General features: G+C 46.8%; 1 protein-coding gene across 3 annotated transcripts; it reads left to right on the forward strand.

Moving 5' to 3' along the window:
* The first annotated feature begins 38,817 nt into the window (after positions 1-38,817).
* LOC147009024 (protein sprouty homolog 2-like) lies at positions 38,818-42,705 on the forward strand. 3 transcript variants are annotated; one of them, XM_085863575.1, is made up of 2 exons: positions 38,818-38,951; positions 40,769-42,705. In XM_085863575.1, exon 2 carries the CDS (start codon positions 40,793-40,795, stop codon positions 41,825-41,827), a length of 1,035 nt encoding a protein of 344 aa, XP_085719701.1. In that variant the 5' UTR covers positions 38,818-38,951; positions 40,769-40,792; the 3' UTR covers positions 41,828-42,705. The 3 variants fall into 3 exon arrangements, with proteins under 3 accessions (XP_085719701.1, XP_085719702.1, XP_085719700.1); XM_085863576.1 differs by having other exon boundaries at positions 38,821-38,960; XM_085863574.1 differs by lacking the exon at positions 38,818-38,951 and adding an exon at positions 38,981-40,523.
* The last annotated feature ends 29,384 nt before the right edge of the window (positions 42,706-72,089 follow it).

A 72,089-nucleotide genomic window follows, 5' to 3' on the forward strand; every position in this document is an offset into this window, starting at 1 on the left:
CCTGGAATTGCAAAATACAATTTTGCATCTCAAATGGGTAGATTCCCTCTAAGAAAACGTATTGGATGGTAATAGTCCCACAAAAATTCAAAATCACAATTTTGAAAAGTGTGCATGGTACCTGCTACGGCGGACATTTGGGCAGAACAAAGACAGCATCACGAGTCCATCGGAGATTTTATTGGGGTAATATGGGACGTGATATACAGGGCTGGTGTCGAGCATGCGATGCCTGTACTGCTAAAAAAGGTACTGATACTGAGGATGAGGGCCCCACTACAATTACATCAGGTGGGGGGCACCCTTGAGTGGGTTGCTATAGACATCCTAGGACCACAACCCCACACCCACCCAGGTAATAAATACATCCTTGTGATGAAGAACTATTTTACCAGGTAGCCTGAGGCTTATGCGCTCAACCAAGAAGCAGAGGTTGTGGCACAGGCATTCGCAGAAGGATGTGTATGTCGGCATGGATTCCGGAAGTTCTACACACTAGCCGTGGTCGAAATTTTGAAAGTCAAATACTAAAAGAGGTGTGCAGACTCTTGTCAATTTGAAAGACCTCAACAACCCCCTAAAGACCTCAATTGGATGGGATGGTGGAAAGGGTTAATTAAACCATATTACAGCAACTGACATTATTTACCACCACCTGTCAGGATGACTGGGACGAACATCTCCCGTACTTGTTGATGGCCTGTAGAACCTCCCAGCATGGAGTCACCACATATAGTCTGGTACTGCTCATGTATAGTTGAGAGACAAGATCATTAGTAGACCTATTGTGCGGTCCGGTGCCGGAACACTCCGATGGACTGCCGACGGAGGGCTACGCACGCCATTTGGAGGAAGGCATGGAGTGGGTCCATGCCTTCGCACCCCGCCAACTCCATCTGGTGGGTGCACGGATGAAGCACATGTACGACCATCGAAGCCAGGCAAGCGAGTGTACTCCAGGGTAGGGGCATACCCAGAGTATTTGGCACCTGGGTGGACCCATTCTTTGGTACTCCCCTGAGGTGGACTCTTCCTTCGACACCCCTCCCTCCCCCCTCCCTCCCCCCCCCCACCGAGATGAATAATTTAAAAGATGAAACACACAGAAAATATATCACGTTTGAAAGTAAAATTTCAAGTGGATTCCAGTTCTGTAGCAGTCGTAAGCAAATTGGAAATAAGAAAAATGCAGGACATTAAAAATTCAGCAAACAGGTAATACTGCTTAGCATTGATACAACAAAAACATCTTCAACCACAAAGAAAACATCACCAGGAAGAATTTTCAAAAGGTTAACAGAAAATCCAGTGCCAAGGAACTCCAGGCGATTGCACGACATTTCCGTGGCGATGTTTTTCCTGCCCATTAACTATTTGATGGAGGAGCTTAACTTTTCAGAATGCCAGCGAAGTAATGTAATTACCTTCACATTCTGCGAAAGGTTATGTTTTGGTCGGCGTGTATCTATCTACTTATTTATTTGTAATCTTGTGATTCGTATAACTCAAAATGTATTCAACCGAATTGCATGAAATTTGGTGGGATGATTGATTATTAGCCAGGAAGCATTCGATTAGATTTTGGGATCGTTCGGGTCAAAGGTCAAGGTCACAAAAAGGTCAAAAATCGTCTTTTTACGATAACACGGTCAATTTTTATTCAATTTGCATTCAACTAACGCCAAAATGTTCAGAATTCAACGCCTCATCTTGTGATATGCAATACGACACAATGACGCCCATACTCTTATTACCGGTTAGGGGTCAAAGGTCAGGGGGGTCACGACCTTGAAAAATATGCGGTTTTTGTCATAACGCGGTCAATTCTTGTCCGCTTTACATGAACCCAGCACCAAAATGGTCAGAATTTAATGCCCAATCTTGTGACACAATGACGTCATAACACATGTCACCGGTTGGGGTAAAATGTCGGGGGGGGGGGGTCACGCCCTTGAAAAATATGCGGTTTTCGGCATAACTCAGTCAATTCTTATTCGATTTGCATGAAAGCAGCATCAAACGAGATTACCTTCTCTTGTTGAAACGTTGTATTCACCGAGCTTGCGAGTGAAGACTTGCCAAAACGACGTGAGTTGGTTGTTGTTTAGTCCGTAGCCCCCGAAAGTCGGGGGGGGGGGTCATGACATTATAGATATGTGGTTTGTGTCATAAGACCATTTATATGAAACGAAGGCATGCGCTCTATGAGTGCCCGTTCTAGTTAACTTTTCAAGAGTCAAAGGGTTAACTACCATCGTGGCCGAGACATGTATGGTTATGCAAATGAGTTTAAACCGACGTCAAACAAAAGAACGAATCATGATCTTTCCTACAATGCATAATTCCCTGGTAACTGATGAAAGCTTGCTTCTAATTGGTGGAGAAAACTCATGACAAAAAAAGCATTTCTGAGATCATGTTATATATTCCAGGGTTCAGACAGTTTTTTTTTGCGAGGTTCTCCAAGGAGTCCCAGCAGAAATGGTTTGGTACTCACACAAAAAAGTCAGCTTGGAGCACGCTCATCTGCTTTCCCAATCACCAGTCCGATTTTTAATGCGCCACTGTTGTGTCGTAAAATATTCCAAGAGTAAGGAATTTAATATTCTCCAACGGTTTTATTCAACCGAACATCGGAACGTTAACAAGCTTTTGCACTGCACACCTGCACACCTGCTCACCCCGAACTCCTTCCTCATCGCAGCCTCGAGCGTCCAGTGTATGCACAACACCACAGTCACTCAGCTTTGAATGCACCTTACTCCTCACGCTCTCTCAGAATGATCACTCCAGACGAGACACTTGCAAACCGCTCTTTTTTGCTCCTGGGCCTCCTCCTGGGCCGCCACCGCCTTATCCTCCTCCTCCTGGGCCGCCGCCAGCACCTCTCTCTCTCCTCCTCCCTCGCGCGTTCTCCTCAGATGAAATTTTTTTTTTTTTTTAATGTTAAAAGTTATAAACTTACAATATCAATTATAAATTATATCATTATAATTTAAAAACTTAATTTTGAACACGAACATTTTGAAATCACTATAAATCAATCAGAATCATCACGGAAGGATCTTCCCGACACGAGCTGAGAAACCTCTTCTTCTTCTTCTTCTTCTTCTTCTTCTTCTTCTTCTTCTTCTTCTTCTTCTTCTTCTTTGCACGTTCTCCTCAGATCTATCTTATTTTTTTCTTTTTTTAATCTTGCAAGTTACAATTATAATATTCTTATAATTTATAAACTGAATTTTGTCCACTTCAATTTTGAAATCACTGGAAATCAATCAGAATCATCACGGAAGGATCTTCCCGACACGAGCTGAGAAACCCCCTCTTCTTCTTCTTCGCCTTCGTCTTATCTGCTTCTTCTTCTTCTTCTTCTTCTTCTTCTTCTTCTTATTATTTCCTTGCACGTTCTCCTCAGATCTATCTTCTTTTTTTCTTTTTTTTAATCTTGTAAGTTACAATTATAATATAAATAATATTCTGAAAATTTATAAACCTAATTTTGTCCACTTCAATTTTGAAATCACGGTATATTAGAATTATCACGGAAGGATCTTACCGACAGTCGATGAGAAAACCTTCCATCAAAAGCCTCTGTTGGTGCTGGTAGAGAACATTGTACTTTACGGTACTTCTACATATCGACGGTCCCCTGTGCCAGTGCGCATGCGCAGCCTGAGCCGGAGCCGGAGCCAGGGATGTTGTGGGTGTTTCAACCTGTTCAATACTTGTTTGATTATTGTCGTTCCACGCTAAAAAAGTGGTCGAACAAATTGAACTCTGTTCTTATTTATAATCAAACAACTTGATGCAGTCGAGTGAAGATCGTCGGTGCTGAGGAGGACACGACTGGGTGAAAACGGACCACGAGAACGTCGACAGTGAGTTTGGATTTCTCGGGTTCTGTACCCAATCTTCGCCCCCAGGACACTGTACACACTTGTGCATCACCGAAAATAGAACGTTTACTCCAGAATAACTGTTCCTATGGCGCCGGTGGAAGCAGAGTGCCCGATCGAGGGTTGTGACTATATGGCTACACACGCAGAGGCGGCAGTGGTGGCGGCCATGCTGAGTATACACGGCACTGTGCACGTCGCCATGAAGGCGCTCGCCGTCCGGACGGAGAACACGATGGTAGCTCGAGTGGCCCTGTCTAACATGCGGCAGGGACACGAGGAGCCCGTCCGGTCGTTCCACGCCCGCATCAAGGGGCAGGCGGACACGTGCAAGTATGAAATGAAGTGCACCAAGGCGGGGTGCGATCAGGTCAACGACTTCACCGAAGAGATATTGCGCAACGTGGTTGCCCGTGGCATCGCGGACCAAGCAATACAACTTGACCTACTCGGTGAGAAGAACCAGGACATGCCATTAAAGGACATGATAGAGTATATCGAGGCCAAAGAGTCTGGAAAACGCTCGGCATCGCGCCTGCTTGACACTCAGAGCATGGACGCGATCAGTAGTTCGTATCGGCGGGGAAAGCGACAGGACGTCCGCGCCAGAGTAGGAGCCAGGCCGGAAAAACGGAAGGCCAAGCCCGAAGGAGTATGCATCTACTGCGGCGAGGTGGGCCATGGCAAAACGCCTCAATGGCGCGCCAGACGCACCGAGTGCCCCGGATACGGTAAAAAGTGCCGGAAGTGTGACCGCCAGAATCACCTCGACAAGGCGTGCCTGGGCGGCCGATCGGCAAGACCCCCATCTAAGGGGACCGACGGGATGTACGACGAGCAGACGGCAGCCTTCGTCGAGCTATGCACGGTCACCATGGCCAGCACAGAGGACGAAATGCGCGCGCTTCCCCTCGCTCACCACCTGTACGATGATATGTGCGATAAGTGGATGAAACGCATATCCGACCCGCAGCCATACGTCAACCTCACTCTCACCAACAAGCGCGAGGATTACAAAGCGTTGGGTTTTAACCTCCTGAAACACACCCGCGTGGTAACCCTACCCGCTATGGCAGACACGGGGTGCCAGAGCTGCCTGATCGGCATTAAAGTCGTCCAACAAATGGGCCTGAGTACCGAGGCCCTCATACCTGTATCCATGACCATGAAGGCCGCAAACAACAAAGGAATTCGTATCCTCGGAGCCGTGGTAGTCAGATTCGCCGGTAACAGTGACGACGCTCGGAGATTGGAGATGCGCCAAATCGCGTACGTGACGGACTCTTCAGACCGCATATTCCTCTCCCGCGCGGCCTGCATGGACCTGGGAATGATCTCGGACAGATTCCCGACACTCGGAGAGGTGAATCTGACGACCTCGGAATTGTGCGACTGCCCGCGACGCGCGGAGCCGCCGACCAAGCCGACCGCACTCCCCATGCCAGCGACCGAGGCCAACAGAGAGGCACTACAGTCACATTTACTCAGGTTGTATGCTCAGAGCACATTCAACACGTGCCCACACCAGCCACTACCGAGAATGACCGGCCCGCCACTACGTCTTATGCTCAGTGAGAACGCGACACCAGTTGCCCATCACACTCCCATCTCTGTGGCCATACATTGGCAAGATGAGGTAAAAGCAGGCCTCGACCAGGACGTTCGGCTCGGCGTGTTGGAGGAAGTACCCGTCGGCACGCCGGTGACATGGTGTCACCGCATGGTAATTTGCGCGAAAAAGAATGGCAAGCCGCGACGCACCGTCGACTTTCAGGCCTTGAACAAGCATGCGTTCCGCGGACCCACCACACCCAATCCCCGTTCCACCAGGCGAGACGCGTACCTAACGGGAAGCGCAAGACAGTATTCGACGCATGGAACGGTTACCATAGCGTCCGCCTACACGAGGACGACCGCCACAAGACGACCTTCATCACTCCATGGGGGCGCTACCGGTACCTATCTGCCCCACAAGGGTACATGGCATCGGGGGACGGTTACTCACGACGATACGATGAGATCGTCGCGGACATTGGTAACAAGACCAAGTGCGTAGATGACACGCTACTATGGTCAGACACGATTGAGGGGAGCTACTTCCAGGCGGTCCAATGGCTGGATATATGCGGCCGGAATGGAATCATCCTCAACCCGGAGAAGTTTGTCTTCAGCGCACCCACGGTGGACTTCGCGGGCTTCACCATCACCATGACCGACGTGCGACCGTGCAGCCGCTACCTGGAAGCAATCCACGATTTCCCACAACCGCGTAACATCACCGACGTCAGATCGTGGTTCGGGCTTGTCAACCAGGTGGCATACGCCTTTAGTATGGCCGAACGAATGCAGCCATTCCGGAAGCTCCTGAAAAGTGGAGAACGCTTCCAGTGGTCCATGGAGTTAGAGGACATATTCCGCGAGTCGAAAGACGTGATCGTACAAGAAATCGAACACGGTGTCCGCATGTTTGACAAAACTAAGCCAACATGCATCGCCACGGACTGGTCGAAGGAGGGAATCGGATTCTGGTTGCTTCAAAAGCACTGCCGATGCGTACCAGTTAGACCATTCTGCTGCACTGATGGATGGAAAATAACCCTGGTCGGCAGCAGATTTACACACGCGGCAGAATCCAGATACGCGCCCATAGAGGGCGAGGCTCTCGCAGTCGCGGACGCCTTGGACAAGGCGCGCTACTTCGTACTGGGCTGCGAGAACCTGATCGTTGCGGTAGACCACAAACCACTGCTGAAACTCCTTTCGGACAGAGCACTTGACGACATACCCAACCCCCGCCTCAGGAACCTCAAGGAGAAGACCCTGCGTTATCGCTTCCGCATCATACATATCCCGGGCATGAAGAACAAGGCGGCAGATGCCATGTCGCGCAGGCCGGTCGGCACCACGCGACCTCCACTCATGAACCTTCCAGATAACAATTCCACCATAGCAACCCACCTCCAACCAAGCACGCACACCGACGTCCTGTCTCTCCTACGCCAAACTGAGCCGGAGTATGACGACGACTTTGAGGAGGACAACCTGGCATGGTGCGCCGCGGGCCTCGAATCATTGCGATCAGTAACATGGGATCGCGTCAGGGAAGCCACCAGCAGCGATGGCGATATGCACATATTGGAGGGAATGACAATGAACGGCATCCCCGACTCAAAAATCGAGATGCCAGAGACAATTCGCGACTATCACCAGTCCCGCGAGAACATTACATCGACAGATGGAGTGATCCTATACAAGGACCGAGTAGTCATACCACCCTCACTCCGCGGCGATGTGCTGAGCGCCCTACACGCTGCCCACTAGGGCGTATCAATGATGACCGCCCGCGCAGAATCCTCTGTATTCTGGCCAGGCATGTCAGCCGACATCAGCGCCACTCGGAAAAACTGCGAACACTGCCACCGGATGGCACCATCACAGCCTGGAGCGCCACCAACTCCACCTATCCCGGTCGTTTACCCCTTTCAGGCAGTGTGCTCGGACTTCTTTGTACACAGGGGTGCACACTACCTTGTGACTGTGGACAGATACTCGAACTGGCCGATCATCTCAAAGTCGACGGGTGGCGCCGCCGGACTCATAAACCACTTACGTCGCGCCTTCGTGATGTACGGGACACCAGAAGAGCTCGCATCGGATGGGGGACCGGAGTTCACCTCCACCGAGACCAGGTCATTCCTGCACAGATGGGGCGTACACCACCGCTTGTCATTGGTGGCCTTCCCTCACAGCAACTGTCGCGCGGAGATTGGAGTGATCCTATACAAGGACCGAGTAGTCATACCACCCTCACTCCGCGGCGATGTGCTGAGCGCCCTACACGCTGCCCACTAGGGCGTATCAATGATGACCGCCCGCGCAGAATCCTCTGTATTCTGGCCAGGCATGTCAGCCGACATCAGCGCCACTCGGAAAAACTGCGAACACTGCCACCGGATGGCACCATCACAGCCTGGAGCGCCACCAACTCCACCTATCCCGGTCGTTTACCCCTTTCAGGCAGTGTGCTCGGACTTCTTTGTACACAGGGGTGCACACTACCTTGTGACTGTGGACAGATACTCGAACTGGCCGATCATCTCAAAGTCGACGGGTGGCGCCGCCGGACTCATAAACCACTTACGTCGCGCCTTCGTGACGTACGGGACACCAGAAGAGCTCGCATCGGATGGGGGACCGGAGTTCACCTCCACCGAGACCAGGTCATTCCTGCACAGATGGGGCGTACACCACCGCTTGTCATCGGTGGCCTTCCCTCACAGCAACTGTCGCGCGGAGATTGGAGTGATCCTATACAAGGACCGAGTAGTCATACCACCCTCACTCCGCGGCGATGTGCTGAGCGCCCTACACGCTGCCCACTAGGGCGTATCAATGATGACCGCCCGCGCAGAATCCTCTGTATTCTGGCCAGGCATGTCAGCCGACATCAGCGCCACTCGGAAAAACTGCGAACACTGCCACCGGATGGCACCATCACAGCCTGGAGCGCCACCAACTCCACCTATCCCGGTCGTTTACCCCTTTCAGGCAGTGTGCTCGGACTTCTTTGTACACAGGGGTGCACACTACCTTGTGACTGTGGACAGATACTCGAACTGGCCGATCATCTCAAAGTCGACGGGTGGCGCCGCCGGACTCATAAACCACTTACGTCGCGCCTTCGTGACGTACGGGACACCAGAAGAGCTCGCATCGGATGGGGGACCGGAGTTCACCTCCACCGAGACCAGGTCATTCCTGCACAGATGGGGCGTACACCACCGCTTGTCATCGGTGGCCTTCCCTCACAGCAACTGTCGCGCGGAGATTGGAGTGATCCTATACAAGGACCGAGTAGTCATACCACCCTCACTCCGCGGCGATGTGCTGAGCGCCCTACACGCTGCCCACTAGGGCGTATCAATGATGACCGCCCGCGCAGAATCCTCTGTATTCTGGCCAGGCATGTCAGCCGACATCAGCGCCACTCGGAAAAACTGCGAACACTGCCACCGGATGGCACCATCACAGCCTGGAGCGCCACCAACTCCACCTATCCCGGTCGTTTACCCCTTTCAGGCAGTGTGCTCGGACTTCTTTGTACACAGGGGTGCACACTACCTTGTGACTGGACAGATACTCGAACTGGCCGATCATCTCAAAGTCGACGGGTGGCGCCGCCGGACTCATAAACCACTTACGTCGCGCCTTCGTGACGTACGGGACACCAGAAGAGCTCGCATCGGATGGGGGACCGGAGTTCACCTCCACCGAGACCAGGTCATTCCTGCACAGATGGGGCGTACACCACCGCTTGTCATCGGTGGCCTTCCCTCACAGCAACTGTCGCGCAGAGATTGGAGTTAAGACAATGAAACGACTTATCACGGACAACACCAGCCCGCAGGGAGAACTTGACACTGACGCTGTGCAGAGAGTGATACTACAATATCGTAACACGCCTGACCCTGACACGAAGATCTCCCCGGCAATGTGTGTCTTCGGCCGCCCGATACGCGATTTCATCCCAATTATCCCCGGGAAGTACAGACCGCACGACACTTGGCATGAGACGCTGAAAGCGAGGGAGGAGGCCCTCCGCAAACGTCATATCCGCACAGCCGACACCTGGGCAGAACACACCAAACGCCTTCCGCCACTTGCTGTAGGGGACCTAGTCCGTGTACAGAACCAGACAGGATTCCACCCAAAAAAATGGGACAAGACAGGCAGTATCGTGGAGGTACGCCAACACGACCAATACGTGATCAAGATCGACGGCTCGGGCAGAGTCACACTTCGGAACAGGAAATTCCTGCGCAAGTTTAGCCCAGTTCGCAATGACCAGCTGCCACCCCGGTCTATCTATGATGATCTAGCAACCCGCATCACTGTACCTGCACCCGTTGTAACACCGCAACTGCCTGACCTCGACAGCGAACCCGTGACATCTGCGACGCCAACGGGGCCCACGCCGGCACTGACGTCAGTATGCACACCCCGGCGCAAGACGACACCCGTTTCAGACACGCCAGCAGCACCAGGACGAGGCACACCGAGGCGCGCGATCTTTCAGACGCCACCATCGGCCCCTGAAACTCCGAGAGCCCCATCCCCACTGGGGCCCGATGTGACACCACCAGCACCAGCAATAGGTCAACGCCGATCCACCAGAGCGACCAGCGTGCCTGCCTGGCACAAGGACTACTCCATGGAATAGTCACACGATGGGCGAGATAAACTTTTGTTCATTCATTAAACTTAATATTTTCTCAGCCTTTATCTATTAACATAATAAAGACTCGGAGGGAGATAGAGAACATTGTACTTTACGGTACTTCTACATATCGACGGTCCCCTGTGCCAGTGCGCATGCGCAGTCTGAGCCGGAGCCAGGGATGTTGTGGGTGTTTCAACCTGTTCAATACTTGTTTGATCATTGTCGTTCCACGCTAATAAAGTGGTCGAACAAATTGAACTCTGTTCTTATTTAGCTGGAGAATGCTTTGGAGCTTTCTTAAGGTAAGGGATTGATTATTCTAAACATTTATTATGGAAAAAGCTATGCTGAAGGATCTTCGTGTCATGAATGCACATTTACAAAAGTGGTTTCTCAAAACCGCAACAACAGTACAATGTCACTTACAACTGAAACCATCGTTGTATTGTTACGGATTTGGAAGCCATGTGCACACAAACAGCCAGAGTCCCCGTAGTTCAGTTTTTTCGATAAGTATGTGTTTATCGTCAGGGTCCCGTCCTGTCTGATGGGAATTACATGTGTGCGCTACGAGTTATTTTTTTTTTAGTCAGGTTTATTACATCCACTACAACAACACCACCGTCCCACACTCGACCTGGTTCGCCATTGCCCACGTGTTTTGTAACTGAAGGCGTGGGCGGAGCCTCAATCGCCTCAGATCGAGGCTCCGCCCCAAGGCAGGGCGAATGAACGAAGGGCGAGCATGACACGCACGCCCCAGCCAATTGGGAGGTGACCACGAGTCGTCCGACAACCCCTCGTCCAATCAGGAGGCGAGTGGCGAGGAGAAGAGACCCCTCCCACCTCAGAAGAGTAGAGTGGCTGTCAGGACCAGGGTTCGGCAGAGAGGAGATCGTGGCGATTGCTGAGCGGTCTGTCGTCGTGGCTGAGTGGTTGTCAACGAAGGCTCTGTAAACGGTCGTGGTCATGGTTGGAGCGGTCTGCGGTCCTTTGGAGGGCAAGTCTGGTGACCGAGTAGCCAGGGTCGTGGGCCATGGACTTCGGGTCGTGGGTTCTAGTCCCACCATGGTGGTTCGGGTCGGTGTGACCGCACTAGGCGGGACAGGTACCCCAGACCGTCTCTACCGACTAAAGATCGACGGGTCGAGTTTCTTTTGTGTGTGTGTGTGTGTCCGTGGGCCCCGTCTAAGTAGAAATTGTGTAAGTTCTTTCCTTAGCTTGTACATTACATTTTTTTATTCGTGATAACTCTGCTCTTTGTGTGCTTCCCCTCCCCAATTATTAAAAATAAACCCCTGTTAAATGTACCAGCTCGTTTTCTGTGCTTTCCTCCATTGGCCTAGCATGGTGCGTATTGAGAATTAGTAAAGCCGTTCATGCCGTAAATTGTTCATTTGGTCCGGCGCGGCTTTGGTAACTTCAGCTCTGTTACGCCGGATCCGAGTCGGTGACAGCGATTCGATTCGGACAAAGTCGGTCAAGGGTGTGGTTTTTCCCCAGCAATTGGACGATGTGGGTATTTCGGTATATTGAAATTAAGCAATTAACCCGACCCCACGCCGTCGAAATATAGGCGACCACAGTCCAGTAAGGGACCATTGAACTCTTGGACTTATCCGAGAGTCACGACCTAAATTCCGGGTGCTTGGTGGGAGACGACTCCACTGCTCCACCTAGTGGTCGTTTATCGCCACCGAACCCCGGCCCACAACAATATCATCGTACTGATATTTCAACTCTCCCAATGACACCCCACCCCCCCACCCCGGGCTGTCACCCAGGGTGGACCGCACCCCCCTTACGTGGTACGCCTGTGCTTCAGGGGCAATAATCTGATTCTTCAACCCCCAGAGGAAGGAGGGCCATTGCCCAAAGTTCACTTCGCCTTGGCAGGGCCCAGGGGTCATCCTATTGCAAGTCTGTGACGTGGTGTATCAAAATGGGGCTACGGGCCCTCCATTGGATCGTCCACGTGGACCGATTGTGGCTTACCAGGGTGAGGAAGTGCCGCCATGGGTCACTAAAGCTGTACAGGCGTTGGAGACAGAGCCGAGCACCTCTACAAAGGGGCTCATGAGCACTAGAATGCCAAACGGGGGGGGGGGGTCCAGGAGCATTAGTTTTGCCAATAGAGGGCTCAGGAGCACCAAACATGATTATGCCCACATGGGGGTCCTGGCAATAGCATGTCTACAGAGGGGCTCAGGAGCAATAGCTGAGAGGAGGAAATGGGTGATATTTAGTGGGTACGTAGGTAGCTTAGCAATAATTAGTTAAAAGGAACATGCTAGTATCAAGGGACGATGGGGAAGCATGGGTTAGTTATTGGAATTATTATAGGTAGGGCCCAGCACCATTCTCTTTCTCAAAAGATGAATGTGTGAAAAAAGTACAGGGGAGGGGTGTGAACGAGTGGAATAACTGAAGTGTGTGTGTAATGGTGTGAATGGATCAATGTGGAAGGAAGCATTCCCCACCATAGAAACCCGGGAGGATAGTTAGCGGGGATTCAGATGTTTCAGAATGGATACCGTTCACATGTTGGTGTGAAAGAAGAACAGCATTATTTGTAATGGATACAAGAGTTCATTGACAGGCTGGGGTGTGACTTTTTGGAAGAACGTGTAGTGAGATAAGAAGGTATCCCAGCGTTGGGCAGACATCCCAAGAGAGGGGACCGAGCATCACTTGTCAGAAAGGGCACCAGGATGGGGGGGGGGGGTGGGAAGAAGCCACCCACATTTGTTTACGAGAGATAGCTCAGGCAGGGTTAACGCCCCTGGCCAGGATGTCAAGCGAGTGAAATGCAGGAAGGTCCTGCCAGGAGGCCACACCGCCCAGCCACGAGATCGTACGAAGGTACGGAAGGAAAAATAGAGGGCCGGGCCCATCATGGATAGATGCCAACACATGGAAGGGTATGTGAAATTGGTTACTTAGAACCACTTTTGTGTGAAAGTTTGAATTTTAAAGAGTAAAGATAAAATAAATTGTTGAGTTGTTTGGTTTGTTAGAATGTTTCTCCTTCACACCATGCATCTTTGACCTTTCACCCTTTTCTGGAGTCACCCCGTACAAGGAGGCCGAGTTCCCGCAAATGGATATTGACATTTGGCTCAGGTTCTGACTTTCTCCTGAGAGCTAGAGGGACCATTGGGAGACCCTTTAGTTAGAGGGATTAGCAAGAGAGGGTTGAGAGACAAAAGGGGCAAGGGCAGAGTAGTTGGAAGGGATGAGAGCGGCAATGATAGGGCAGTGTTCGGAGGTAGACAGGGGGGCTAGGGGGGGTGGATAGTTAGAGAGATGAGTGGGACAGTTCGGTTAGGGCCGAAGCCGGCCGCCTGATCTGTTGGCACTAATACCCTCCCTTTCTCAGGTACGAGTACAACATGAGGCTCGGCCCAGGCAATACCTGCCGGCCCAGTTGCTAGTTTGCCTTGCCTGTTTGCCGATTGCCTGTTTTCCATGGCATGTTTTGCCTGCCATACCATGTCTGCCTTGCCATCTTGCCATTGCCATGTTGCCACTCACCTGTGTGTTTTGTCATCAAGCCATTGATACTTTTGCTCGTCGATAATAATAAATGTCGGTGTGTCTCCTTAATTCCAAAACCATGAAACTTTGTATGCATACGAAGGGAACTCAGAGGGAGTGCGCGAGTGAAATTTGGGTATTTGGGTAAATTTAAACACCACTTTGGAAGATAATTAACAACTTTTCCACAGGGCGCTCAAGGTCCGCCAACAACCCCCTTCTGGCAAAACTACCAAAATCACGAATCACTGCTCACCCTCACTCTTTCATTCCTCTTTTTTCCCGCCTTTGGAATAAACTCCCTCACTCTGTTCAATCCCATTCTTCCCTCCAGGCCTTCAAAACAACTGTTCACCACCACCTCTTATCGTCCCCCATCCAAATCCTTGATCTTTTCTACCCCCGTTAATCCACCCCAAGCCCACCTTCAAATTCTCTGCTTTCCTTCCTGAAAGTCCCTGTAATGTCCATCTTGTACAGTATTCCCCGTGTTCCCCGTCCCATCCCTCTCCCTTCCACAGATCTCCTCATGTCTCCGTTCCTCACTGTTTTGTCCTTCCCACTCTTCTCTTGTCTCATGCCCCCCCCCCCTTGCTGTGCGTTGTGTGTTGGCTCTCATACGAGCCTTGACAAGGTATACAAAAAAAAAGGACTTGACTTCATGAATGGCTTATCCTTGGTCAGCCCAACTTCACCTCGCACGGGCTTTAGCCACCATTTTGATTTTCCCTACTAAATATGCTTTGCCTTGGAAACATGATGTTCACGGAAACATGATATCACAGACTAATTCAAGTATATAATCGAACTATGATTTCAGATTTGAGGATCAGATCACGTGGACTAAATAACTGTCAAAATCTGGAGTGAAATCCAATTTCTTTAAAGAAAATGGCGATTATAACTAAGCATATTATCACATTTATTTGAGGAAAGCAAATTCATTTATTTCTTTATTTTCAGGAATCACACCTTCTCCATATTTACACAAGAAAATGTGAAATTGCCAAAGCATTAAACTTAACTTTTTCTGCTGTTCCCACAATCATATTGAGTGAAGAAACATTAAGGGATATGCCCGAAATGTGATTCACATTGAATGCACTGAGAATAATTTTCAAGCAGACGAAGGCTCCCATGGCCTAAGCAGTGTGGCATGGCGACCGTGGCTCGGTTCTCTGTAGGGAAATTCCCGGAGTTTGGAAGGCAAAATAAATGAGAGGATTAGAATGAGTAAAGCGAACTGCGAGTTCAAGAGAGAATTGAAAAATGCTTTCAGTGTCTACAAAGCAATGCATCCCCACTCCACGGCTGTATGGCTGAGAGGTACGCACACTCGCTCTACGCTCTCTACCCTGGGTTCGAATCACGATCCAGCTGTAAACTCTCATCCCGGTGTTTCACAGGCAGGGTGATTAATCGGTGTGTATGCCGTCCCTCACTCAGATAGATGTTAAACTGGGTGCCACATCTGCCAGAATTAGTTCGTGGACATACGTGAAAGCTTGCGTCGTCTCCCACCAAACTCCCCGGAATTGTAGGCCGTCGCTCGGATAAGTCGGTGGGTCGTTTAACCGACCGTGGTCGCCAATATCTCAACCGCGTAGCGTAGGGTCTATTTGTCTCTAACCAATTTACCTAATTAACTACACGATTTCAACTACCGGGGAAGCCACGCCCTCGGCACGTCTTGTTCGAACCGGGTACCGACTGCGGTATTGTTCCAACTACCAACTACCAACTCCGGTTCGGATGCAGCCGAGCGGAAACTGCCAAAGCTGTGCCGGCTGGAATGAACGGATTATCGGGGATAAAACCCCGCCTAAGCTCAGATCCGAACCATGCTGGACCAATTCAAGAAGGGACAGAAACGGACTGGGAATATTTCTACAAATGTTTATTTACAATAAAAAGACAAAGGCAAGACTTAACGCGAATATGCAAGAAGGAATATTTACAATGAGCAAAAACACTTATTCAGATCGACTTAAAAAACGGGGCCCACATGCAGACACACACAAAATGAAAAGAAACCCAGAGTCTTTATTGGACCCTCGTAGCCGTGGAGAGAGACAAGCTGGGGGTCAGAGTTTGGTGGTGTACCAGACCGTCGGAAGAACGGCATGCTCCGCGATCCGGCACCTGACAAAGGTCATTGGTCCGGTCCCCAGTTGCACGTAGGGACTCGTGGTTTGTGGCGGAGCTCGGGTGGTGAACAATCGGGGTCCACAGAGGGAGGTCAGGGTCGCTGTCCTTCCTTAAAACTCCTCGTAGCAGCCACCGTGAAACTCCAGAACCCCGTACAGCCACCGTGAAACAAAACTGACTGCTTACAGCAAACTCGACCCTTTACAGCCACCGTGAAAGCAAACTCGACCGGACCCTTTTTACAGAGAGTCTTGAAGATTTATTGGCCTCTCTCCGGGGCGGAGCCGCTGCCCCTGCCAAGATACCCCAGTTACTCCTCCACGTGGCTTCACTCTCGACGAGTAACAGTGTCAGCGCCACGAAGGTCATCGTACAAGAGTTACAACGTTTGTGGGAGCCGAGAACTGGAACCGCGAGGCCCCCTCTCGGCAAGTCAAGGTACGAGCAGCCAGCGGGTGGTGATGGAGCGTGATGTGCCGAAGGGGTCATGCAAATGGGACGGTTTATTAGATGTAATAACCGAACTAAAAGAAATCGCAACGCACGCCTTTGATTCTCCCACCAGACAAAAGGAAGAGGATCTGACTACACACATACTTAATGACATAACTGACATTTGGGACATCTGTATGTTGAATGCAAATGTTTTCCAGATCCGTAACAATATATACATATATACACACACAATAGCATATATATATATTTATTTATATCCCTACATATTAGTTTGAATATTGGTTGTTCCTTATCCATCCCTGGCTTCAATTTGGCCTAAACAATGCAGAAATGCCAGACAGGAAATCCGAGCCGTATCCATCGACATATCACGTACTTTTGACACAGTCTGGCACCCTGCCCTACTCACCAAACTCTCTTCCCATGGTATCCAAGGCCATCTCCACTCATGGCTCGCAGACTTCCTCTCCTGTCACAGTCAACGTGTGGCCCCAAATGGAGTTCTTTCATTCCCTCTTCCTGCCAAGGCTGGAGTTCCTCAAGGTAGCGTTCTGGGCCCTGTTCTTTTTCTGGTTTCCATCAATGATCTCTCCGACTCTGGAGAATCCTCTATATCTCTTTGCTGATGACTCCACCCTCTGCCGTACCATCGGTCATCCCTCAGACCGGCAAGCAGCAGCTTCTTCGCTCACTGCAGATCTGGATAAAATCACAAACTGGTCCAACACGTGCAACATATCTTTCAATCCGGACAAATCTCACACTCTCACTATGTCTCTTCGAAAGGACCGTTTAGAAAACCCACCCATCCACTTTCTCAACAATCGTTTGGAAGAAGTCCTTTCTTTCAAGCTTCTGGGTCTCACTATCTGCCATGACCTTTCTGGGGAAAGCCACATTTCAAACCTCGCCTCCAAAGTCAGTCACCGACTGGGAATCCTCCGTCGTGCAAATCCTTCCTCGGCCCTCCTGAGCTCCTGACCACTTTCAAAGCTTTTGTCCGTAGCCTGATGGAGTACTGCTCTCCCCTCTGGGCTGGTGCTCCTGCCTCCCACCTTTCTTGGCTTCACGCTGTAGAAACCAGGGCATTTTGGATCATCGGCATCTCCCGCAATGAGGCTGAGTCTTTGGGCCTCTCACTCAATCACCGCAGGTTGGTCGGTGGTCTTTCTGTCTTCTACTGTCTCCTCACCAGCCTTGCCCCCCCCTGCTCTCTGCGATTTGTCCCCACCACATTTCCTCAGGGCGCTCAAGGTCAGCTAACAACCCCCTTCTGGTAAAACTACCAAAATCACAAATCACTGCTCACCTTCACTCTTTCATTCCTCTTTTTTCCCACCTTTGGAATAAACTCCTTCACTCTATTCTTTCCCATTCTTACCTCCAGGCTTTCAAAATAGCTGTTCACCACCACCTCTTATCATCCCCCATCCAAATCCTCGATCTTTTCTACCCCCGATAATCCACCCAAGCCCACTTCCTTCAAATTCCCTGCTTTCCTTCCTGAAAGTCCCTGTAATGTCCATCTTCTATTCCCCATGTTCCCCATCCCATCCCTCTCCCTTCCACAGATCTCCTAATGTGTCTGTTCCCCACTGTTTTGTCCCTCCCACTCCCGCCCATCTTGTCTCATGCCCCCTTGACGTGCGTTGTGTGTTAACTCTCACACGAGCCTCGACAAGGTATACAAAAAAAAAAAAAACCCAAAAGGTGACCACATGTGATTTCTTTAAGGTCACACTGAGGTGAACAGAGCTGCTATCCACCAGGAACGACTCCTTGAGGAATATCTGCCTACGAGAGATTCCGATGAGAATCGTTCTACAGAGTAACCATGAAAAATATGCGTTTGCCTCATAACGTCACCAAATGACGTCATAATGTCTCAAGCTTGACATATCTAGAAAGCACTCATCAAGGTGTTCAATTTGAGGTACTACACGATATGCTTCCTAAAACTTGAAAATTTTACCTTGGGGTCAAATATGTTTGACCTTAGGCGCTAACCATGAAGGTCAAGGCCAATCGCCACCAAAAATTAATCAGCTGAGCGCCAGACCATGAACTATATTCCCATGAAGTTTGAAGACGATCCGATGAAAATTACTCAAAAAATAAGGGTTTCGTCGACTACCCTGATTTGCGACAAAGTGACCTTGACCTTGAAAATTTTATGCGCTGAAAGGGACCTCTATAGGCCTCTGATATGCGAAGTTACAAAAATTTCCAATGATAACTGTGCTCTGCAGAATTTTTTATACGTGATTACAGACAATCAAAAAAAAACAAACAAGCTGACTAACATATCTTGCAAAAACTTCGTTTTGGCAAGATAAAAATGAAGAAGATGACCAAATAGCAGGATGTCAAAAATTACGTCAAAAGATCCTGGAAGCTGGAGAGTGACGAAATTATACCAGTGATAATTGGACCAAGAGTAATGATGAAGAAGAACCTCACGGAGATCTTACAAACCACTCCTGGGAATATTACTCCAAACGAGCTGTACCAGCAAGCAGTCCTAGGCTCAGTGATGATCTTAAAAACAGTCTGGGTTGATTCAGTTCCACCTTCTGAAACCCGAATTATGGAGATAACTAACGACACACACATACACGTGTATATATAACACACACACACACACACACACACACACACACACACACACACACACACACACACACACACACACACACACACACACGTGGATATATTGTTACGAATCTGGAAGCCATTTGCACACAAACAGACAGCAGTCCCCGCAGTTCAGTTATTTTGATAAGTATGTGTTTATAGTCAGGGCCCCGACCTTCTGTCGAATGGGTTAATTTAATGTGTGTGCTGCGGGTTTCTTTTTTACATCGCCAACAAATCTCCTTCGTTCTTCGCATCATCGCCTCAGAGCTGACTCCACCCACGAGGGCAGGAGCGCGCCCTTCGTCCAATCAGGAGGCTCATTACCTCAGAAGCCCCGACTAATGAGGGGAGGCTACTGGTCGCCCAACAACCCCTCATCCAATCAGGAGGCGAGTGGCCGGAGAAGAGAAAGAGCAGAGTGGTTGTCAGGACGAGAATGCTGCAGTCATCGTGGCTGATTGGTCTCGGTCGTGGTCTGCGGACTTTTGCGGTGGCTCCTCCTGGTGGTGGTGGCCGAGTAGCCAGGGTCGTGGGCCCGTGGAGTTCGGGACCTGGGTTCGAGTCCCACCGTGGTTGGTTGGAGCCCGGTGTGACCACACGAGGCAGGAAGGTACCCGGCCAGGCTCTGTTCACCCAGCTCACCTTCCCTCTGGGATGAGGGGCCAAATAAAGACCCACAGGGTCCATTTCTTTTGGGTGTGTGTGTGTGTGTGTGTGTGTGTGTGTGTGTGTGTGTGTGTGTGTGTGTGTGTGTGTGTGTGTGTGTGTGTGTGTGTGTGTGTGTGTCCGTGGGCCCCGTCTGAAAGTAGAAACTATTAAGTGCCTGTGTTCCTTGTAAATTGCATTTCTCATATTCGGTTTTAACTCTGCTCTTTGTGCTCCCCAGCCCCATGATAAATAAACCCCCAATTGTTCAATGTACCAGCTCGTTGTCTGTCACTTTCTTTCATTGGTTCAGCACGGTGCGTATTGGGAATTAGGGAGGCCGTTTGTGCTGTAAATTGTTCATTTGGACAAACGGATCTTGGTGGATATATAATACAAATGGATACAAATGGATCATACACGTGGATATATAATACGCGCACACACACACGTACACTTGGATGTATAACACATACACACACACACTTGGAGATATAACACATACACACACACACGTACACTTGGATGTATAACACATACACACACACACACACACTTGGAAATATATATATATATATATATATATATATATATACATATACATATACATATATATATATATATATATATATACATATACATATATATATATATATATATATATATATATATATATATATATATATATATATATATATATATATATATATATATATGAGCGATACCCGTGCACATGCAGTACGGACGGGATAGCAGTACAACATAGCTGGTAGCAGACGACAGACCGTACACGGGGAATGACAAAAATACGCATTGTGCAAAATGCAAGTGGTACTATGGAACGCCAAGACTTCCCAAACATTGTGGGCATGTCCGCTAAGTGCCACAGCAATTTCATAGGGATCGTGTGACGGCGAGCCGAGTTTTTAGTGTGCAAGCTTGGTATTATAATAGAGATGTATATATAACACATATGAGGCCCCGCGAGGAGGAGTGATGTAAGCAACATTTTTTAATGATATGATGATGATAGGCTCGGATGATAGGGTAAGGGTTAAAATAGTGCTATATGGCATGAACTCCAAAATGGCCGATGTGTCCCTTGCATCACTCCTCACGGCGCCTCACATACATATATATATATATATATATATATATATATATATATATATATATATATATATATATATATATATATATATATATATATATATATATATATATATATATATATATATATATTGTTATGGTTGTGGAAATTCGCAAACCACCATTCAGGTCCCGTAGGTGAGATATCTCTGTAAGTACATGTGTAGTTAGCCCAAACCCGTTGTATAGAGGGAATTTATGTGATCCATCCGGGCTGTGACGCTTTGAGTTAGCCATTTTTTCTGTTCTATCTTTTATTTCAAACAAACAGCATCTCAACAACCAAGCCATCCCCACCACAGCGCCAACCACACTTCAACCACACCACCTCCACCATCAACGCTACCACATCTTCGCCACTCGCCATTCAGTAGGCCCTGTGCGGTTACGATCTCCGGGAACGAACATAAACCAACAATTCTGCTCGGGGTTTTCCCGCCTGTTTTTCCCGTCGAGGTTCTCCGCGCTCGGTGTGGAGGAGGGGCGATGCAGGGGTCAAAGGTGAGAAATGGTGGGGGCCTCTTTTTGGGGGAATAATTCCCTGGCTCTGAGCCAAGACTGGCTCCCCCAGCCCCCGCACGGCACGGGGTGGAGGGAAAGCGAGAGGTCACGCCCCCCTTCGAGAGGCTTCTCCAAGAAGCTCGAAGGGAGGCGGGGCCGAAAACGGGGCGGAGCGAAGGGCAGAGCCCCGCGCTACAAAAGGCAGACAGGACGGACCTTGGGGGTTGTTGGGGTGGTTGGTCAAGAGTCGTTGGTCGAGAGGGGTTGGTCGAGAGTTGGAGTGAAGGTTGGTCTTCATGGTCGTCTTCTGGCTCGAGTCGCAAGCTTGTTGTTCCTGCCTTGCTTCGTTGACCCGTGCGCGAGCGCGGAAAACAGCGCCAAACAGGCCCCGTCCGTACCGTCGAGCGGAACACACGAGCGACACGCGGCACAAGCTCGCGGAGCACGCCGGAGGGGCTCGGAGTTGCGGTCGCAGAAGGAGGACTCGACGGGATCAGGGAAGTCGCACTTCCATTTTCTTTTGGGGTTTGGTGTAAACGTGTGTGTGTCGGCACTAGTCTGGTGAAGTAAAACTGTTAAGTGTTGCTGTGTGCTCGCGTAGTCGGTCGTAGCTCTGCATTGTTGTTGTTGTTGTTGTTGTTTTAAATTGCTTTGTGTGCATTCTGTTTGGCTGTATATGTGTGCTCTCCATGTGCCGCGGAATAAATGTGCATTATGTTGAACTGTTTTCCCATTTCGCTTCATCTTTTCTTTAATTGAATCTCCATCTTGCTTCACGTAATGGGTTCGTCGTGGGCTTAATACGCCCGATAATTAATCGGAACCGTCGAGGCCGACGATAACACCGCTCGGTTATCCCGATAGCACGGAACGGATCGCTTAAGCGGCCCGTGTCCGGAGTCGACCTGCGGCGAGGTGCAATCGCCCGGTCTACCATCCGCGTGGGTACTTAGGTAGGTCGAGTTTGGCGAACAACCCTATCCCACGCGGGTGGCCGATTGGCACGATTGTGGTGAGGTCGAAAGGCCCACCCGTGACTGGCTCCGGGCGATAGTTCCCGGAGGGTCACGACTGAATTGTCCGTCCGGTGGGCGACGTGCCGCGATTCGAGTCATGTGGCCGATCGCACGCCGGCGGGCGCGAATTCGCAACAATATATATATATATATATATATATATATATATATATATATATATATATATATATATATATAGATATCACATCTATAGCACACACACACACGTACACATGGAGATATAACATATATATCTATAATTATATATCACATATAAAACACACACACATGTACACATGGATATATAATACACACACACACGTATACATGGATATTTAATACACATATACATATATAACATGTATTACATATATGTACATGCACATCTAACGTACACACACACATATATACATATACATATATATATATATATATATATATATATATATATATATATATATATATATATATATATATTGTCGCGGATTCGCGCCCGCCGGCGTGCGGACGGCCACGTAACTCGAATCGCGGCACGTCGCCCACCGGACGGACAATCCAGTCGTGACCCTCTCGGACTAACGCCGGGAACCAGTCACGGGTGGACCTTTCGGTCTCACCGCGATCGAGCCAATCGGCCCCCGCGTGGGATAGGGTTGCTCGCCAAATTCGACCTACCTAAGTACTCACACGGAGGGTAGACCGGGCGATCGCACCTCGCCGCAGGTCGACTTCGGACACGGGCCACTTAAGCGACCCGTTCCGTACTATCGGGATAACCGAGCGGTGTTATCGTCGGCCTCGACGGTTCGATTAATTATCGGGCGTATTCAGCCCACTACCAACCCTTTACGTGAAGCAAGATGAGGATTCAATGAAAGAAATGACGAAGCGAAGCGGGAAAACAGTTCAATAATAAGCACATTTATTTCGCGGCACACGGGAAGCACACATATACAATTCCACCAAAAGCACATAGAAAAGAAAAAGACAAAAAGCAAATGCGACAATGCAGATCTAATACCGACTACGCGAGCACACGGCAACACTTATACAATTTTACTTCACAGACGGCGCCGACAACACATATTCCCAAAGCAAAAGAAAAGAGAACCACCCTCCAGGATGAGGGGGTAGGCGGGCCTGGGGCCGAGACCGTGTCGGGCCTACCCGTCTGGTGATGAGACGCGGAGCGGCGGTGGTGCCTCAACTCCGCGGGCCTCGCGGACAGTGTCTGGTAGGGGGTGGGAAGGGGGCCCCCTTTTGTCGCACTATCTCAGCGCGGGGGGAAACAGGAGGGGGGTTGCTGATGCTCGGGGAAAGGAGGATTTCACCAAAATCGCGGGTCCCGCGACGAGCGTCTCCACCACGACCTCGGTCGCGCCGCCGGCCTTTCTCTCTCCTCAGTTCCCCGAATCCGACGCGAGCACCCCTCGTCCGCCTTCGCCGCCGCCGCCTCTCCACAGCTCCGTCCTCTTCACTCCGACTCCGCGAACTCCCAACTGCACTGAACTCTTCCTCCGCTTCCAACTCAACTCTTCCTCCTGCGAACTGAACTCCTCTCAACTTCCACTGGACTCTCCTCGACTGACGAACGCAGTCGTTTTTATAAGCCCCGTGGCTTCGCTCTCTCATCTTTGACCCTCTGCCTCCGACCTTTCACCTCGCTCCCCATTGGCCCGAGAAAAAGTGGGCGTGAATGCTTTTTGATCCATGAATTTGCATATAGCGACCGCCCTCCAACGCCCTGGAGGCGGGGCCAAATCGCCCCTCGCTCACCGATTGGACGGAACAAAAGAGGGCGTGAGTCGTTTTTGATCCGTTTTTCTGCGGAAAGTCCGCGATGCTTTTGAACACGCTGCACGGTGCGCGCCTTACACGAGTCCAGCATCGGTGCCCACGAGTGGCGCGAGATGACGGTGATGCGATGGTGGTGAGTTGTGACGGTAAAGGTCGTGGCGGTTGTGGTGAAGCGGCGTTGTGGTTGGTGGTTGTTGTTGTGATGGCTGTTGAGACGTGGTTGGTGGTGGTAATAATGGCGGTTGGTCCAAAATAAAGATAGTAAAAGAAAAACGGCTATCCTGAAGAGTCGCAGCACGCATGAATGACATTTATTCCCTCTAGACAACGGGTATGGGCCTAACTACACATATACTTACCGAGATATCTCACCTAAGGGACCTGAATGGTGGTTTGCGAATTTGGTCAACCACAACACTACCCCCTCCCCTTTTTACAGACTCGTCCCGAGTCGTCAAATTTTCGTGTGCCATCATGTGTAGTTTTCCCCGAGTACATTTTACCTACGGATCCCTGAGTGCGACATTCATGGTATTCGTGTCCCCAAAATAAATAACCTGAGGGCTGCGTAACTACCTAAACAAACTCACTCACACGGACGACTTAAATAAAATTGCCGGTGCTAAGACAAACATGCCGGGGGCGCACTCATATTTTCAGTACATCTTACCTTAACTTACAAATTTTACACGAAACCATGGCCCAGGATCATTGAACTCTGCAAAAAGAAAGCAGTTAGCAGGGAGCCAGGCTGCTCGCATGCAGTCTCTGGCTCAAACAATGCAGGTGACAGGGAACGTGGCCGGCTGCTCACACGCAGTCCAAGACCTTCCCTTTTGAACTGAACGCAGTGAACCACAACGGTGCATGGGCCGCACAAACGTAGTCTCCGTGCCAGCTCAAGTGGCACACGCAATGAACACAACGAATGGATGGATGAATGGTTTGAACTGAACGCAAACACGGTGCACGGGCCGCCACTGCAGGCCCGTGTTGTAGCTGCCAACAGGGCAGTTCTTGCAGCTTGCAAACTGTTGCTTTGATCCTGGCGCACATGGAAATGAACAGGGGGGGGGGGGCAAAGCAAAAATTGAACGGGGCTGGTGAACATGGGCAGTGGGCATGGCATGGCAAAGGTGAGCAGGCAAACACAGCCCGCAGAAGAAGGCCGCTGCAGGCAAACACAGCCGGCAGATGAACTGGCCGGCACAGGCCTTGAAGAAAAACAGCCAGCAGATGAACTGGCCAGCACAGGCCTTGCAGCAGAGCAGCTGCAGACGATCCAGCCGGCACAGGCCTTGCAGCACAGCAGCTGCAGATGAAGTTGGCCAGCCTTTGCCGTTCCGTGGAGGTTGGTGGAGCGAGTTCGGTGGTGCTGGCCACTTGGAAGGCGGGCTCGGACCTACCTACCTGTCTCCCTCCCACCTATCGCCTTTGCCTGTCACTGTACATACCCACTCCCTTAATTTGTCAAACCCCAATTTAGCCCCAACTTAAATTTTTTTTTTTTAACTCCCCACTATAAATCGTCCCCTAACCCCCTTTATCATCTTTGTTCGGCTAACCTATCCTGTCACCTAGCCTACTCCCAACCCCTACGTTCCCTTCCGGAGGGGAACAAGGGAGAGCTAACGTCCTGTGCCGAGGCCCAACGAAGCCTCAGAATGGCCTCCCCAGAGTTCGGCGATCGAAAACCAAAGTGGGTCCAGCGGCCCACAACGAGAGCGAGGGGATGGATGGTGCGGAGGGGTACATCTCCTAATCTACCCTAACCATTTAACTGTTAAACTACCCCGGGGCTTTCAACAAGCGCCTCTCGCTTAAACTATTGGTTCTAACAACCCAGATTCCCGTCGCCTGTGTTGGTGTCCTCACAATTTCTGGCCTCGCCCCCCCAATTTTCTCTCCGTGCCCTCACACAGTCTCATGGCTGGGACACGTGGCTCCCTTTGGCAGGCACGACCCTCTGCCGATTCTCCCGCTATGGCACCCCCGGGCACTACACTGCCTCCGAGCCTACCAGCTCCATAACACCGGGGAGTGCCCCCCATGGCACCTCCCCTGAAACGCACACGTGGCAGGCTGGCTTCCCGGCCCCCTTTCCGAGGGTCACCCATGCCCACAACACTGCCCACGCGGCTAATGGCGCCCCGGGCCCCCGCACCAAGCAGGCGCACCCGTGCCCACTACTCTATCCCGGCCCCCCATGGGCCCATGGCCTACCACGGCCGACTAGCCTGGTGCCCGGGGTACCCACTCAGCGATACTCACCTTTCGCAGCCACGCTCCCAAGCCCGTCAACAGGGCTCCTGCACCCCTCCAAACGGGTTTCGAGCCTACACTCCCACCAACAACAAAACGACTTCCATATTTGTTAATTTGACTAACCCAGCTAACTCACTCTACACTGACCCCGGGGGTCCCTTGGGCGGGAGTCACTCCTCCCCCCAATCACTCATCGCACCATGCATTCCCCATTCGCTCCACTCACACAGACCCGCTGGCCTCACTCACTCATCATGTACTCACCTCACAACTCACCAACTCTTCAACACACACACCGCTGAACTCTGCCATCCTTCGAACTACCTCCCCTAACTAACTCGTGCTCCCACGTCGTCCCTTAAACTACAGCACGTTCCTTTTAACACTACGTAGCTAAGCTACGTCCCCACTACACATCCACAAGTCTGTCACAGTCTCCAAATAATCCCATTAATTAATTTCCCAACCTAAATCTCGCTACAATCCCTTTAACTAATCCATTCCACGGGCCCCATGAGGACTTACCCCTGCCCCATGGAGCCGGTCTAGCTAAGCTAACCCTTCCCCCTAACTAGTTTCCATCCTGTGCCCAGGTAAGGGGGTCTTCCACCCCTTGCCCAGGAATCCTGTGCACTCGAAAATGAGGCTTGTTTTTTTTTTTTTTTTTTTCCATGCGCAGCACCAGCGCGGCAACTCGCGCACTTTGCACCTGCCCGTGACGTCATGCAGCTGCACGTGTTCCTCGTCCCTCCTTGGACGGTACCATCCGGCAGGGATACCCCTCCTGCCGGATTCCAACCCCACGTGCAGCCATGGCGTCACCGTGCGCATAAAAAAAAACAAGCCCCACGTCTCGAGGGGTTCCCCACGCGAACACATGTGCTTTGCCCGTTGGAGCTTAACACACACGATCGCGTGGAGAACCCGTCCGGTCCAAATCCGTTATCCTGCCTAAACTTTGTCCGTCCGCGGGATCGGAAAATCCACCGCGTGCGTTTCCGGACCGGGACTTCACTCTCGCAAGCGAGCACGTGGCGGTCTCGTGCGTTGCACAGCACGGACCTCGTGCTCACTGCTAGGTGAACCCGGCACGGTTCCCGAAACAGCTACAGCCGCTACTCGGCTTTCTTCCCTCACATGTCTCCGTCGTCGCCTCCATTCCACCCACGCACACCTGCGTGTCACGACGCTCACACTCCACTCCATCACATTCACACCGGGAGACGCGGCTGCGTGCTCCCGCATGCCAACCGACATCTCCCTCACATACCGCTCTCTCACACACACGGTCTCCCTTGCATTCGGCCGTTCACTCACGCGTGCCTCACTACTCACACAAACCATACTACTTACACACGCGGGGGCACTCACCCGCGGTGCCTCATCCACACTCCGTGCCTCACTCACACACGCGGGGGCACTCACCCGTGGTGCCTCATCCACACACGGCGTGCTGGGAAGCACGTACTCTGGCACCATCGCCACCACACCACTCACACACGGGGTCGCTTCCACACACGGGGACGCACTCACACCTTGCACCACACACACAGGGACAACCACACTGGGGATTCGTGTCCCCACAAGGGTCTCCGGGGCCTCTACACCCCCCAAGCTCTCCGTGCACCCGTTCGCAGCACTCCTCCCCTCAACCTCGCAAAGCACGACCGAACTCACCTGGTCGTGACTCGCCTCAAGGGGGCATACTCCCTCCCCTCGTTCCTGGAGGAGGCCATCCAGCTGCTCGCACTGGGTCCCTGCACGCTCCGCGAGCTCACCCCCATTATCCTCCACTACCTCCGTGTGTGTGTGTGCGTCACTTACCCCGTCTTCATCGTGTAGTCTTCCCTCTATCGTTTCCATCTCCCGTGTCTCTGCCAACTCTTCACCCTTTACCTCTCTTGTCTCTACTATTTTTATTTCCTTTGTCGTCACCTCGTGTCTCGTCTCGCACGTTTTGGTCTCCCCATTTAATTTTTCCCTTTCGGTCACCGTTGCACCCCCTCCCAGTTCGTTCGCTTCGACACGTGGAGTCGCCATTTTGATCTCCCTGGTCACGGCCTTCATGCCCGCCTGCAGGCATCGGCCCATGTTCTGCGTCTCACCCCGCAGCTTTTTCGTTCCTTCCTTCATTTGCTGTGTACTCGCATCGATCTTTTCGTTCATGCTTTTTATTTCCGCATTCATTTGTGCCAGCATGGTGAATAGCTGGGCCATGTCGGGTGCGCTTGGGTGAGCCGTTTCGGCAAGGGTTGGGAGGTTTTGGTGGAGAGGGGGAGGGGAGGTGTCATACACCGCGGCCGCTGCCACACCCATTTCGGGCTCTGAGTTCGGTTGGGCGAGTTCGTTTTCCTGTACAATCAACATTTCCTGCACGGGGATTTCATCCTGAGCCATGGATCCCACACATTCTACATCCATTTCCAATACCCCCGGCTCCCGCTCGCCTTGAGACGCCATCTTGCTTCTCGTAAAGGGTTAATTTAGCTCGCTCGTAATTTGGAGGGAATCGGGGGTCGCTTCTCTCACCCCTGGACCGATTCCCGTGAATTTAGCCGGAGACAGGAGAGCCCGTTTTCCCGTTCTCCGATACCAGTGCCGCGAGGAGGGCGATGGGTTTGTATCGCACGACCTGACACCAGTGTCGCGGATTCGCGCCCGCCGGCGTGCGGACGGCCACGTAACTCGAATCGCGGCACGTCGCCCACCGGACGAACAATCCAGTCGTGACCCTCTCGGACTAACGCCGGGAACCAGTCACGGGTGGACCTTTCGGTCTCACGGCGATCGAGCCAATCAGCCCCCGCGTGGGATAAGGTTGCTCGCCAAATTCGACCTACCTAAGTACCCACACGGAGGGTAGACCGGGTGATCGCACCTCGCCGCAGGTCGACTTCGGACACGGGCCACTTAAGCGACCCGTTCCGTACTATCGGGATGACCGAGCGGTGTTATCGTCGGCCTCGACGGTTCGATTAATTATCGGGCGTATTCAGCCCACTACCAACCCTTTACGTGAAGCAAGATGAGGATTCAATGAAAGAAATGACGAAGCGAAGCGGGAAAACAGTTCAATAATAAGCACATTTATTTCGCGGCACACGGGAAGCACACATATACAATTCCACCAAAAGCACATAGAAAAGAAGAAGACAAAAAGCAAATGCGACAATGCAGATCTAATACCGACTACGCGAGCACACGGCAACACTTATACAATTTTACTTCACAGACGGCGCCGACAACACATATTCCCAAAGCAAAAGAAAAGAGAACCACCCTCCAGGATGAGGGGGTAGGCGGGCCTGGGGCCGAGACCGTGTCGGGCCTACCCGTCTGGTGATGAGACGCGGAGCGGCGGTGGTGCCTCAACTCCGCGAGCCTTCGCGGGTTTCGTGGACAGTGTCTGGAGTGGGGTTGGGAGGGGGCCCCCTTTGTCGCACTATCTCAGCGCGGGGGGAAACAGGAGGGGGTTGCTGATGCTCGGGGAAAGGAGGATTTCACCAAAATCGCTTGGGTCCCGCGATGAGCGACTCCACTGCGACCTCGTCGCCGACCGCCGTCTTCCTTGCCTCGGACCCGAGCTATCCGGTCCCCTCCGCAATTCTCCTCAGCCGACTGCAGCAAATCACCTTGACCGCGCTCCAGGCTCCAGGCTTCCTCTCTCTGCAGCTCCCCGACAGACTCCGAACCCCGACAGACTTCTCCTCTCCAGACCCGACTTGATTCTTCTCAAACTTGCCTTGACTCTTCTCCAACTCGACTTGACTCTTCTGAAAAAAAAAACTCTCCAAAATCGCCCCGCGCTCGGCGCTTTATAGTCCGGCAGGAGAACCCATATGCAAATTTCTGGATCAGAACGAGCTCGGGGGTGGAGCCACGCTCACCCATTGGACGGAGAAAAAGTGGGCGTGAATGCTTTTGGATCCATGAATTTGCATATAGCGACCGCCCTCCAACGCGCCTGGAGGCGGAGCCAAATCGCCCTCGCTCACCGATTGGACGGAACAAAAGTGGGCGTGAGTCGTTTTTGATCCGTTTTCTGCGGAAAGGCCGCACTTTGCACCCGTGGCTCGGCGCGCGTCCCGCACGAGGCCAGGACAGCCTGACGCTCGGTGCCCATAAGCGGTGCGGGAATGGCCGCAGAAGGAGAGGCGAAGGTGGTGGAGGGTTTAAAGTGGTGGTCCATCACCATGGCGACGTTTGGAATGGCGGTGATGCGATGTTTGCGGGAGCGAGTTGTGAAGGTAAAGGTCGTGGCTGTTGGCGTTGTTGTTGTTGTGAAGCGGCGTTGCGGTTGGTGGTTGTTGTGTGATGGCGGTTGAGACGTGGTTGGTGGTGGTAATAATGGCGGCTGGTCCAAAATAAAGATAGTAAAAGAAAAACGGCTATCCTGAAGAGTCGCAGCCCTCATGAATGACATTTATTCCCTCTAAACAACGGGTTTGGGGCTGACTACACATGTACTTACAGAGATATCTCACCTACGGGACCTGAATGGTGGATTTGCAAATTTCCTCAACCGTAACAATATACATCATGTTGTTTCCTGATAACATTAATAACAGGATAACTTACCATGATCCTTACCTCATTAAAACATACATCATGTTGTTTCCTGATAACATTAATAACAGGATAACTAACCATGATCCTTACCTCATTAAAACATACATCATGTTGTTTCCTGATAACATTAATAACAGGATAACTAACCATGATCCTTACCTCATTAAAACATACATAATGTTGTTTCCTGATAACATCAATAACAGGATAACTAACCATGATCCTTACCTCATTAAAATATACATCATGTTGTTAACTGATAACATCAATAACAGGATAACTAACCATGATCACACCTTGTTATTCTTGCACACAGCTGATGCTTCATTCATTCCTCGGGCTGTGGATGGATGACGTGGACTGGCTGTCCGTAAGTTCATCAAAATGACCAGGTTGGCCAAGGTACGGCCACACAACGGCCTTATCTTTAACCGTGCACCATCTTCAAGGTCCACGAGTGATTTCAAGCCGATGGAACAGCCGGCTTTAAACATATCTGCTGAAAAAAGGTTCGCTCGTTCATCCGATGCCCTCCCAGTGTGAAGTACCCTGGGTCATAATTCATGGTGAAGCCGGAAATTGAGTCTCAGATGGACGGGCCAAAGGTGAGTACTGAGTTGGTATGAATAACCTGTGAGCTATGTAAACAGTGGACCCGAACATGTCATCGATAGTCGATTCGTTCGCTTCATTCAAGCTTTACTGGATTGTTATAAAGATCTAACGCTCGGGTGTACACGGGGTATTGTACATGAACGAGCCAGCTGTACACAATTTACATTCAGGACATTTACACGAGGAGCAATCGACATGTAATTGTGCACGAATAGCAAGGACAAGTCAAGCACCTGATTATTGGAGTATTTGGGATCCAAAGTTTGTCGTGTCCTGAATCCTGAATGAGGATAAACAGGTGACCACGTATCTCAATGATAAACCAAGTAGTGGCCGTGGTAGTGGAAGTGGTAGTAGTAGATGTGTATTCCAGTTTCACTACACATCTCCACTCCTTTGTTCCTCTTTTTTGCCCTTTGTGGAACCTCTTTCCTCAGACTTCAATTCCACTTTTCCCTCCAGGCTTTCAATTTGGTGGTGGAACATCACATCGTGTATGCTAACCACCGTGAGAAAAGGGGCAGAGACGTTTCGGGCATGAACCCTTCTTCCAGGTAAGGGACGTGGGTGCTGAGGGTTGTTCGGAGCACTCACCACATTTTTCAACCGCATCTTGGTGAGAGTGAACAGCCATGGGAACCGAGCGCACTCTCTTTCGAGTCTTTAACCACTCGCCCAAACAACCACAAGTAGTGAATAGATTGCCGACACCTGAAAATGACAGGTGCGATGGACGGCCCAAATGGCCAATTCATAAACTTCCCTGCTTTGTCGATTTCACTCTTTTATATTTCAGAGACCTTTTAAAAATGCCCACCTCGTGTCTCTAATTCCACGAGGTTCCCACGTCGCACCACTCACCGCAATGGGAGCTCGCAATTAGGAAGCGGTAAATAATACACGTCATTGGAAAGTGCGGTTAAAGTGCAGGCGACCAGGCGAGGCATCGGTTGCCGTACCTGGCACTCGAAGAGGAAATTGCGCTGTTTGAATCGTCCGTAATCACCTGTGATGCGGTTGGAGCCGCCGGGCTATTGTCCTCTTTGTGGTTGGTAAATAAGTGTCAGGGACTCGTTTATCCCTCATCTCCTGTTCTCTGAACCACCCCTCGCACATTTCCTGCTTCCAATTTGAACAGCTTTTGTTTAGGGAAGAAAATCCCTGAGAGTTCCATCTGCCGGTAATTGAAGCCCTTTCCAACCTTTTCATATCGTCGAAATACAAGTCGAAAAATCCCTCCGAGATCCACCTGTCCATATTTCTTTACAGGTAAGGTAAACCCCACAGAAAATGCAAGGCCTGCATCGGCCAATTCCACATTCTTGATTACATTGCCACGGTATACCACGACAACTATCATTACTACTACTCTTGTTGGATTGTGACGTTGGAGATAGGCTGTTGTTGTGTTGTGACGCCCCTGCTCAGATATCAGCATTACAGCATTTCAGAAAACTGGCCAAATAATAGGATTATCTGACGTCTTTACTTAAATGTTTTATGTGTATTTTGTACTTGTACCTGCATCCTGCACTTCCCGTAATCATTGTATGTGACGTGTTATTATTTTCACTACTACTACCATGACTCCTACTACTAACGACTATTACTACTGCAATTATTACGACTACCATTACTTACTCCTACTTTTACTACCATTACGTACTACTCTTACTATTACTACTACTACCACTACTACTACTATGACAACCATTACTTATTACTACTATTCCAACTACTACTAATACTACTATAACTTATGACTCGTAGTGCTACTACTACTATTACTACGACTGCTATTACCACTTTATTGGCCCCAATGAAACCTACTTTATTGTGGACTCAGCCACGCACATAGGGCATGTGCATGCTTTGTTCAAGTCTTTCACGAACAGGCAGGGCAGGCCTGACGTTCGACGAATTTCCTTGGATAGGAAATTCTCATTTTTTTTTTTCAGAGTGCCGGAGATAATTCGCTTACCTGTTTAATGGCTACCATCTTATTCAAGCTAACGGGACACCCAGCTTAATATCCATCATGGGGACGGCACACTTTGTGATACAGTGTCGTGCCTGTGAAAGTTTGTGTGTGTGTGTGTGTGTGTGTGTGTGTGTGTGTGTGTGTGTGTGTGTGTGTGTGTGTGTGTGTGTGTGTGTGTGTTTTAAGTGTGGTTAAGAGACGATAATGTAGTACAAGCTGTGATATTTATTGAATATGGAAGGTTCGAAGTGAGGCGGTTGACCCGTTCCCAGGGAGTATTACAGCATCCTTCCTTCCTTCCTTCCTTCCTTGCGTCCTCGCTGTGCCTTTCCTCAGCTCTGTTAAGGTGGGGGAGGGGTCAGGGGAGAGGAGGCAGGTGCGTGAGCAGCGGGAGAGAGTTAGACACGGGAGTTAGACAAAGTGAAAGACAAAATGACTTTTTAATGAAAGAGAACAAAGTATGAAAACGAGGTGAAACACATGAACAGCATTTGAAATTTAAAACTCCCACCATGTTCACAAGTCACGCATTGATAGACATGTACATATACACATATTCATGTACGTACACATATTCATGTACACCTCTCGACTTGCAAAATCGATGGAATTCCACCAAAGGACATAAAAGGGAGATCGACCAAGAACAAGGATCAGAATCCTTTAACGAAGTACAAAACACTGCCAACTGCCCAACACTTATGATGAGGACACACCTCGTGACAAGGACGTAGACAGGTGAGAGACAAAGTATTTTTTAATTTTTTAATGCGGGGGTGGGAGGTTGGGGTCGGGGGAGGGGTATTGTGTGAACGTGTAAGTAAATAAAATCAGTAACAGTAACTATTAATGAGATGATTATGTGTAAAACAAGCTACAAACAAGTTCTGGTTGAGATAGACAGACGAAGTGCAGACAAGTTGCTCGTGTCGAAGTGTATGCACTGAGAGCCGGATAACGTCAGGAAGCGTTAGATAAAGCCTGCGGGGCTCCCTACGGCAAACAGGATGTCTGCTGGGCCTGTCGGCTCGGCATTCACGGCAGCGCTGCGGGAGCCGGCGCTTTTCCCAGACTCTCCTCCACCCCCAACTCTCTCAGCCCTCCTCCCAGATCGGGGTTGTCGTGAAGGGGAGAAAGCCACACCCCTCCCTTATTCGGAAGCCCCTCCCCTTTAATACCCAAAGGGTTCCCCGGAGTTACCGTGGAACGAACGGTGCCAAACCTCACGTCGCAAAAAGGAATATCCCTTAAATTGATCAGATCCTCATTCATCCTTAAATTCATGAGATCCTCATTCATCCTTAAATTGATCAGATCCTCATTCATCCTTAAATTCATCAGATCTTCATTCATCCTTAAATTGATCAGATCTTCATTCATCCTTAAATTCATCAGATCCTCATTCATCCTTAAATTGATCAGAACTTCATTGCTCCCTAAATTGATCAGATCCTCATTCATCCTTAAATTGATCAGATCCTCATTCATCCTTAAATTCATCAGATCTTCATTCATCCTTAAATTGATCAGAACTTCATTCATCCTTAAATTGATCAGATCCTCATTCATCCTTAAATTGATCAGAACTTCATTCATCCTTAAATTGATCAGATCCTCATTCATCCTTAAATTGATCAGATCCTCATTCATCCTTAAATTGATCAGATCTTCATTCATCCTTAAATTCATGAGATCCTCATTCATCCTTAAATTGATCAGATCCTCATTCATCCTTAAATTCATCAGATCTTCATTCATCCTTAAATTCATCAGATCCTCATTCATCCTTAAATTGATCAGAACTTCATTGCTCCTTAAATTGATCAGATCCTCATTCATCCTTAAATTGATCAGATCCTCATTCATCCTTAAATTCATCAGATCTTCATTCATCCTTAAATTGATCAGAACTTCATTCATCCTTAAATTGATCAGATCCTCATTCATCCTTAAATTGATCAGAACTTCATTCATCCTTAAATTGATCAGATCCTCATTCATCCTTAAATTGATCAGATCCTCATTCATCCTTAAATTGATCAGATCTTCATTCATCCTTAAATTCATCAGATCCTCATTCATCCTTAAATTGATCAGAACTTCATTCATCCTTAAATTGATCAGATCCTCATTCATCCTTGAATTGATCAGAACTTCATTGTTCCTTAAATTGATCAGATCTTCATTCATCCTTAAATTGATCAGATCCTCATTCATCCTTAAATTGATCAGAACTTCATTGCTCCTTAAATTGATCAGATCCTCATTCATCCTTAAATTGATCAGATCCTCATTCTTCCTTAAATTGATCAGATCCTCATTCATCCTTAAATTGATCAGATCATTCATCCTTAAATTGATCAGATCCTCATTCTTCCTTAAATTGATCAGATCTTCATTCATCCTTAAATTGATCAGAACTTCATTCATCCTTAAATTGATCAGATCCTCATTCATCCTTAAATTGATCAGATCTTCATTCATCCTTAAATTGATCAGATCCTTATTCATCCTTAAATTGATCAGATCTTCATTCTACCTTAAATTGATCAGATCTTCATTCATCCTTCAATTGATCAGATCTTCATTCATCCTTAAATTCACCAGTTCTTCAATCATCCTTAAATTGATCAGATCTTCATTCATCTTAAATTCACCAGATCTTCATTCATCTTAAATTCACCAGTTCTTCAATCATCCTTAAATTGATCAGATCTTCATCTATCCCTTAAATTGATCAGATCTTCATCTATCCCTTAAATTGATCAGATCTTCATCTATCCCTTAAATTGATCAGATCTCCATCTATCCCTGAAATTGATCAGATCTTCATTTATGCCTTAAATTAATCAGATGTCCATCAATCCCTTAAATAGATCAGATTAAAAAAAAAATTATTATCATTATTTTTTTTTTGTATACCTTGTCGAGGCTCATGTGAGAGCGAACACACAACGCACAGCAAAGGGGGGCATGAGACAAGAGGGGCGGGAGTGGAAAATCCCTTATGGGAAATGGGATCTCCATCTCTCCCTTAAATTGATCAGATCTTCATTCATCCTTAAATTGATCAGATCTCCATTCATCCTTAAATTGATCAGATCTCCATTTATCCCCAAAATTGATCAGATCTTCATTCATCTTTAAATTGATCAGATCTCTATTGGCTGTGGAAATAAGGAAGGCGTTTTGACTACTCCCAGTGATGGATCCACTGGTATTGTGGGAAAGAACCGACGATGCGGATGGAGATAACGGGAGGAAATGAATTGTTGATTGTTTCACCTCTGGTGCATGAAACGGCATGTTCCATATGTTCGTAGGTGACCACAACACAAGACTGTTCTCAGCAGAATTCATTGTGTTCACATCATCAAGAGAGATTGGTTCATTCTCATCACGTCGGAATCAAATCAGAATAGATCATTGACCGATATTCATTAACCTTAAGATCATCGAAATCGGGTTATTTACACTTTCGTAGGAAATGGGGTCATGTGTGACCCCATGTTATTAACATTTTCCTGCATGTACGACTATTACTACTACCACTACTACTATAACGGCCCCAATTATTCACACCTTCTTGTGTGGTCGGCCAGGGAACGTTTTTCGCCCAAGTCTTTCACGAACTGGTTGGCTCGGTCTGCCGTTCGACTGAAGGCAATTGAGGCAGGAATTATGAATGTTCATGCCGGTGATAACTCGCCCACTCTGCACGAAGGACACTGTGGGATCCTTGCGTCCACAAACTAATGCTGGCAGACAGGACGCCCAGTTTAATGTCCTACCAATGAGGACCCAGTTTGTGAGAAAACACCCGCCTGTGAATCGGATCGGGAATCGAACCCAGACTAGACGGGTCTTGTAATCGCTGGACCATCATGTGTTGCATCATGCCTGTAAGCGAACGTTTTATTTAATTTTTAGTGGAAGGTACAGTATATCTTTACAATAGATTGAGGATGACCCGAACGAGGAAATGATTATTTTTCATTCCATTCCGGTAAATGAATGAATCACAGAATATGACAATAATACAAACCTTCCGTGGAATAATGTTCCACATCGAGCCAATGACAGCCCGTAGTTGGAACATGTTTCTTACTGGACAACAGTGCACTGAGCACACAAGATGGTCGTCTTCTTCAACAGGGGGAAACGGGGTCTAGCCGGGGTCCAATGTAACCCCACCTGACGATCTCGGGGTTTATATCTCATGATCCGATTAAAAGGTGAGAAAAACAACCGCCATTGAATATTAATCTATCTATAATTCCAGCAGTGTGTGTGTGTGTGTGTGTGTGTGTGTGTGTGTGTGTGTGTGTGTGTGTGTGTGTGTGTGTGTGTGTGTGTGTGTGTGTGTGTGTGTGTGTGTGTGTGTGTGTGTGTGTGTGTGTGTGTGTGTGTGTGTGTGTGTGTGTGTGTGACCGCTGTTTCTCGACAACCACTGGTCCGATCTAATTGAAACTTGCCAGGTATATTGTTGGTTATGTGCCTTTTCAAGGTTTGATATTAATCGGACAAGCGGTTCTCAAGTTATGGCCATTTATTTACCAAACCAATGACAGGACACGGTGCTATGACGTCACAATTGACGTCACAATTCTTCTTGTTCGTTTGATATGACGTCACGATTGATGCTGGGGACATGAGTTTGTGCCTTTTCAAGGCCTTTTCAAAGTTTTTTTATTATTATTATTAGTTTTTTGCACGTACGAACACGCACGTACGGGCACGCACTAGTTCTTTTAAAAATGATATCAATGAAAATCGAAATCCTCTTGGGGGTTGAATGTGACCGCATTTGTGTTTGTGCCAAGGTTAAAGGTCTTCGTTTCCCTCGCGGGCGATTCACCCACCGAGCACCTTGAAAGAGCTCTCGGGGCACCACCGCCTGCACGTCCCATCGATCCATCCATCAGAGATTCCCATCCGAGGCGTCGATGGCCGAAGTGATTTAATGAATTGATGAACGAAATCGACAAACTGGTGTCGGACGTGACTGACTCGGACTCGCGTCGTCATGAGGCGGACACGATGCTTTATTTTAAACCTGGAAACGACGCGATCGTTTCTGCACAAACAGCCGGTAAAAATAGCCGCCACTTCCTCCCCCACCAACCCCTAACCCCCCTCCCTCCCCCCTCCCGGAGCGATCCGCCCGGGAAGCGCGGGTTCCGGTCCTCGGACCCGCGGGAAACAGGAGGGGTTGTATTTTTAACCCGCATTGCCCGGATACCGATCCTCGCGTGTCCATATGCGCGTGGGAAGGGCGTTTGGGGTTTGGGGGAGGACGAGGTGGAGGGGCAGGGGAGGGGGGGAAAAGGATCAGAAGGAAAAAAAAAAAAACAAAGGGTAAACTTTCTCGCAAGTATCCCGGGAAGTGTCACCGAGCGGCGCTCGCTGCGGCCGGCACGTCGTGGACCTTTGTGGTCCCCATTTGGGCCTGTACGTCCGGGCCTCGCGTTCAGGCGACACGGGCCGAGTCCAATCCGTTCCCACCTTCGTCGAGCCAGGTGTGATTGGTGCGTTCGCAGCACCCCTTTGTTACAGTAGTGCACGTCGTACAATGCACTCGATCCGTTAAACACCGTCTCGTCCTCATCCCTGTTTGCCTGACACGTGAAGGCAGGCATGGTCTCCCGGTTAGGGTTACCTACGGCTCCCTGCCTGTGCACCTGCGGAAAACTGGATTCATACTCTACCTGAGATGTGATTGCGAGAACAACAATCCGGGCTAAAGCTCTCAAACAACTCAAACGGCCCTTTTATACGCCTTTCGGGTCTCACGGAGGAGCTTGTACGTCGACGATCGCAGTTGTACGTCGAACAGGGCCTTGGAGACGAAGTGCGCTTGTGGTGCTTTGTTTACGAGGCAAAGGTGACGTAACAGCGCGACAACGTGCACGTACTCGTGCACTACACTGTACACACGCGTACAGCGACAAAGGTGCACAAGAGAGTCGTGTCGGCCGTTGTCTGAGTGACCAGGTGTGACGTCTCGGCATTATGTTATCGCCTTCTGACTTGACCGGACGATCTGCCGAATAACTTGGCGGGAAGCATATCCGGGTGTTGATAACTGAGGTAGTCGCAGTGTAATTGTGCTCCGCAAAACGATCGCCCTGTCTCGGTGTCAGATGGCAGGACTGTAGTGCCCTTGGCTGTCCGACCTGCCTCCCCCTCCCCAACCCCCTCCCACCTCACAACCCGAAGTGTCTGCAAATTCCTGCGCCCTCGTCGTCAGGACGACCGAGAACGGATTCCAATTAAAGCGAAAGGTGTGGAGGGGCAGTGTCGCTCTTTTCCCCAGGTACGGCACGGCTCGTTTCAAAGCCCTCCGAGGCTTTGTTCTGCCGCTCGGGGTTAGGGAAAAGCATCCGGTCCCGTTTAATGGTTTAACGCACCGCGCGGAAATCCGGAAACGACATGGCGCTGGCGCCTCCTCCGTTCCACTTAAAAGCGGAGCCGCAACCAAGCGCATTGCTCGCAGCTCATTGGCCAGAATCGCAGAAGGCGGGATCTCTGTACCGCCATCAACCAATGAGCGGCGCGGTGTTACGGAGCGGGCGACGTGATTGATGCGGAATACGCCAATGAATTTACAGAGGAAACGGGGGCGGGGCCAAGTCGTGTGTGGAGGGAGGGGGAGGTGCGACTCACCCGCCGGGGTGAAGCGCGTGACGTCACGTGAAGCACGCGACGCGATGCGGAGTACGAGGCTCGTGTCGCGCCGGCGGCGGATTCGCACAGACGAACGGAGCTCGCGCGACTCGAACGGAAAAGTGAGCGAGACGAAGAGGCTGCACGCATCGCCGTGAGGGGAGTGCTCGGAGAGGGAAGGGCACTCGTTCGTGGGCTTCAGAATCCCTGGCCGGGGTTGGTCTGAGGTGGGGGACGGTTGAGACTCGGGTCCCGTTCGCGCATGGGGCGTTCGCGGCGCGACCCGGGGTCCCTGCCGTGCAGAAGCGCCTTTTGGCCCATTTGCCCTCGTTCGATGCGCGGTCCACAGACCGAGCCTGCGCTCAGTGAACTCTTGCGAGAAATATTTGAGTCTGCAATGTCGCGGTGAAGCTCTTTTTGCAAAGGTTAGTTCGTACATGACCACGGTCGTTGTGGTGTGTTTGTCGCTCACCATTCCCCACAGAGTGTTTCCCTCCTCATGACTACCCCAGCTATCCAGTGCCACTTGACGCCGTGCTCGACTCTGGGACGTGTTCAAATGATGCGGTCTTGTGTGCTGCAGTGCAGTCGTGTGAACTTTTGGTGTTTCCAATTGGTTGCCCCCTGTCGTATTTACCATGCTCCCTCTTTTTCCCCACTACCCGTGCAGCTCGACTTGGGATCATCGAGGCAAATGGATACTCGAGCTTGGCGTCCGTATGTCGAGGAGAGCGCGAGTGGACGCGTGCTCGTGCGCCATCCGCGTCTTCTCGAGCGAACCGCGCTCGATGTCGAGTCCCTTCGGGAACCCTCGGGGCATGTCCTGTCCCTGGAGCAGATCATGGCCATCCGGGCAAGCAACGACTACACGGAACCTCCCAGTGCTTTGTGCCCTAACAAGGCGCTGCACTGGACTTCGGTGGCCAAGCCGCCGATGCGGCGGTCCGATCCACGACCCACACTTCCTGGTCCTAAGCCAGTGCCACCACCTGCACTCCCACCACCATTGCCACCCACACGTGGGTCTACCTCCACGTGTCCACCGCCACCTCCTTTGCCAAGGCGCTCGGCGAGCGGTGGTAGCACAGCGTCCCGGACAAGCGATGGGAGCCTCGGCTCTGAGCGGAGGCTGCTGAGCCCGTTGCACAATAGGAGCGATGCCGTGATTTGTGGACAGCCAGGGCCACGGACTGGCAAGGCCATGGAGGCGTCGGACGGAGCTCATAAGGATGGAAGGTCCCACGGCTCTTGCCTGCATGCCAACCGTGTCAAGGTCGATGGGGACTGGACCAAGCATGCTCTCATGTGTGAGAAGTGCGGCCTGTGCAAATGCGACGAATGCACGGCACCCCGCACGCTACCCACGTGCTGGCTCTGCGAAAAGCGCTGCCTGTGCTCGGCCGAGAGCACCCTGGAATACGCCACGTGCCTCTGCTGCATTAAGGCCCTGTTCTACCACTGTATGGACTACGGCGATGGAGACTCGAGCGACTCGTGGGCTGATAAGCCTTGTGCAGGTTGCAGCCAGTCGCATTGCGCTCTGCGGTGGGGCTGCATGGCCCTCGCCTCCCTGTGTCTGCCCTGTCTGCCGTGCTACCTTCCCGGCCGCTGCTGCTTGAAGGTGTGCCTGTCCGCGTACGAGCGAGTGGGCGCACCACGCTGCCGCTGTCCGAACTCGAACACGGTGTGCCGTCGGCCTCCCGAGATCCCACCGCGCAAGCCCATTTGACGGAAAGGGCGCAATGTGCGGTCCGGTCGAACGGCCGACGGAGAAACCCCTCCAAACAGATGGCACGGATGGACGGACGCGAGACACCGGGGATATCGGAAGACCACCCGGTCACACCCGGACGGCCCGGACCGTAAAAGCGTAGCCCGAGGCTCGTGGCATCATTTGTCGAGCGCAGTGCAAGTGTTCTTCTTTACCCACGTGGTAGAGAGTTTTCATTTACACAGGCCTTGAAGTGCCGTGACCTGTGGCACAGCAAAGTAGTCTTTATTTGCCCTGTATAAAATAACAAATTATTGTATATCTATTTTTGTACATAGCTTTAATATAAATGTAAAGAACAAGCTATACCATGAATGTTTGAGGCTGGAGTTGGATATATATATATATATATATATATATATATATATATATATATATATATATATATATATATATATATATACATATATATATATACACACACACACACACACACACACACACACACACACACACACACACACACACACACAGACAGTACAGTACACTAATGCTGTTTCCATCCTGTGGAATGTGAATGCAAGAAGGTTTCGGACTAAACGAGTCTATAACGCTTATCCTGTGGCTTCTCCTTTTCGATATCTCCTCCCCCTTAATGTGTATAAAATATCATATTATAGAGGTTTGTATTTTCTAATTTCTCAGTTTAAAAACAAAACAACTTTGTCTCATGTAAAAATATTTATTACTTGAAATTTAATATTTTATATGTATTTATTTGTGGTGAGATCACCAGACTTTTGATTATGGCTGTGTGCTGCTATCAAAGGGATGGTGCAATTTGAAAAACACATCTTTTGATTATAAAGCAGAAAATATATGGAATATGAAACCTTTACCGTGTCCAGGTGCTGGTGTTTTTAGGATGTGCTCAGAACAATCCCATATGTATATGTATATATATATATATATATATATATATATATATATATATATATATATATATATATATATATATATATGTATATGTATATATATATATATGTATATGTATATGTATATGTGTGTATGTATATGTATATGTGTGTATATATATATATATATATATATATATATGTATATATATATATATATATATATATGTATGTATATATATATATATATATATATATATAATCACACCAATTGATATGTTGTCGCTTCGGCCCCTTAAAGAGCGAGAGTATGTCTATAATAATAGGAAACGGAATCAACATCAAACGAGGAATTCCATGTGCTTGGTCTCGAGCAAAGGAAGAACGATCAACGTTTCAAACTAATGAGCTCTCGCTGTAGGTGCACTGTTGTATTATTGAGCACATTCAGAGATCAGTGGTGCCCGCGGGGCGTCGTGCTGCCCACGGGGCTCTATGTTTACGGCGGCCGAGTGACAGTGCCTTTGCAAAAGGGTCGGGGGTGTTGGGGGAGGTTGCGGACCGGGAAGGCCGTTCATAAAGGGCGTCTTTGAGCGGCTGCCCGCCTCCCTGTGCCTGTCCACCCCCCGGGCCATTCAGTTGACGCAGCGAGGCAGAAAGCCCACGCAGGAAGGAAGGAAACGGCCTTCCCCAGCCTCGTCTTGCCCCGAGTCCTATTGTCCGCCGGGCAGGCCCCAGCAATCAAACACCGCTGCCTCAAGCCGGCCGCGGACCTGAATGGTTCAGACACTTTTGGAAAGTAAAGGATTTTCTTTCCTCAAAATGCTCCCCCGACCGGTGTTCCTCTGAGTGCAGGTATTGTGTGCAGCGACCGACCGATACCGATTAAACAACAGACCACGGGCACAAATCCTGATCCTTTTTTACCTTCCTTTTGACGGGCACGGCTTTGTACCTGGTGGGAAAGCAGCTAGGATATTGCTTCAGTGCTGATGTCATGGTTGGGTATTCCAGGTGGGTAAAGGAGACTGCTTGAAAGGATACCTTTTTGTGCCACTTTTACGCACACAGTTGTGAGGCTCATCGGGCTTCCACAGCCGAACATTGTGGAAAGAGATCCTCTCATCGCTCTTACCAAGTCCTTACAGTTCAACCAAGTTTGCCATTCATGAGGTTTGAGCACTCGTTCTTTTATTTCTGAACGACGTCGTTTCACTTCATTGTGCGTCCCCTTTCCCCTAGTGCCAGGAAGGAAGGCCATGCCACCCCGCCTGCCTGCAGGAAAAAACGGCCTGGGAGCCTGTTATTAGGGCGGTGCAACCTGATCCTTCGCAAAGGCACCCTAATGGCCTTTCTGTTTTTGTTTCCCTCCTTTCGTGGCGCCAAACAAGCAGGAAGAGTCGCCGGACTGCGACCGCCCAGTACGACAGCCTCGTGAAAAGATGACACTCGAGCGGGCACACATCAGTCTGCTTTGGTCGAGGGCGTCTGTGGCACATCTATCGAAGTCTGTCGTAAGCCCTCGATCAAAAATGGCGTGACCGGAGCTTCCCCCTGCTCGGATGCTGGCCGCCAGCTGTATATAGTGGAAAGTTGCACCACATTTCTTTGTAAGTTGTCGGAAGCACTATTGGCCATTGTCTTGTAAATGTTCCCATGCATCTTGGCCCTCAACATTTCACCCTTGGTGGGGTCTTCTCCATAAAGGCTGCCTGTGTTCACATTATTTGGTTCAACATTTCAGGGCACAGTGGAGCAAGGTTTCAATGTCATGCTCACAAATCCACTGCTTGCATTCCACTGAGAAAAGACCATCACTGGGCTGCTCCTAAGGCCCTTGTAGTAGAATGCCAGGTGTCTGCTTAGCTGGGGAGTGTTCTTGGCCTGTGAGCCCCACTATTATCTTCTTTGCTTGGTAATTGTCCTGTCTGCCCCATTTCCCAGCAAGCTGCCACACCCAGCCATAACTCTTGCAGCTTCCTGCCAGCACCTGGCTCTGTATCTATACAGCAATGGATTCGACATGGCGTCTGGGTCTCTTTCATACCCTGATCACCACGTCTCCACCATGTGACATTTTCACCAGGATTGGTACGATCAGGGCCTTTGGAGGCCTTATGTCCAGTGCTATGACCAAATTCCAAATTCTTGCTTACAGGTCTACTTGCTCACACCTGGTTGTCCATTTGTGTCATTAGAAGACCATTATCTATGGGGACAGTTACTAACATCGTCATGTTGCCAAAATTATCTAACGAAGACCAGCCAGTGCGTTACATTCACCATGATTAAATCCTTCAGAGGGGGCATGAAGCCGGCTGTCCCTTCTGCTCACATTTGCCCATCGCTGTGCAAAGATGCCATGGTGCTTTTCGAAAAGAGCATGCCTTTGTGTGGCGATACCCTGAGCGAATTCTGAACTTCTGCCCCCATGATGTGCTTCATTCGAGGGAATGGTAGCACGTGGTATCGATCGCTTGTCGTGCTGGTGATGTCCCCATGGCATCTCAACGAATGGAGAACCATCGCAGGCCCAACCGTACTTTACTCTTTCTATTCCCAATTGTAATTAAAGATGGATTCCACAGTGGATTATTTGAATATTATTTGGAGCTTCTTTGGCTTGTCTTGTCTGAAGGTTCTTTGGCCTGTCTTGTGTTCTTTGGAAGACAGGTTATTTCCCACCGTCAATTTTCGATCGACCTTTACCAAAAAGGAAGCGCTCAGTGAGGTGTGTAGATATAAAGCACGGTTTGACATTCTTCTTCCCTGCAACGAACCCCATAGGCTATAGTTCGATCTTGGCCTGTTGGTGGGCAGAGAAGCCATTCGTGGAAAACACCATTAACTTTTATGACTTTTTACAACGGGAGTTATGGCCGCATGTCCGTAAAGAAAGTCCAACCCATATATGCTGTGCAGTAAAACAAGCCAACAAGGCTTGGTGTGTGTGTGTGTGTGTGTGTGTGTGTGTGTGTGTGTGTGTGTGTGTGTGTGTGTGTGTGTGTGTGTGTGTGTGTGTGTGTGTGTGTGTGTGTGTGTGTGTGTGTGTGTCCACTTCCACAGCACGGGTAGGTTGGTTGGTTCAGGTTAGAGAGAAGTGTTCGTGTCACACAAGGAATTCCACCTGCAGAGGAAGAAAAAGAAAGGAAAGCTTCGTTGCAGACACAAAGGCTCGCTTATCAGCGTTCCCAGGGAACAAGGGAAAGCAGGCATGGACAGTCTAAAGTACAAGCACGTTTGGGAAGATACCAGTGGGCTGGGTCTCCGTTAGTGGAGTCCTCTTGAAATTTTCATCCTCATTGCTGACTTTGAATTCATTTCTTAAGACACGAACTTACACGTTTCATGGGAAACTTCAGAAACTGCTATAAATGTTCGGTATACAGTGCACCACTCCCGCGCCCTACCTACTCTCTATTGTGCGACCATAATGGCACCGATGCGAGCTGTCTTCCTTTCCAGCACCAAGCGTCACGTGGTCACCTCGACTCTTGCTGCCTGTTAAGGAATAGTCCTAGTATGCGCAATACATTCATGTTACATGTATGCAAGTGTGTGTATGCATACGTGTGTGTGTGTGTGTGTGTGTGTGTGTGTGTGTGTGTGTGTGTGTGTGTGTGTGTGTGTGTGTGTTGCACTCTGGATTTCTTTCGCTTTTTTTTTTTTTTGTATACCTTGGTCGAGGCTCGTATGAGAGCTAACACACAACTCACAGCAAGGAGGCATGAGACAAGAGGGGCGGGAGTGGAAGGGACAAAACAGTGGGGAACAGACACAATAGGTGAACTGTGGAAGGGAGAGGGATGGGGATGGGACGGGGAACATGGCGAAGAGAAGATGGACATTTCGGGGACTTTCAGGAAGGAAAGCAGGAGAAATGAAGGAAGTGGGCTTGGGTGGATTATCGGGGGTAGAAAAGATCGAGGATTTGGATGGGGGAAGATAAGAGGTGGTGGTGAACAGCTGTTTTGAAAGCCTGGAGGGAAGAATGGGAAAGAATAGAGTGAGGAAGTTTTTATTCCAAAGGCGGGAAAAAAGAGGAATTAAAGAGTGAAGATGAGCAGTGATTCGTGATTTTGGTAGTTTTACCAGAAGGGGGTTGTTGGCGGACCTTGAGCGCCCTGTGGAAATGTGGTGGGGACAAATCGCAGAGAGAGCAGTGGGGGCAAGGCTGGAGAGGAGTCGGTAGAAGACAGAAAGACCACCGACCAACCTGCGGTGATTGAGTGAGAGGCCCAAAGACTCAGCTTCATTGCGGGAGATGCCGATGATCTTAAATGCCCTGGTTTCGACAGCGTGAAGCCGAGAAAGATGGGAGGCAGGAGCACCAGCCCAGAGGGGAGAGCAGTGTCGTGCTTCGTGTCTGATTCACATTCACCATCCCTTGCACATCGAAGATGCGCCCCGCGCCTCGTCAAAGGCCTTTTGTGAATCGTTCCTGCGATTTCAAACCCACTGGAATGGAACAGGGCTGGACGCCCAGCTCCCAGGCCCTGCCGCGTGGTGCCCACGCTGCCAGCTTTGCATGTAAAGTCACTTTTCACAAAAGGATTTGGCCTCCGAACAAATGTCCTGTTGTCTGCTGCCTCCGTAGCCCCCGGTGCAGAGCAAAAAGGGAGAGCTGCTCTTGAGCCGGAGTCCTGTCAGTCGATCGCCCCACGGAGGGGAAGTGCCTGGATATGCCGTTTGTCTCTGTCCCATTGGAATTCATCGCACAGTCAAACTGGCTATAAGCTTCAAAATGCTCTCACCTTGGGAGATTTTAAATAGAACAATAATAAATAGGAGACTTTAAATATAACAACAATCACTGCATCATTATCAGTTGTTTCAAAACGAAGAAACAGAACCATTGTTTGAAGCCGATCACCATACGCCTTATGGACCGACAATGCACCGCATAAAAAGTGAATAAATAAATAAATAACAAGTAGAGGTACATGCAGAGTACACCGCCCCCGTGCCAAATAAATAAATAACAAATCCTCCAGCGCGCGACACTGTCAGGGTGCATTTGGTGTCCAGTGATGTCGCCGTGCAGCTCATGGAGACGGAATTGGGAAGGAGCAGTGTATAACAATCGATTGATTAATTGTGAAATTAAAATAAATAAATAATAATCGGAAAATAATGAATTTCATAAACAATTTGCAAATAGTACATCTAAACCACCACTGTTTCATCTGAATCTGTCACTTTTTGAAAATTAATTAATCAATAAAATAAATAATCGATTAATTGATTAATCAATAAATCAAAAATACCCATTTTTCGGCAAATCACTTGGTCACTGTCATGCTCAAATAGCTTTCTAGCTCAAAAGGTGCCTGAGATATTGCCCAGATCAGAAAGAAAATAAATAATTAATACATCAATAATAATTAAGTAATTAATATATTAAATGATCAATGAAAAAATTAAAAAATACCATTTTTGCCAAAGCACTTGTTCACTATTGTGCCAAAATCTCAGCTTCTTCGTTCAAAGGATGGCTCAGGTATCGCCCAGACAAACAAACAAATAAACCAATGTCACCCGCAGGGTGACCCGTATCTTGCCAAAAGGTGACCACGTGTGACTTCTTTAAGGTCACACTGAGGTGAACAGAGCTGCTATCCACCAGGAGCGACTCCTTGAGGAATATCTGCCTACGAGAGATTCCGATGAGAATCGTTCTACAGAGTAACCATGAAAATATGCGTTTGCCTCATTACATCACCAAATGACGTCATAATGTCTCAAGCTTGACATATCTAGAAAGCACTCATCGAGGTGTTCAATTTGAGGTACTACACGATATGGTTCCTAAAACTTGAAAATTTGACCTTGGGGTCAAATATGTTTGACCTCAGGCGCTAACCATGAAGGTCAAGGCCAATCGCCACCAAAAATTAATCAGCTGAGCACCAGACCATGAACTATATTCCCATGAAGTTTGAAGATGATCCGATCAAAATTACTCAAAAAATAAGGGTTTCGTCGACTCCCCTGATTTGCGACAAAGTGACCTTGACCTTTGACCTTGACCTTCAAAATTTTGTGCACTGAAAGGGACCTCTATAGGCCTCTGATATGCGAAGTTACAAAAATTTCCAATGATAACTGTGCTCTGCAGAATTTTTTATACGTGATTACAGACAAACAAACAAACAAAAAAAAACATACAAACTAACTAACATATCTTGCAAAAACTTAGTTTTGGCAAGATAACAATATGGTGTCAGGTAGTAGCCTGACAGGTATGACGAAAATCATGCAAACGACGTCACTGTCACCTTGACCGTTGACATATATAGTCAAAAAAACGTTGACAGCCTCACTTTTGGCTTTCGGAATCCTCTGGTAATGTTAATGCCTGGTGTTGGCTTAATGGTAAGGGTGGTGGGCTAGGGATCCTGAGATCCTGAGTTCAAATCCCACTCGGCTTTTTAATTAATACCAGGTGGGGTTGACTCTGCCTGTCATCCTTCCGAGGTCGGCAAAATGAGTGCCAGCTTGCTGGTATCCTGTGTCGGAGTGGTGACCCATCCAGGATTGTGCCCAATAGCCAAGGAAACTGCTTGGGCAGCACAAACGCTCTGTATAGAGTATGGTCCAAATGGATGGATGGATGGTGAAGTTTGACAAATACAGCTGAAAGCATTCGCGATTTATCGCACTTACAGACACTCATACAAACAAATGAGACAGACCGACATGTGACGAAATTTTTCAATATTCGTCATGACAAGAATACAAATGGAGAGAAAACCGAGTATGCCCTTTCAGCACATCTTCGCCAGGCACCGAAGGCCTTCAGCGCCCGATGATGACGGCGTGCAACGCCTGGAGATGGAATAGGGAGGGTGGTGTGCAATATTACTCGTAACAGGCATTCACAACCATCCTTGACAATATGTTGCGGAATGTCGGCCGAGGCCCTTCCTTTTTTTTTTTCTTCTCTGCCCTTACTTCTTCACCTTTATTCGCTTTTAAATTCGTTTTGTTTATATAATATATATATATATATATATATTTATATATCATTTATATATAATTTTTATCTATAATTATGTTTATTTCAGTTTATATGTAATTTTTTTATTAATAATTTTATATATAATTAATAATTATATATATTATATATAATATAATAATTTGTATATTATATATATATATATATATATATATATATATATATATATATATATATATATATATATATATATATATATATATATAAATATATACATATATATATATATATATATATATATATATATATATATATATATATATATATATATATATATATATATACACACATACATATATTGTGGAAGAATTGCATTGCTCAGCCAGTGGGTCACCCAGATGGCAGAGCACTGGTATGGTTTGCCAGAGGACCTGGGTTTGATTCCTGGTCTAGGTCTGTAATTTTTTGCACATATATTTATGGTTATATCCTGTTCATTTCTTATTAAATTAAATTTAAATAAAATAAAGATTGTGAAGGTCGTATAAAAATTAATTCTGGAGCTTTTAGCGCCATTGAGGAAGTGGCGATTACATCACCCTTATAACACGTTACATTAGTTATTCGTACCTGTTGTTTGTGTCCTTTATGATTGCCTTAAAAACAGTACTTTTCCTGTTTGGAATGATTTTCAATTTTTTTCACTGCCAAGCAGGTAGACAGAGTAAAAAAAATTATCTCACTCCTCTCTGTGCATGCGTAATCGGGACAAATTCAGAGCCAAAGTACTGTTAAACGGCAGGTTCGTTTTCTGATCCATGTTCCGATTCATGTTCAAAATAGAAAACGTTCAATTCAAATCAAGTTGTTCCCCGATCATAAACCGACATTTGTGTATGTACGGACAGACAGAAATCAATGAATTGCTTAAAAAATCCTCACGTTTCGCTTTGCGTCTTTTGTCATCGAGCCGGCAAGCTGGGAGCAACGATTCACATTTCTTGCCACATTCGATGCAATTTAAATGCTCTAATAGGGTGAGGTGCTGCATTTGAAACTGTGTGTATATATTACATCACCACTTGTCATCTTCCAGAATATAAATTTGTTTATTCCATATATGTAGCTTTTGTATTCTGAGGGTCCAGAACAAAATTTGTATTGGTGTCAAAGCCAGTGACCCAAATACAAATTAATAGTGGGATTCAACGTTCTGTCATGACGTGAACCTTCTCCTTTGGTCAGAGTGACTGGAACAACGTGGCGAAGGAAGGTACGAACCGTTTATATATTACGGACAAATTAAGAAAATTCAAATCTAAAATATAGAGGTGACAGTAGACTGAGGAAAAAGGATGATAAGGTAGTGTGGATGGTGAGTTGTGGGAGGGAACAAAGTTTTGAGATAGAGTAAGGGTAGGGATAAATGGGCATGTTTGGAGCAAACAAAGGAGAGAAAGGATGCGAGTCAAAATTCCGCCATTGTGGCGTTAATTCCGCCATATTGGAATAAATGGATATTGGTCAAAATTCCGCCATGTTGGCAGAAATAGATATCGGTCAAAATTCCACCATGTTGGTGTAAATAGATATCGGTCAAAATTTCGCCATGTTGGTGTAAATAGATATCGGTCAAAATTCCACCATGTTGGTGTAAATAGATATTGGTCAAAATTCCACCATGTTGGTGTAAATAGTTATCGGTCAAAATTTCGCCATGTTTGCGTAAATAGATATCGGTCAAAATTCCGCCATGTTTGCATAAATAGATATCAGTCAAAATTCTGCCATGTTGGCGTAAATAGATATCAGTCAAAATTCCGCCATATTGGTGTAAATAAATGATTTCTAAAGTAACTCATCTCGTCCAATTTCAAGAGCTCATCAAATCTTTTAACTTAGACAAACTTTGTCATGTGATTAATAAAAGCTTGAACAGTCCTTTGAATGACAAACACTTCATCGTGATGAAAGAAAAATGAGGTGAAATTGAAGTTAACAATTTGATCTATTACTATACTCAATTTAGAATTTGATGTTGATTATTCATACCAGCAAATCCAAGCCATAGCTTCGCTGATGGGAATATTAGGGGAGGGAGAAAGGGGGAGGGGAGGGAGAGAGGAGGGATCGTGAGGAGGAAGGGGAAGAGGGGGAGATTGGAGAGAGGAGGGTGCAGGGATGGAAGAGCTAGGAAGGGGGGTGGAGGTGGGAAGAGCGACGCCTCACCAAACATCACTATATAATCTGGGAGGGAATGAGGAGGATGGGCGAGAGGAGAGGGGATGGGGTTTGGGAGGAGGTATGCATGAGGGTTGGTGTTCTCCACTTGTGTTTGGTGGTGGGGGTGCGGTAGTACAGGATTGAATGAAATGGGATGTTAAAACAGCACACATTAATACAGCACTTGGAGACTGCCAGGAGGGGAAGGGGGTTGGGAAGAGGTAAGCGTGAGGGGAAACGAAGTCAGCGTGAGGGCTGGGGAAGGAAAGGCAGTATAAGGAGAGGGGAAGCGAAGAGTGATATAATGCACTCAAATTGCAACATTTTCTTTTTAACCACCGCGTTCGATATAAAACCAGGTGGGAGCATTCAAAATTCATGCTATCTACCTGGTAAAGGCTGGCATACATGCATGCATGCTCACACATACAGCGAGTGTTACACCTCTCTGGTAGGCTCACTCCGAATCTGATTCTTGAATGATACTCTATCAGGAAGCCGCTTTGAGTTCAAAACTAATCCGTCTGTCCTTAACAGTCCCCTTAACAGAGATGGAGAGGTGGGGGGGGGGGAGAGAGAACAGGAAAGAGAGGGGGGAGGGGTCAGAGAGAGATGAAGGAGTGGGAGAGAGAGGGGAAGGGGTAGAAATAGGGGGGGGTAGAGCAGAGGGGTAGAAGGGTAGGTGAGTGAAGAAGGGGGATTCCGGCAAATGTGACATCCAGTTTAACATCCATCCGAGAGATGAGACACACAATGATGAATCACCCTGCCCGTGAAACACCGGGGTGATGGTTTATAGCCGCGTTGGGATTCAAACCCAGTCTAGACAGCTTAGAGCGAGTGTGCGTACCTCTCGGCTATCCTGCCATGATGTGGAAATTCATTGCTTTGCAACAACTGAAAACATTTTTTTACTCATTGTAGTCCTCTATTTATTTTGCTTTCCTAACTCCGGAAATGTGCACATGGAGAACCGCCCCACAGTATAGCCATGAAAACTTGAAGAGCTCTCGCCAACTGGCTTAACCACTCAACAAGCGCTCAAACAAAACAGATGAAGAAACTTTAACATTTAATTTTTTTGTATCTATATCTATCTATCCTGAAGTGACGAGTCATATAATGAAAGAAGAACACACAAAATGGGGGAAATGTGGTGTAAAATAAAATTGTACATTTTCAGTGAGCCAGCCACCGACCGAAGCAACACAGAACAACATGGGGCCAAACACAAGCAAGTGGCCCCTGAACTTTGTTAAAGTCGATCGATATACAGTATTCATTGTCAGTGCAAATATTGTAGAGCACTCGCCAAGTGGCTTAATCACTCAAGCAAGCACTCCAAGGAAACGGTTGATAAGGAATGGCTGGCTTGGCAAGCGATTAGGGATTGCCGATCAATCATATAAACACCCTCCACCTAGAGATGCCCGGAATGTCAGGCAATGTCCAAATTGGACAAATTAACCCTTTTTCGCAGTCGGAACTTTTGCTGAAGTCAACAAAGATGTTTATATTTTGAAATTCTGCTCAGATTAAGAGATTCTCGAGGTTGTGGCATGTGCAGAAATGAAATAAAGCCACAAATATTGGCGTCGATGGGTGTTTATTAGCATTGCAATGTATCCAGCGATTTGTACATATGATTATCAGGCATTTTGATGATATGAGTGAGGAAAGTGAGAAAAAAAACTTCATTGTTGAGAAACCATTGCGGCCTGTTCCAAGTCAAGGCATTGTTGAGTAGGCCAAAAGAAATGGTTAATTAAGACCCCATCGAGATACAGAGAGCTCACCAAGGACAACACCCTGATGAAGGATAATTAAATAAGGCCATTAATTGTCTTCAAAAGGGGTGTTTAAATTAACCCAAACACCAAATTTTCATTCATGCACTCCCTTCAAATTTCCTTCATATGCATGCAGTTTTGGGCCACTGGGTTTCATGGTTTTGGAGTTAAGGAGGACACACACACACACACACACACACACACACACACACACACACACACACACACACACACACACACACACACTCAAGAAAAAGTAACGGGCAAACAACACTAGAAGGAAAAAAACAGGCCCTACAAATAGAAGCTAAATACCACCATGGAAACGGAGATTAGAGACACAAAGAGAGCAACCGAGGAAGCAATTAGGTCAGATACAACAGTTCGGGAAAGGAAACAGAAGCCCAAAGATAAAAAATAGAATCCAAAGAATAAAAAGCAAATACAAAAATCTAAGACAAAGACCATGAGTGCTTGGGTGCTGAAAACAAACTCAAAAAGAAATGATAACAAGGAAGATAAATAAATAAAAAACTATGAAGAAGCAACCAACAGGAGAAAAAAAAACCACATGGTTGAGAGTAACCCAAAGAGATTCTATCACGAATTAGGGAAACAAAAGCAGAATGTATCAGCTCCCCGTGAAAAAGAAAAGCCAGCAAAATTCTGGAAAGGAATTTTTGAAGATCGAAAGCAACACACCAATGAAGCAGAATGGATCCCATACTTGGAAAAGAAGAAGCAACATCTCGAGGAAATGCCCCCAGTGATTATTGATGAAGAAAAAAACTTATAAAACAATCTTAAAAATGCCAAACTTTAAAAGCTCAGGCCCAGATGTAATTTCAAACTTCTGGCTGAAACAACTTGATGGTCTCCACAATCACTACGTCAGGACATTCAAAGAAACTGATCCAAGAGGAAAAGACAGTGGATGAGCGGCTCAGAGAAGGACACATTTCTCATCCCAAAATCTGAAAAAACCCAATTTCCTCACAAATAACGACCAATAACATGTCTACTAACAACATAAAAGGTCTAACAGGAATGATTACAGAAATGATGTACCATCACCAAACACAACAAGGAGGTTTTGAGGCAGAACAAAATGGATGTAAGAGCGGTTGTTATGGACCAATTGACCACCCACTATTGAACAAGGCCGTACTTGAAAAATGCAAATAACCAAATTGTCCACCGTCTGGATAGACTATCAGATAGAAAGCTTTCAACAGTGCCCCACATTCATGGATGATAAAATGCATGTAAATATACAAAATCAATCCCCAAATAATCAAACTGATTGAGAAAGCAATGGAGCTCTGCAATACCACGTTGATATTACAGCACTCAGAAGGAAATGTTGAAATACCAGATGTGAAGAAATGGTGTGGGATCTTCCAGGGACATAGACTTCTCCCCTCTTGTTTTGTCTGGCGCTGGACCCACTGAGTAACCACATCAACAAACAATGACATGGATACACACTAACAACCAAAAGAAGAACATCAAAAGAAACAGGAAAGGTGACACTTAGTTTGACAGAACTTGAAAAATTGACAGAACAGCTGAAACTAGTAAAACTGTTCTCTGAGGACATTCGAATGGAACTTGGACTAGATAAGTGTACCAAGTGCACATTTGTACAAGGTAAACCAATAAAAATAGACAACATAAAAAATTGACCTTGAAAGAACAAAACAGCAATTAGAAAGCAAAGCATCATACAAATATCTCAGAATGGAAGAGGACCACCAAATATGTCAAGTAAAAAAATCCGCAAACCAACTGCCAAACAATACCTACGTAGAACGAAGCTGATCCTGAAAACGTTCCTCTCCCCAAGAAATAGAATCAAACCCATAAACCAACTCGCAGTACCAGTGTTCCAATACAGCTGTGGAATAATAAATATAAATAATAAACGTCATTTCAGGTAAAGTACAAAACATTTCCTTTTGGGACTGTTTTTATCACAATATGTACTTACACGTGAACAATATGCGACTTTTGAAATTATGTATTCTGCCCTGGAATGCTCGGTATGCATGCGTATGAACTCCAAGAGATGGCGGTGTTTGGGGCACCATAAAGTATATTGTGTGTGAGTTAAGGACTGTTACCTAAATTATTCACAAAGCTCATAAATAAGTCGAAAATACTTGGAAAAGTACATGAGAGAAAGGGCTGTAACTGCATTACGAATGACTTTGAGAAGTTTCTCAACTCACTGAACAGTCAGTTGCTTGTAGTACAACCTCCCAATGATGTGGGCAGGTGCAAGACCCAAGTGGATGGGCTTGTGCTACACAAACCCTCAACAGATCGCTACTTGTGAATATACATTGAACCTTGTGGGAATACCGCTTTTGAACATGGCAGGCTTGGCGATTTATTTAATGGACATCTCCAATTGAAAAGACGATGCTGTGTGTCATTCCCAAATAATGGTAATCAACTCTTCAGCAAAGGACATCTTCATGAAGTGAAAATACACAAAGCTTGTGGCAGCTATGTTTATGTGGGAGACGGATGTAGGAGGAAGATTTCCCTGAGGAAGACCGTATCTGGTTTGGGTGCTTCTGAACACTGATAGGAAGGACATATCTGGGGATTGTGAATGTGCAGGGTAAGTTTGAAATGATGACACAGGTATTTGCTATTAATCATGTTTCTGTCGTGGCTGGGAGACACATTTCCAAAATGGCGGCAATCCGTTTATGTATAACGTCATTTCAATGGTATAAAATTCCCCCATGTTAAAGTGTAAAGGTTCTTTTTAGGGACAAAAAAAGATAATAACTCAGAACTGCTTCAAGATATAGGTATCAAATTGCAACCATGTTCAAAGGTAAAGGTGACAGTGACATAATTTGCATGATTTCGTCATACCTGTCAGGCTACCACATGATGCCTTCTTGTTTTATTGTCTCCCTGCCTGGCAGTCAAACAAAATTGAATACCATTCCAACCAGGAGACTTCCTGCTTTTAAGGACGTCATAAAGGACACAAACAACAGGCACGAATAACTAATGTAACCTGTTATTAGGGTGATGTAATAGATATGGGGAAAATGGCGGTAAAACCCAGAATTCTTTTTTATTTATACGCCTTTAATCCTCCAAACTTTTATTTAAACTGAATTATATACTTGAAGACTGAAGTACACAAATCGTTTTCATAATACTTCCAAGAACCACAACATATCAATATACAGCACGAGAGGGCGTGGCATGTGTATCGGGGTGAAGAAGAGGCCGCCAATATTGGCTATGTACGAGGCACAATGACACTATGTTCTATGATATAATCAATAAAGCTTCCATCTACTACATTGTAACTGTCTTATTACAATGTAAAGGCTGGTTGGTGTATAAGACTGCTTCAGTAGCGATAAACTTCCGGATTTTTTAACGGTCCTTAAAATCATTATTTTATTTAAATTGAAGTACAGGAGGGCCTTGCCGTTTGTGGGTTTCCCCTCTACAGATTGGCTCGATCACTGAATTTATTGAAGCAAGGTTTGCGGATTGCGGTTAATGTGCTCGAATATTCGTGGGTTGGTGAACTATTTCCCACATTTATTCATCTAATTAACATGGGCTGTCAACACAATTACCCCCTCCAACCCCTTCAACATCATCTCCATCAACTCTTCTCTCGTTTCAATCATCATCATTACCACTTTATTTGACCAAGTTTATCATTATTATTAACTAGTGCCTGCCTGTACGTGCATGGCCGTACGTGAAAAAAAAAAAACTTTCAAACCCACAAACCGCGTGCCAGAAACAACAACTACACGGGCCATTCCTTCGCTCTCGCGTGCCCATACGTGCGTGGCCGTACGTGCAAAAATAAAAACTTTCAAACAACTTCACAGGCCGTTCCTTCGCTCTCGTAAACGACGACTGGATTGGGGCATTGTGTTTATCAAAAATGCGCATAAGAAATCGAGAAATTATTAGAATACAGTTAGTCATCACTATCCGGAAGTCCGTACGTTGTAACCCGCAATGGGGAGCGCTCTAACTTGGCCATAACTTGGGAACCATTTGTCCGATTAATTTCAAACCTTATGAAAGGCAAACAAACAGAGATTGCTGGAATTATAGATAGATATAAGATAGATACTGTGGGTGCAAAACGCCAAGCAACGTGTCCTGTCATTGGTAACTAAGGCGCCCTTTCCCCCTATCGGCCACGCCTACGCAGCAATGTGTCCTGTCATTGGTTTGGTAAATAAAAGGCCATAACTTGGGAACCACTTGTCCGATTAATATCAAACCAAGTTTCAATAAGATCGGACCAGTGGTTGTCGAGAAACAGCGGTCACAGACACACACACACACACACACACACACACACACACACACACACACACACACACACACACACACACACACACACACACACACACACACACACACACACACACACACACACACACACACACACACACACACACACACACACACACACACTGCTGGAATTATAGATAGATGGTACGTTTCATGATCTTAATAACTCAAGAAAATAAACTTTAATTTATGTTCGTAATGCAGGAAAATAATACTTTATTTTATGCTTATTAACTCTTTTATCAAGTGAGTGAGTAATTAAGAAGAACAGTTTAATAGACACATATCAATAAAGTCAATTCTGATTGGACATTCTCTACTGATGCATCATCACCTCCCATTGGTCTATGTGGGAGGGGCCTGTTCAGTGTTGAGCTGTCCAATTGGAGGTTGTAGAGTCTTAGGCGGAGCCGCTAAGGCTGTTTTAGAATCTTCTTGTAACCATCCGTAATCATGAGACGAGTTTGTGCTCCTCTTCTTCTTTGCACAAATAAGCAAAGCGAGTGGACAAACTTTTTTGTTTTTTTGAATTATAAACTTGTATGAAGTAGATTCCACAACCAGCCTTAGCGGTTCTGCCTCAGACTCTGCAACCTCCAATTGGAGAGCTGAACATTGAACAGTCTCCTCCTACCTAGACCATTGGGTGGTGATAATGCATCAGTGGAGAACGTCCAATCAGAATTGACTTTGTTTATCGGTGTCCATTAAACTCTTTAATTCATGAAAACAAACAACACAAAAACAATGCACAAACATGTTAATTAAGGGTACTGTTTGAAGATTTTAAAAGTTGAAGCCCCTAACTATATTTCCCCCATTAACCCATAAGTTTGTGCATCTCGGATTTGCAGTTCACGGGGATTCTCAAGAACGTAACCCCATGAACGGGAAGGCCCTCCTGTATGCACACTGCATGTACTATTTAGTAGAACACTGTGTTGGGTATCGTGTTCCATGAACTCTCTTAGTTCCTTCATGTGTGACTCTATAATTTAATTTTCTGCCCACTTCGGTCATCTATTTATTACGCACACAAATATGGTGCATTTTGATGCTCTGCATCCCCACCTCCCTCAACTCCTTGTATGCTTGATACATTTCATTTCCCTTCCCTCCCCAAACCTTTTTCGTCTGTCTGTCTGTCTCTCTGTCTTTCTGTCTCTCTGTCTCTCTGTCTCTCTGTCTTTCTCTGTCTGTCTGTCTTTCTCTCTCTTTCTCTCTCTCTCTCTCTCTCTCTCTCTCTCTCTCTCTCTCTCTCTCTCTCTCTCTCTCCCCCTGGTGGTTGTTGGTGAGTCATGCGTGGGTGTGGCGTAATGGCCGCCGCCTGCTTTGTCGTGTGAGAAGTGGGCCTTGTTGGTGCTTCCTATCCCCCTTTTTCCTTTCCATTGTGTTCTTGGGTTTTGCTCGTAAGTTTTTCCTTGGTCTCCTTTCCTTCCTTGTTGAGATGGAGAGAGAGAGATGGAGAGAGAGAGATGGAGAGAGAGAGATGGAGAGAGAGAGAGATGGAGAGAGAGAGATGGAGAGAGAGAGAGAGAGAGAGAGAGAGAGAGAGAGAGAGAGAGAGAGAGAGAGAGAGAGACAGAGAGAGACAGAGAGAGAGAGAGAGAGAGAGAGAGAGAGAGATATGTTGTTTTTTTTTAATCACCTTAAGTGGTTATGGCCCTTACAAATTTTCTCTTTTTGATAATCTGAGGTGGTTACTGCTTCTTGCAGAACCTTCTTTTTTGGTTTCGTTTGGTTAAAGACATGGCTGGTCAAACTACTGACAGTCATGGGTGCGATGAAGTGTTATCGCGGAAGCATGGGCTGTGCTTCGTTCCGCCGGAAAACGTCGTTATGGACGATATTCTCCTCGCGGTTGGAGAAATAATAGGCGTAAAGAACATTAGAGCAGCATCCCGAATGAGCCACAAAGTTGTCATCTTCGTGTCACAAACGCACTTTGCAGACATTGTTGTGCAAAGAGGGTTGGTGCTGGGAGATGACCAGACTTTCGTTCCGGTGTCATCAATGGACACAGCAGTGACAAAAATAATGGTAAGTAATTGCCCACCCTTTGTATCAAATGAAATACTGCTTCAGAAGCTCGGTGAACATGGTACTGTGGTGTCCAGAGTAATTACTGTTCCCCTCCGTACCAGGAATGAAAATTTAAAACACATTGCATCGTTTAGACGGCTTTGCTTTGTTGTTCTAAAAGATGGTGTGACGCAACTAAGTGTGTCTTTTAACCTGAAATTAGACTGACATGAATATCGGGTTTTTGCAGCAACGGGAACTTTAATCTGTTATGGATGTGGATCGCAAGGTCATACTCGGAATTATTGTCCGAATGCAAAAAGAACGTATGCTGCTGCAGCTGGGTCAACATCCATCACCCCCCCCCCCACCCTCCATTAAAGTTCTGGGAGACCCAACAGATGAGTCACCTATAGTGCAGGAATCTACCTTAGAACGTCAAGGTGCAGCAAAAGATGGGAATGATAAGGATAGTATGGTTAAACCTTGTGATGACAACAACCTAAATGAAATGGGAGAGAAGGTGCAAACTCCAGAGGATTTAAATTGCATTGAGGAACAAATGATGGACACAAGCTTGAAAGCTTGAGAAAGAGTCTGAAACGCTCTGTCTTAAGCATTGAAAATAAAGATAAGGGCGATAAAGTGCTGATAGTGCAAAACACTGGTACCTCGAGTGAGCTTGGTCATCCTGCACAAAGGGAGCAAAGTAGTGAGGAGTTGGTGGAAGACATGACTCCACCAATGGTTCACGTTAAAAGGTTTCAGGATCATATTTATACATGTGAAGGTGAACAACTTACTCAGGGTGATGATGACCAAAACAAGACATAGAACGTTAATAATGACTACCCCTTACCCCCCAATGTAATAAGGGTTGAAGATAAAGAGGAAAATAAGCCCCAAGTTGACAACAGTGATGGGGCAGGTCCCCCTATTCAATCTCTACAGAGAAATTATTTAGACCATGGGATAATGGAGGTAGTGGTGGCTGAGTCACAGACAAGCTACATTGAGGATGTAGATGTCGAGGCTTGTGTTTCTTGTGATGCATTGTGTGCATCTCAGGAAGAAGAAAGAGAGTCAAATGTATCGAAAGAAAATATTATAGCTTTTTAAATGAAACCTTCAGGCAGCGAAATGTGCAGATCAAAGATCATTTTCCCGATATCAAGGCGTTTATCACCACTGCAAAACAAATGGTGCAAAGAAACTCAACAGAGATTTCTCAACAAGTGAAACATGTCTTTCAATCCGGACAAATCTCACACTCTCACTATGTCTCTCCGAAAGGACCGTTTAGAACCCCCCAACCCCCATCCACTTTCTCAACAATCATCTGGAAGAAGTCCTTTCTTTCCAGCTTCTGGGTCTCACTATCTGCCATGACCTTTCCTGGGAAAGCCACATTTCAAACCTTGCCTCCAAAGCCAGTCGCCGACTGGGAATCCTCCGTCGTGCAAAGTCCTTCCTCGGCCCACCTGAGCTCCTGATCACTTACAAAGCTTTTGTCTGCAGCCTGATAGTGTACTGATCTCCCCTCTGGGCTGGTGCTCCTGCCTCTCACCTTTCTCGGCTTCACGCTGTGGAAACCAAGGCTTTTCGGATCATTGGCATCTCCCACAAAGAGGCTGAGTCTTTGGGCCTCTCACTCAATCACCGCAGGTTGATCAGTGGTCTTTCTGTCTTCTACCGTCTCCTCTCCAGCCTCACCCCCCCTGCTCTCTCCGCGATTTGTCCCCACCACATTTCCGCAGGGCACTGAAGGTCTGCCAACAACACCCTTCTGGTAAAACTACCAAAATCACGAATCACTGCTCACCTTCACTCTTTCATTTCTCTTTTTTCCCGCCTTTGGAATAAACTCCCTCACTCGATTCAATCCCATTATTCCCTCCAGGCCTTCAAAACAGCTGTTCACCACCACCTCTTATCATCCCCCATCCAAATCCTCGATCTTTTCTACCCCTGATAATCCACCTAAACCCACCTTATTCAAATTCCCTGCTTTCCTTCCTGAAAATCCTGTAATGTCCATCTTCTATTCCCCATGTTTCCCATCCCATCCCTCTCCCTTCCACAGATCTCCTAATATCTCTGTTCCCCACTGTTTTGTCCTTTCCACTCCTGACCCTCTTGTCTCATGCCCCCCTTGCTGTGCGTTGTGTGTTAGCTCTCTCACGAGCCTCAACAAGGTATACAAAAAACAAACAAACAAAAAAAAAACCTCAGTTCCAGAGACTCAGGAAAGCTTTGACATCAGCGAAAAAAGAAAATGCGGGGAGAAGTAGACCGAGTGCTTAGAATCTTACCGATGCTTTTGCACATCGCATCTTTTAATATAAATGGGGGTCGGGCCCCATTAAGAAGGGTTCAAACAATTCAAGCTTGTGAGAGCTTGAAAGCAGATATAATCCTCCTCCAAGAAACTCATGCTACAAACACCCTAGTCGCCCAATGGGGAAGACTTTTTAAAGGTCACGGGTTTTAAGTGGTTTTCCTACACCAAAAGCAGGTGTTGCGATTTGTTTAAGCCACAAAATTTGGGCACAGCAACTTTCTTTTAAGGAAATTTATAGAGGGCATCTCATCTCTATGGATTTTGTTTGCAATAAACAAAAGATAATTGTTGTAAATGTTTACGCACCTAGTGATCCTATTGAAAGGAAAAAAAAAATTCCATTCTAAAGGATTTTATTAAGGACTTGGAGTCAGCCACTTTTATATGTATTGCTGGAAATTTTAATTGTACTGTCTGTTCCTCACTCGATAGAAATAGTCATGAACCCCATGCTGCCTCAACCAAAATTCTAGGAAGCATCATCAAACAGTATGAACTTAAAGATGTGTGGAGAGTACAGCATCCACAATCGAAATGCTATACATGGTGTAGATGTCATGATGGAGCTGTATCAAGAGCAAGACGAGATAGAATATATGTAAATGAAGTAATGTCAAATGTAGTGTTGAAGTCTAAAATTGTTCCTGCCGGTTTCACGGATCATGACCTCGTCATGATGTCCTTTAACATACCGGATCTAGCATGTGGAAGTGCCCATTGGTCATTTAATACAAGTCTGTTAAATGATAAAAAATAATTTAAAGAATCTTTTCGAGATGTATGGGGGGGGGGGGAATTCGCTCATCCAAATTTGAACATGCTAACTTGCGGGTGTGGTGGGATCTTGCAAAGTCCCAGATTAAAACCTTCTGTCAGCAGGATAGTTCTTTTAGTTCGAGAACACACTCCTTGTCAATTGATTTGTTCAGAACTCAAATTGTAGCTCCAGAACAGAAGACAGATGGTGGAAAGGGCTCTTACGACAAAGAGTTGTGGGAAAAGAGACCTTTATTAACTGAAATGGTGAAACAACAAGCTATGGGCACCTTGGTAAGGATGAGGATGGGTTATCTGACATTGGATATGCCAAACAAAAATTTCTTTAAATTGGAGAATAATATTAAAAAAAGTCTCAACAAATCCATGGGCTGCGTGCATTAAATGGATCCCTAATGACGTCCCAGAAAGGGATCAGGAGTGTCTTGAAGGACTTTTATTCAAATCTATACTCCCCCCAGAGTGTGGACAATGATGTGGCGTGTACTGTCATGGCTGCTCCTTGCTTTGTGTCGTGAGTTCCTGTCCTCTGCCATGCTGTTTGGTGTTTCCACATTCCCCATTTCACGTTTCCCATGTGTTTGTTTTTCTTCTTATGAACTTTTCCTGTGTTTTTTTACCTTCCTGTCTGGAGAAGAAAGAAAGAAAGAGAGAGAGAGAGAGAGCCCACGGTCTCGTGTCGAGAAAGCCGAAGGCCTGTCATGGCCGCCGGGGGAGGTTTTTCTCTCTCACTGCGACCGTGTTTTTTATTGATTCTCGACTTCAATCGATTGATATCTTGGTGTTTGTTAAACGCCTTATTATCTCGGTAAAGTTTACAAACTTGTTTTCCTGTGTTTAGAATGGCGGGTGAACATTTCTGCATTGAGATGTTCGAGTCATTAACTCGTAAACACGATGTGTTTTGTAACCCTCCTAGTGAGGTGGAACTTAACGATGTACTTTCTGCCATTGGTAACATCGTTGGATCACATAACATTCGTGCTGCTTGTCGCATGAATAAGAAGTTTGTCGTGTTTGTGTCGGAGGAACACATGGTAGCAACAATAATTAAGCATGGCCTGTTTATCGAACCGAACACTTACCTCTCTGTGTTCGCTTTACAGGCCCCAACAGTTAAAGTTAATATTACTAATATTCCCCCATTTATAAGGAACCAGGACTTGTGTAACCAGTTAAACAAGTTCGGTAAGGTTGTGTCGAGGATCTCAATGGTGCCGATGTGTAATGTTAGTGATAAGTTTAAACACGTCATGTCCTTCAAAAGAGTGGTTTATATGATACCACCTGAAAATGAAAAAAACACTGAATGTTGTACTAAGTGTAGAAATTAATGGTTTTTAATATAAAATGTTTGTCTCCTCAGAGGTCACGACGTGTTTTGGGTGTGGGGCATATGGGCATATGAAGAGTGTATGTCCCAATGCGGTTACTCCGCAAGAAAGTGAAGGTGCGGTGAGGAACGATTCTTCCTCACCACAAACTAATGGGGAGAAGGTGAATCGGGAGCCAAGCCCCGCACCACACCGACTGAGGTGTGTGACGTGGTAGACTCATCCACACCGACTGGTGTTGGGGAGAGGGTGTGTAATCGTGACGTTATTAATCCACACCCACCGAAGGAGGAAGTAAAAGTAGTTGATTCCTCTCCTTTACAATCCACTGTACAGGACAGTGTGGACAATATGGAGGTATCCGTCATGGATACCAGGAAAAAAGGCCAAAAACGGACAAACGTTGATGCCTTTGATGCAAAGGAGCAGAATAAGGTCCAGATCGTGTCAGGATGTGGGACCTCCAAGGTACGTCCCACATCGGAAACCCTTTGGTGGTACCGGAGTTATGTGCGGGGTGTGGAAGCTTCGCTTGCTCCACTTGCCGACTCTGAGCGGGACACAGAGAATAGTGAAGTGTCTCAGGATGTCTTAAGTGTTTGTCCTGATAGCCAAGCTTGTTCAGCCGAGTTAACAGCTGTGTCTGACAGTGATGGGGAAATAGATAAAGGGGAAAATCCCTGTGAGTTAAATGTTAACCCCTCCCTCACAGATGATGATGTAAGGGATGTGGAGGGGAAGGACATGGACAAGGCAAATTCGGAGGGGTCTGTAAACAGGGCACAACTTTCTGTTCCCATGGGATCTCTTGAGCCAAATGTTCGTGTTCAACAAGTAATAAGGGAGAGCACAGATGAAGCACCTGATTTGGACGAAACCTCTTCTACCCCACATTTCAGTGCTTTAAGCTCTCAAGAGGATGAGGAGGGAAAGGACACAACCTTAGTGTTTCAAGAAAATGTAATTAAATTCCTGGACGATACATTCAGGAAAAGACATGTAAAAATCAAAGATTACATCCCGAATCTACACGGTTTCATTAAAACTGCAAGGAGTATGATTTGTGAACCCTATCAGGTTAACATGTCAGATCCCCAATTCCAAAGGTTAAGGAAATGTGTTACTCGGGCTGGTAAAGAGCTTCAAGAATAACTAACAGAATGGAGATGAAAGTAGCTTCCCTGAACATCAATGGAGGCCGCAGTTGTGTGTGTCGTCTCCAGGTGTTTCAGCTCTTTCAAAACGAAAAAAATGATGTGTTAATGTTACAAGCGACGCACGCAAATCAGTCTTCTGAGGATGAGTGGCGTACAATCTTTAAAGGTTCTCTTTTTTCTCTCGTGCACTTGTTGAGACAAGGCTGGTGTGACAATAGTGTTACATCCTCGACTCCAGCCTTTGGAGATAACTTGTAAGGAAATCTGTAAAGGTTACTTACAGTCTGTGCAATTTGTCAGTAGTAACCTAAACATTTGCATGACTAATGTTTACTGTCCTCGTGCTAACTCTGAAAGAGGTGCCTTTCTGTACAAGTTGGCAGAGTTTGTAAGCGCCATTGACTTGACCATGTTGTTTTGTCTGGGGGGGGGGGGGGTGACGACAACTGCACCCTCGACCCACAACTTGATCGGAACACTTGTGAACCTCATCCACCCAGTGCAAGGCCTTTGACACAGCAAGTTAAAAAGTTTAAACTGGTGGATGTGTGGCGGGTACAAAACCATAATATTCCTCAGTATACATGGGTTTGTGCATCAAGAAATGTTTTGACGATGGCTCGCCTAGACAGGTTTTATGTTAATCATGAAATGGTAAACATTGTTAAGAACTCTTATATAAGGCCGTCTGGTTTTTCCAATCATCACATGATTGTTATGGTGTGTGGCTTTCCTCATCGTGTCTGTGGAAGTGCATATCGGACTTTTAACCCTCAACGGCACGTATACCAAAACTCACACATTGGCACACCTGGGGTCAATTTGACCCCATTCAAAACGGTCATTGATTTGGTCGATACACAAGCCAAATGTTGCAACATTTGTCAAATATATCATACCTAGTTAGTACAAAACAGTGTAAAACATTGAGAAGTTGATGATACATTTGAAATGTATTCAATATCTAGTGATATCCGTAACAAAAACAATCGGAAGTTAATGTGCGAATGGCTACGCATTTTACTAATTAACTTTTTTACACAGAAAGCAGCAACAGCATAACATACAAAACTAAAATATGGCAGCTTCCATAATAATGAAAGCAATGTGAGTCATTTTTCATTGTAGTGTCGAGATTTATGAGGTTCATTGTTCTAGTTACGCTTCGCAATTTGTACAAGTTGTAACAGTGGTTGAATGAGTACCACAAATATATTTATTGCAATTTGAGCAGACAGTTGAGGCCTTATTGTCCTGTGGTCTTCTGCATAATTGGCATCGTTTCCTGGCAGGATTTCTAGCCTGGCGTGGTCTCTGGATTGCTGCAGCAACCTTTCCAAGTTGATGTAATGTGGTCACTACAGCCGGCTGGAGAACATGAACATTCTGAGTGCACAAGTCAATCCAGTCGTTGGTGAGTCGTATGCCAACTGCTTGAGGTATTTATGACGTCGACCCTTTCTGTCATTTGCAGCCCATTCAGGATTTAGAGACATCCATATGACAAACCCAGCAACTCCAGCCACATCCAACAGGTTGTAAAACAAGACCATAGGCCATCGGTTTGATTTGCGCTTGCAGGACAGTAATGTAGCCAGGTGATCCATGTTATCCACGCTGCTCTTTTTGGCATTATAGTGAAGGATGATGGAAGGCTTCTGTTTTTCCCCTTCCGTAGTTTCATCATGATGCATTTCATCGTGGATAATGCCAGAACAGCCTTACCTTTAGCAGAAACATATGATGTGATTGTCAGATTACCAGCAAATCCAAACAAAGATGAATGCTCGGGTCTATTATTTGCAGGCTGCATTTCAGGTGGTATTTCAGCTTTGTTACGGCGCAGAGTTCCAACAATTGTGGTATGTTGTTGAAGCAAATTTTCTGCCAAATGAATTGACAGAAACAAGTTATCACATACAACATTTCTGCCACTGCAAAGCCAAGGGCCAGTAGTATTCAACACCACAGTTGAACCGAGACCAACTTGTCTGGCCTCACCTGGTTGTCAACCAAGATATACCTCGCCCTTTAGTGGATAAGAGGTTTCTGCCTCACAGTTCCACCATATTTTTATACCATATTTTGCAGGCTTGCTTGGTATGTATTGCCTAAAAGGACATCTACTTCTAAATGGGACAAGTTGCTCATCGACCGTCATATCTGGTCCAGGAATGTAACATAACTTCAGACGATCCTGGAATAATTCCCATATATCATGGAATGCGGCCAACTTATCTGTTGCTCTCCTTACAGCTCTGGTGTTTTTATTATCAAATCGCAGAAATCTCAACAGACTTTTGAAGCGATTTAGAGACATTGTCGCAGCAAAAATGGGTCTTCCACTCTCTGGAGACCATAATTCACGTATTGGTTCCATGTGTGCTCGGTGTTGACCAGCAACGAGTAACAACCCAATGAAGGCCTTCAACTCAGGGATTGAAAGAGGCGTCCACTGTTTCACGTGATTGGGGTTTGCAGCATTCCATTCAGCATAAACTCAAGTTGCTTCCCTATTAGTTTCTCTCATGATGATATACAAAATAGTTGGTGTTATGAAAAGATCATATGATGTTTCCATTTCCTGGACGGTACCTGCTCTTGTAACACCAGGTGGGTTGCGAATAATGTCTTGCAATTCTCTTCTATGTGGTGCAGGTGGATTGACATCCCATACCTGAACATACCATAATTATCACATTCAATATGACACAAGATTTCGACATACAAAATGTCAATCAAACTTTCGCAAACCAATTAACACAATTAGGCTCAGATGCCAATTAGCTAGACAACACGGTACACTAACCTTGCCATTTTTTCTTGTCAAATGGTTGTCAGTAGGGGCAGCTGGTTGAACAATACGACCCTCAGCACGACCAGGAGCACGACCTCTGCCCACAGCTCGACCCCTGGCACGACAGCGACCACGTGGCCTTTCTGCTATGGCCTGGCCTTGCTGAGCATTCTCATTATCAGACTGATTGTAAGAATGTCCAGAATCAGCAGATATTTCATCTGGCTGTTCATCAACGTCAGAAACCTGATCTTCATCTGATATATCACGGAATGCAGCCTGATCTGGGATGTAGGAATCATCATCGCTTGGATCAGATAAAGACTCACTGTCACTTTCATCTTCTAATATTTGTCTAAGAACATCAGCAACAGAATACCGTGCTCTCTGTTGGTTGGCCATGGTTTGAAGGAAAATGTTAATACACTAGCGTTATGAACTGCAGTTTCGATTTCTGGAATATCCCATTTCCAGGAAAGAGCAATTCCCGGAACCGTTCCAATCCCATTTTTGTCACAGAATGATACAGATTATAAAAGTATGAAAACAATTGGGAAACACCTTTATTGTTATTTGAGAAATAATAACAATTCCAGAAAAGAAAACGGGATAAAGTGTTCATAGTTATGAATGTAAATGTTTTTTGGGAGCTCTCCCAGCGTGGGTCATATAGACCCCACTATTTTCTCCTGCAAATATCTCCCATATGTGTTACCCTATATTCGCTAAATTTTACAGCGATAACATACATATATGGGGTGAGGATAAACAGAGACCATGGGCTGATATCGGGTTAATTTTTTTTTTTACACACAAAAAACCTGCATGTTGGGTCAAATTGACCCCAGGTGTGCCATTGAGGGTATGTGAAACTTCTACAAAGTGCACATTTTGTAGAAGCTTATAAAATGGTTTGGGAAAGATGTGTCACAAAAGGGTTTAGACTTGAACTTAAGACAATGGTGGGACTGCACAAAATCCCAAGTCAAATGTTTTGCCAACAATACTGCTCTTACAGCACATACAACACTTTTGGTGTGATATCTGCTTTAAAAACGATATACTTATCTGTGAGCAGAAAGCTGGATTGTCTAGCGCGAATGTCCAGCAGTTGTCGGAGCAAAGGACCCTTCTGGCTGAAATGGTGAAAGAGCGGGCGGCCGGCGCATTCGTCCGACTGCGGAACGAAAAAATCCAACTTGACACACCAAACAAAGGGTTCTTCAATTTGGAAAAAACGGTCAAGACCTCTCAACAAATCCATGCTTTGCGCTCTTCTGGTGGTGATTTGTTGACCTCCCAGAGTGATATCAAGCATGAACTACAAAACTATTTTTCTAAACTCTTCGCAAAAAGAGCTGTGAATGAGGAGAACAGGAATGCGATGCTTGAATAGCTCCCTTCTCTGTCTGAAAACCAACAACAAGTGCTTGAGCCTGACATTTCTCTTGGAGAACTTACTGCTGCGCTCAAGGATAGCAAGGATGGGAAAGCCCCTGGACTTGACGGCCTTCCGATTGAATTTTATAAGGCTTTCTGGGACATTCTAGGCCCTACTCTTCTTGATGTCTTTCAGGAGAGTGTTGAACAAGGTGAATTGCCATTGAGCTGCCAGAGGGCAGTTTTGTGTCTCCTTCCGAAGAAAGGAAACCTGCATGAGACCGCAAATTGGCGGCCTGTGTCACTCCTCAACACTGACTATAAAATATTGTCAAAAGCACTTGCAACCCGTCTAAAGGAAGTCATCTGTTTCTTGATTGGCACTGATCAGTCACACTGTGTTCCAGAACATTCCATATACGATAATATATTTTTGTTGAGACACTTGATCAGTCTCGGTCGAACGACATCTCCCGGTTTTGGTTTATTACTTTTAGATCAAGAAAAAGCTTTTGATAGTGTTAACCATTCTTTTTTGTTTGCTGTATTCAGGAGAACAGGGTTTGGGGAAAAATTTATTTCTTATGTTAAGTTATTGGACAAAAATGCATCTTGTCTGCTGAAGGTTAATAATAGTCTTTGTTACCCTTTCCCCTTTCAGCGAGGCATCCGTCAGGGCTGTGCGCTATCAGGCATGCTCTACACTCTATCTGTTGAACCTTTATTAGTTTTACTTTGGAACTCAGTGTTAGGACTGTCTCTTTCACAAAACTCCAAAGTCGTTGTTTCAGCTTATGCTGATGATATTTGTGTTGCTATTGCAAATCAAAAAGGTGTTTCTGAGGTCTCTCATTGTCTCACCCAGTTTGAGCTCGCTTCGACTGCAAGGGTAAATTGGAAAAAAAGTGCAGCTTTTTGGGTGGGCCCCAGATCGCCTTCATCGTCCCTGCCTGTTTTACCAGGAGGAATACAGTGGAGTAGTGAGGGGTTTAAATATTTAGGCTTATTTCTAGGAATTGAAGCGAATGAACAAAAAAATTGGGAGAACTTCTTGGAAAAAATTAAATTGAAACTGGCAAGGTGGAAAAAAATTGTACCAACTTTTCTCGCTTAAGACATGGGTGTCAATCATAAACAACCTGATGGTTCCATTTATTTTGCATAAAGTTATCCCACTCGAGTCTCCTAGATACTTAGTCATGGGCATTCAGAGGGTTCTGATTGATTTTTTTTTTCTGGGGTGGCCACCACTGGCTGGGCCCGGGCATGGTCTGCAGACCCCGAAATGCGGGTGGTTAAAACCTGATGCATATCCCAAGTCGGATAATGGCGTTTCGGATTTTCACGATAAAGCGCTTACTGTACAATGAGTGTGTTCCTTGGCGACCTCTCACAAACGCCTGGCTGCAGAAAGCGGAAGGTCTGAAATATGACCGTGAACTTTTCCTCATCGACCTGCAGCACATTCACATGTCCCTTCTTTCTCTTCCTTCAACAGCTATTTTATAAATTTAATTTTGTTTTTTTCCTTTCCAGTCTTTATTTATGGAGTTGAAGGGAATTCTAAGAGGAAACCAGTACTCTCGTTTTTGTCTTTTCTGTTGGGTATTGCTAAACTGACAATTTATAAAACCAGGAAAGCAAAATTGAACGGAAAAAAATGTAAATGTGCTTTTTGGCTTTAAAGGTCCCCTGACACGCAAAAGTACTGAAATTTCATTTATATATGTCGTATAGGAGTTTTTCATCGTGATTTCAGATCTGACAATGTTTTTTTCACAATACTCATTCTGTAAAATGTAAGATTAAAAAAACAAACCTCTTCGGGAACGCCCCTAAAAATTATTCTGAAAGGGGCGTAACACACATGACGTCAACTACAGGATGACAAAGGCTGCACGTAAATTACTCGGGTTGGTGGTCTACGTGATTCTCTTGGCTTTCTGTGTGTTTCCACATTTGATTGGTCGACTCAATCGCTTCGTTCATTTCTGCTTTAAAAAAATCGAACATTTGGTTTTGAATAATGGATGGCATGGACTTTCATTTGTCTGGTAGCGACCATGAGTGTGAGAGAAATTAAGGATTTTGGTCTGAATCACATGGAGAATTGTCGGATAACATAGTCGTGGGAGGTGAAGTTCAGGCGGCTGGAAATGAAATACGGCCTTACCAGTTCGAGCCCGAAGCAGGACAAGCAGAGGAAAATGGCGATGAAATTCCCA

The sequence above is a fragment of the Eptatretus burgeri genome, chromosome 18, assembly GCF_056783735.1.
Source record: "Eptatretus burgeri isolate ZD-2024b chromosome 18, Ebu_testis_v1, whole genome shotgun sequence".
Taxonomy (NCBI): Eukaryota; Metazoa; Chordata; class Myxini; order Myxiniformes; family Myxinidae; genus Eptatretus; species Eptatretus burgeri.

What these genes read in the sequence shown, in the direction of transcription:
- LOC147009024 (XM_085863575.1), top strand. Translation starts at nt 40,793, where the DNA reads ATGGATACTCGAGCTTGGCGTCCGTATGTCGAGGAGAGCGCGAGTGGA.